Source organism: Ailuropoda melanoleuca, chromosome 10 (genome assembly GCF_002007445.2).
Source record: "Ailuropoda melanoleuca isolate Jingjing chromosome 10, ASM200744v2, whole genome shotgun sequence".
NCBI lineage: Eukaryota > Metazoa > Chordata > Mammalia > Carnivora > Ursidae > Ailuropoda > Ailuropoda melanoleuca.
Genome location: NC_048227.1, coordinates 57,908,697 through 57,980,714, shown reverse-complemented (window position 1 = coordinate 57,980,714; position 72,018 = coordinate 57,908,697). Strand labels below are relative to the sequence as shown.

At 39.4% G+C, this 72,018-nt stretch overlaps 1 protein-coding gene and 1 pseudogene across 1 annotated transcript; both read left to right on the top strand.

Moving 5' to 3' along the window:
* Window positions 1–14,168: 14,168 nt before the first annotated feature.
* Window positions 14,169–54,527, top strand: OSTM1 (osteoclastogenesis associated transmembrane protein 1). The gene is made up of 6 exons (XM_002917337.4): window positions 14,169–14,678; window positions 20,254–20,368; window positions 30,878–30,975; window positions 45,787–45,954; window positions 47,886–48,051; window positions 52,470–54,527. The coding sequence occupies exons 1-6, from the start codon at window positions 14,277–14,279 to the stop codon at window positions 52,523–52,525; spliced, it is 1,005 nt and encodes a 334-aa protein (XP_002917383.1). The 5' UTR covers window positions 14,169–14,276; the 3' UTR covers window positions 52,526–54,527.
* Window positions 54,528–58,045: 3,518 nt separating this feature from the next.
* LOC117804215 lies at window positions 58,046–67,141 on the top strand (annotated as a pseudogene).
* The last annotated feature ends 4,877 nt before the right edge of the window (window positions 67,142–72,018 follow it).

The following is a 72,018-nucleotide window of genomic DNA, read 5'->3' as shown; positions in this document are numbered from 1 at the left end:
TTTTTTTTTTTTTTTTAGTAATTTCTATACCCAACATGGGGCTCGAATTCACAACCCTAAGATTGAGAGTTGTATGCTCTACCAACTGAGCCAGCCAGGTACCCCTTAGGCAATAGTTTAAATAGCTGTCACCGTCTTTAAAATGTTGAGACTAATTAAAGGGAATGGATAGGCAACTATCTCCCCCATGGTACTCAGAGCAGCAGAATAGTCTCTTTTCATGGGTAATTTCTTTCTCTAATTTTGGGGGTAAAAATGACCCTCTCCATAGTTTCATTATTCAAATACAGAAAGCATAGCTCTCCATTCTTCATAAAAATGCTGGGGTGGACACAGCTGGTAAAAACTGGATCATTAAAATATCAATCAGAACAGGAGAGATAAAATGACTTTACTTGAATGGAACAGTTGAACTGAATTAAAATTGGAAGAAAAATAAAATACGTTACAAAAGAAACAAAGCAAACAATTTGACATTGCCCAGGTCTCCAAGAAGCATAGTAGAAGGATGATAATAGTAATTGCTCAAACATTGCCATAGGTGAACTGGAGAACATGCACTTGCCGAGACATGAACATTCATACACTTTACCTTATTTGTAACATTTTCTTCCTTCTGCTTCTGTTGTCATGTACACAGTAAATGTGACTTACTTACAAACAATACTTAAAATTTGATATTAAAAAAGACATACTATTTCTATAGCATCTTGTTTATTTCTTTAGCAACAAATATCCCAACAAATTAAATGAATAACAAGCAATAAATAACAAAACATATTTTGAAACTATCAAGAGATAATAAAATTAATATATGGCTATTAATAAGAACTGAACAATTAAGATTTTTTTATTTATTTTTATTTTTATTTATTTATTTATTTTTAAAAATTTTATTTATTTGACAGAGAGAGAGACAACCAGCGAGAGAGGGAACACAGGAAGGGGGAGTGGGAGAGGAAGAAGCAGGCTCCCAGCGGAGGAGCCTGACATGGGGCTCGATCCCAGAACGCCGGGATCATGCCCTGAGCCGAAGGCAGACGCTTAACGACTGAGCCACCCAGGCGCCCCAACAATTAAGATTTTTTAAATAGTACAATCACTTTTCTATTTATAATTAAGATATGTGTGTTGGTTGGGGTTCTCCAGAGAACAGAACCAATAGGATATATATATATATGGAATGAGAGTGAGAGAGAAAGAAAGAGGGAGAAAGAGGGAGAGAGAGAGAGAGGGAGCAGGAGATAGCTAGCTGGCTAGATAGAGAGAGGGAGAGATTGAATGATTATAAGGAATTGCCTAACATGATTATGGAGGCTGAAAAAACCCAAGATCTATAGTTAGCAAGCTGGAGACCTAGGAGAGCTGATGTGTAGTTATATTCTGAGTCTGAAGGCCTGAGAACCAGGAGAGCCAACAATTTAAGGTCTAGTCCAAAGCTGTCAGACTCAAGACCCAAGAAGAGCTGATATTTCAGTTCAAGTTTGAAGGCAGGGGAAAAAAAAATCAACGTCCCAGCTCAAAGCAGTCAGGGAGGAGTTTCCTCTTAGTCTTTTTGTTCCATTTAGGTCTTCAGCTGACTGAATGAAGCTTAGCCACATTAGGGAGGGCAACCTGCTTTATTCAGTGTACTCATACAAATGTTAGCTTATCCAGAAACACCCTTAGAGACAAACCCAGAATAATGTCTGACCAAATGTTGGGCACTCCATGGTCTAGTCAAGTTGATACATAAAATTAACCATCAGAAGTCCACCGCTTGTCAACTTGGAACCCATATATGTAACTCCTTAAACCAAATTTAATTTCTAAACAATAATAACAAGGTCATAATTCCACCTAACATGATACAACTACCTACATACAACCAGAAATATACTAATCCTTTCTCCTGAAGATGAGGTAGTATTGTTGAGTGATGTTCACTCTTCTTGATGTCCCATAATCCAAATTCTATGATGTAAAATTAACAATACTTAAATATTATGACATAAATTCAGTATATCTTACATTATATGATAAGGAAATAAGAGGGAAGAAAACAAAGATATTTGTGATACACACACATACATACATGCATAACAAAATGAGAAATACTCATGACAATTACAGCCTTCATTTCTATAATTAGTCACATGGTCATCGCTGGTATTTAAAACTACCTTCTTCCACTATCCATTCTGCATTCCCTTGTCTTCAGCAAGCACCTTAGCTGGCCATGATTCTTTGCCTGGTGGGGTGACCCAAATCTTCACTCTTTTTTTTTTTTTAAAGATTTTATTTATTTATTCCACAGAGATAGAGACAGCCAGCGAGAGAGGGAACACAAGCAGGGGGAGTGGGAGAGGAAGAAGCAGGCTCATAGCGGAGGAGCCTGATGTGGGGCTCGATCCCATAACGCCGGGATCACGCCCTGAGCCGAAGGCAGACGCTTAACCGCTGTGCCACCCAGGCGCCCCCAAATCTTCATTCTTGAGGAGTCTGAGCCATTAATAGTTCTGTCTGGACTGGGTTGTTGTAGTTTTCCATTGGCCTTAATCACAGGGCATGGTAATATTGAGGGATCCCCTGTATTTCAGACATACTCTTCTTTCTCTCTACAGTGGATGAGTAGTCCAATTTCCCTTTGGTAGTCAGGATCAATCACTGCAGCTAGCACAGTAACTCCTTTCTTTGCTGTTGATTCAGACACATGAGGAACCCACAGTGGCCAGGCAGCAGTCTGAACTTCCAGTTCAGTGGAATCATTGTCGTATGGTCTGGTAGAAGCATTCCTCCCTTTGGAGCAAAGATCTCTAGGCCAGCGGAACATAAGGCCATGGGAACAAGAAGCAAAAATTTTGCTAGTGGATTACTAGGGGTACTAGTGAGTACTACCACTCCCATTTCTACCCCTTGATTCCTGGACCAGTGAATTCTGGCTATGGGAGAAACAGTATCATGTATTAGGTATCTAATTAACCACCAGATTTTCCTGTTATATTAGGAAATGGGTTCAGTGATCAGAATTTGGTGACTGATAATATACAAATGCTGGAGCACACATATTCATATAAATTTCTATTCTTTATTGAGGAAATATTTATTTAAAAATATACTGATACAGGGGCGCCTGGGTGGCACAGCGGTTAAGCGTCTGCCTTCGGCTCAGGGCGTGATCCCGGCGTTACGGGATCGAGCCCCACATCAGGCTCCTCTGCTATGAGCCTGCTTCTTCCTCTCCCACTCCCCCTGCTTGTGTTCCCTCTCTCGCTGGCTGTCTCTATCTCTGTCGAATAAATAAATAATAAAAATCTTTAAAAAAAAAATATATACTGATACAAACTTGAAGTTCTAATAAAATTCATGTAAGTATACATTTATAACCAGATCATCTGTCAGGTAAATGTGATTAAACTTCATTGTTTTAAAAATATCCTCTAATGCAGATGCCATAAAATACTCTATTTTATAGTGGGAGATTTGGAAATGAGATTGGCCACCAGAGTGAATACATGAGACTGAATGAACAATATGATTTACATGTTCCATGTATTCAGGCCATTCTAGTCAGGCATGCAAAGTTTATGGGCATTAGGAGTTACCTTATTGTGTTTTTTTGCATATTAGAGAATTTGGAAAATAAAAAGTTTTACTGATCTATCAATGGAAAAAGCATTTAAAGTGGTGTACATTTGCATTACAAAAACTCAGTGTAACAAATGTATTAAGTACCTACTAAGGCCAGGTTCTTAAGTATTAAAAAAACAGGACACAGTTCACATTCTCCATGAGGTTATCACTTAATGGGTGGGGGTGGGGGGCATAAGAGACACATTCTAATTAATAAAGAGTAAAGTAAAACAGAGGAAACTGTTATTTAAGATTGCAAGTTGAATGCATGATTAGATCTGCTTCTTCCTGAAATTCCACCAAAATGACAATAAAAGGATTTTTTAGAAGACGCACAAAGACATAGACAACAGGAGGTGAGAAAACAAAATAAGAATATTGGGATCTCGAAAGCAAATGGGTTAGTGACAACTGAGTTAGTGAAACCAGAAAAGTTGAATCCTAAGCCTACAGTGGAAAAAAAGCAAGTGAATTACATTATAGAACTCTCGAGTAACCTGGGAAATACAGAACCTGAGGTACCTCTGAAAACGTAGGTAAGGAGGAGCTAAAAGTCTGAAAGTCTGTTTACAAAAGCTCCCTACAGCTCTGTCCCACCCAGCAGAATACTCCCAAAGTTTTCTAGTTTCTGGATAGTGAAGCAGAGGGAGTCTGGACCAAGAGGCATAAGGATGTTTGAGGGCAGGGGCCTTTTGTACTGAGAATACGGGGATTAAATCAATGTTTACTAACTGAATGCAGACACTGCCAGTCTTTTTCTACTTTCAATTCTTTGTTTTGGATGACCATTCTGTGCACTGTAAAATTTTAAGCAGCATTCCTGATCTCTATCCAGTAGATAACAGTAGCACCTATCCCCCAGCTGTGACAACAAAAAATGTCTCCAGACATTGTCAGTGTCCCTGGGGAAGGGGAGTAGATTGCTCTCAACTGAGAACCACTGGCCTACAGTAATGCCTATAGTCAAATACCTCTATCCATGAGCTTCCATTTAGCTTTGTAGTGCCTCTCTCTTAACTATGAGCAGAGAGCCAAAGTTCACCAGACATTCAAGGAAAAAATGAGAAAAAAACTTGGCAGAAATAGGCTATGAGAAAGAAGAAATCTTTTAAAAAAGATATAGCATCTATAAAACAAGAACTCTTAGAAATTAAGAATATGGTAGAAATGAAAAACTTAAAAGCAGCACTGGAGAACAAAGTTAGTGAAATCTCCAGAAGGTAAGGTAAAAAGACAAAGAGATGGAAAAATAGGAGAGGACACAGTGATAAGAAAATTGAAGTAACAGTCTAGGAGGACTGTATGAGGAAAAAGCTTAAGTTGCTATAACAAAGAGACTCCAAAATACAGTGGTTTAAATAGCATAGAAGTTTATTTCTTTATGACCTATGATAGATGGCTCTGCATTATGACCAGCTGGCTCTGTTGTGCTAAACATGTTGCATCCATATCCATCCCAGTATCCAGGGCTGCTGTTTTAGTTAACGTTTTCTAACTAGCAGGAGGGAGGTCAATAAGAACCACAAACATAAAGGTACAACTCATAAGGTATACGTAATACTTCAGCTCACATCTAGCTACAAGGAAGGCTGGGGAATGTAGTCTTGCATATGTGGTCATATGCTCTGCTAAAACTCAAGAGTTCTATTATTAAAAGGAAGGAGAGGATAAAAAAAAAGGAAGGAGAGAATGGATATTGGAGGAAGTTGAGCACTATCTTCACTATAAGGTCTAACACATAAAAGGAGATCCAAAGAAAGAACGAGAGAAAATAGTGGGGAGAGAATCAGCAAAGAAATATGTGACTAGGTTTTTTGCTGTGGTAACAAACAACTCCTAAATTGTAATAGCTTATAAAAACAAAGGTTTGGGGTGTCTGGGTGGCTCAGTCAGTTAAGGCCCCTTAACTGACTCTTGATTTCGGCTCAGTCATGATCTCAGGGTTGTGAGATCTCAGGGTGGGCTCTGTGCTCAGCGTGGAGTCTGCTTGAGATTCTCTCTCTCCCTCCTCCTCTGCCACTTCCCTGCTCATGCTTTCTCTCTCTCTAAAATAAATAAATCTTAAAAAACAAAAACAAAACAACAAAGGTTTATTTCTTTCTCAACTTGCATGTCCATTACAGGTCAGCTGGAGGTTCTCTTCCATGCTTTCTCACACAGGCTGACAGAACTTCTATCATCTAGAAAGGTGAGAGGAACTGGGGGAGGAGGGGAAACCTAGTGAATCATACACTGATTTCTAAAGCTTCAACCTGTCATTTTTGCTCATATTTTACTGGCCAAATTAAGTCAAATAGCAAACCTAAGGGTACGGCAAAGTGTAATCTTACTATGTGCCAGAAGGAGAAAAACTGGAAATGGTTAGTGAATGATTAATGACTACTACAGCTCACCCAAATATGTGATTGACACTCCTTCCTGTGGGCAAAATACACTCATCCCCCCACAACCTAAAAGTCCCATCTTGTCATAGCACAGAGCTCAGTGTCTAGAATCTTTGAATGCTATACTGTAGTCTCTACAACAGATTCAAATGTGGTTCATCTTGGTCCAGAGATCTAACTAAAAAGCCACATTACTTCTCCTCATAAACCAAAACATGATGATGGGACAGAATCAGGATAATTTCAGGAATGGGGTGATTGCAGGTACACAGCAAACAGTGGCCCACTGCAAAAATGTAATGAAACAGTGGTTTCCAAATTATTTTTCCCCTAGTGGAATTTAAAAAAATCTCACGTCAAATACCAATGTGTAAAACAGATCAAAGTACACCACTCTACTTGGGAATTGGAAAGCTGCCTGATCTCCACTTACCCTCAGCTTGGGGTTGCTTTTGAGGAAGTTCCATGAAATCTTTACAGGTCACAAAGCATAGAGGAAGTGAGGTCATCAAGGGATAGCCAGGTTTTGTTAGGGCAAAGAGGGCTAAGGGACTGTTTACAGAAGATGTTGAGGAAATGGGAGATTATAGATGATAGATGTGAGTTCCAAAGGATCCAATGGAATGATGTGAGAAGGTGGAAAGGCATGGGAAACTGGGTCAGGTGAGGAGACATACAAGTGGTATGGTGATCTCTCCTTTCATCACACTGGCCTAGGCAATGTCCCAACAATTTTAAGCTCAACTTTTTTTTTTTTTAAAGATTTATTTATTTATGTGACAGAGAGACAGCCAGCGAGAGAGGGAACACAGCAGGGGGAGTGGGAGAGGAAGAAGCAGGCTCCCAGCCGAGAAGCCCGATGTGGGACTCGATCCAGCAACGCCGGTATCACTCCCTGAGCTGAAGGCAGATGCTTAACGACTGCGCTACCCAGGCGCCCCTTAAGCTCAACTTCTATGTTGCTCTATGCTTTTACCTGAACAACTGATCATTGCTGAAGAGAACACATCATTAGGTTGACTGGTCAGAACTTAAAATTATGGCCACAAATCTCAAATCTCAATAATGCCAGGCAATCTTATTACACTTACATAATATGTACACTTTTTCACTATCCAAAACAAACCTTTTCAAGGTGAAATAATTGTTTTGGAGAAAAGGTGAAATAATTGTTTTGGATAGTGAAAAAGTATAAATATTTGATAAATATGGAGCATCTATTAAGTGCCAAGCATTGTTCTAAGCACTACAGATACAGCAGTGGACAAAACTGCTCTATCTCTAGTCAGTCTTTGCTCTCAAGGAGCTTAAATTTCAGTAGGAGGAGACAAAATAAACAACTATATAGGATTACATATGGTATTAAGTGCTAGGGAGAAAATTATAGCAGGTTAGGGGGAAAGGGCAGGCTGGTGGGAGTGGCAGACCATGTAGATCCTTCTAGGACACAGTAAAGCCTTTGCCTTTAACTTTGAGTGAGATGTGTAAGGCACTGGTAGAGTCAGAGCATAAAGAGTGGCATGATCCAACTTAGGTTGTGAAAGATCATTTTGCCTGTAATGGTGAGAATAGACCATAGGGGAGAAAAGGTGTTAGTAGGGAGACTGGTTATTGGCCTGGGTCTCTGATCATCTTTGATTATCTTCTTGGCTTACATCCTTACTTTCCCCCAATTCCACATGTTCTGAAGGAAATAACTATTAAAGTATAATTTTTCAAAAACCTAAAAACATGACTCTTATACAAATACAAAATAAAAATGTTTCAAATATTTATGAATTCATTAATGTCTCTCAAACTGGATATAGACATTGAAAAAAGGAAAGACTAGTAGGATCAAATTGCCAGGTTAGATACAAAGTTGTTAATGATCCTCAGAGTAATCAAAGCGTAACCTGCAGGGTTATCTTTTCTAGCAGAGAGAAATCTGCACATTAACATGTAACATCATAATGTTTGAGCTCTAACTAAATAGTAAAGAGCCAAACATAGGTTTATTCTCCTAGACTTGAAAATTAAATAATCCTTGCTTGAATCTGTTGAACAATGTTCTAGCATACTGACTCTCTTTTGCTTTACTTCAAAATTTTGGGTAATTAAAAAAATATTTTTAAATTGGCATATAATATTGCTTTTTCTTTTTTTATTGAAGTATAGTTGATGTGATTTTACATTAGTTTCAGGTGTACAGCACAGTGATTTGACATGGGTAAATTTTCTTTTCTTTTTTTAAAGTTGTTTTTTTTTTAAGATTTTATTTTATTTGACACAGAGAGAGAGAGACAGTGAGAGAGGGAACACAAGCAGGGAGAGTGGGAGAGGGAGAAGCGGGCTCCTGGCTAAGCAGGGAGCCCAATGCGGGGCTTGATCCCAGGACCCTGGGATCATGACCCAAGCCGAAGGCAGCTGCTTATCGACTGAGCCACCCAGGCGCCCTGACATGGGTAAATTTTCTTAATAGTTTTCCATGAAAATTGATTCATGTTTTTAGTTTACTGGAGGAATTTGGGATGGCACTACAGGTCAATTTCTCTTTCTCTTCTTTGGGTTTCTTACATTTTCCTTTGATCTCTGTCCTTTGCTATCGAAATAATGTAGGCAAAAGATGCAAAGGACCTGAATTTAGGCAGTGGCATTACTTTTGTTATTAGGTTTACACTCAAGATGAGACCTTTCCTTGATCTGATTCTTAAATTTTGGGGCTACTATGTATATCGTCCATGAATGTAATCTTTGACAAGCATTAATTAATCTTAGTGTCTCAGTCTCTGGGTGACTCCTTTACCTTCAAGCACTCAGCTTTCACATAAACATCAGTAACTCCCAACTCTTAGTCTCTAGCCTAGGCTACTCTCCCATATACCAGATGTGTAATTTAAAACGCTCCCTGGGTGTCTCTATCAAAAGCATCCTCAGCTAAAAATTCCAGTTGAATTCACTGTTTCTATCACAGTCCACATGTATCCCACTCTTCCTGTATTCTCTATTTCTGTCCATGGCACCACCATTCACCCAGTTGCCCAAATTTGTAACCTTGGATCCATCACTGGTTCACATTCCAGAACTACATAATCAATTCTAGTTCCTTCTGTATCATATCTCTTCAATCTAATCCCTCCTCTCCCACTCCCACCTCAGCCTCCTTTAGGCCTTTACTATCTTTTCCTTTAATTATGCATTAGTCTTAGTACTGCAAAAAAATTTTCCACACTGTTGTGAGACTTCCGTTCCTAAAATGCCCAAATGATTCTATTATCGTCCTGCTTAAATCTTCAAATGAATCCCCCTTTCCTAAAGGATAAAACTTAAGTTTTTTTTAGCACAGAATGTAAGTGGGCAGATTGGCTTCATCACCATCCCCATGATTTCCACCAGTAACCCTAAGAAACAAAATAGTGTGGGGCTCCTGGGTGGCTCAGTTGGTTGAGCATCTGACTCCAGGTTTCAGCTTGGGTCACGATCTCAGGGTCCTAAATTCCAGCTACCCGGCTCTGCGCTCAACCTCAGTGGGGAGTTGGCTTGAGATTCTCTCCCTCTCTTTCTGCCCTCCCCCCCAAAATATGTTTTAAAAACCCCACAAAACAGTGTTTGCCATACTGATGCAGCTTTAAGACAACTTCTCCAGTCCTTGTTTCTATCTAGACTTCTGCCACTTACTCCTTCCTAGGGAGACATTCTGAAGCTGCTACTAGGTGAATTCCTACTTTTCTATAAGATACCACTCAAAAATCGCTTCCTCTTTGGAGACATTTCTGACTCTTCTCCAAACTCCTAGATGTAATTAGTTCTATCTTTAATGTTTCTAAGACATTTATGTATTATCTCCTTTAATATTTAATTTTATTGTACACATTTGATTTTATATCTTATTCTTTGAGAGCACAATTGTGTTCTAGTCGTCTTTGTTTATTGTAGTACCTACCACAATGAATTATTGCTTTTTGTTTCGCTTTGTTGTTTGTGTCACATTTTCTAAGATAGGTGAGATAAAAAGCAAATTTAGTGTAACTCAAACTTGAAGGAAGAAAATTTATTGAGGTTTATTTTAAATCAATGGTTGTTAACCTTTTGGATTAGAGATCCCTATAAAAAAGTATGATGAAAGCTATAACTTTCTTCTCAGAAAAATATATATACATACAAAATTCTTCAAACAAGTTTTGTGGGATTCATAAATGTCCTGAGCCCACTGATGAATGACAAATTGAACTCTTTTAATTTTTATTATTTTATTTCATAAGAAGTATACACCTATGGAACAAAATTTTGTAAGTACTAAAGTTTATAATGAACGGTGTCCCTCCTAGCCCTGTTCCCACACTCCTCACCTCAATTCCTCTTTTACCAAAGTGACGAATTTTTGGGTAACCTTCTGGAGACCGTCTGTGCATATGCACGCATGAGCATTAAGAATTCTTTTTTTTTTTTTAAAGATTTTATTTATTTATGTGACAGAGAGACAGCCAGCGAGAGAGGGAACACAGCAGGGGAGAGGGAGAGGAAGAAGCAGGCTCCCACCGGAGGAGCCCGATGTAGGACTCGATCCCGGAATGCGGGGTCATGCCCTGAGCCGAAGGCAGACTTAACGACTGTGCTACCCAGGTGCCCCAAGCATTAAGAATTCTTTACCTCTGACACTTTTCTTCATTTATTTTGGCAATTGTTCCACATTAGCACATAAGATTTCAAATGCATAGAATTCTACTGCATTGCTGTACCCTAATTGCTTTTACAATATATATTTTTAGAGTTTGAAACAATTTCAAGTTTATAAAAAAGTTGTAAGCATAGTACAAATAATTTTTTTTCCAGAACCAGTAAGTTGCTAACTCGATATCCTATCACCCTTGAATGCTTTTCTATATATTTTCTACAAATAAAAATATTTGCTTACATTGACCACAATATAATTATCAAAATCAGGAAATTAACATTATACATTACTACCATCTAATACTCAGACCCTATTCAAATATCACTAGTTATCCCAATAATGTCCGTCATGTCAGATGCAGTTTCTCAATCTTTCCCTGACTCTTATACCTATAACACTTTTGAAGATTACAGGCTAGCTATTTTTTAAAGTTTTTAAAAATTTTTTATTTATTTATTTGATAGAGAGTACAAGCAGGGGGAGCGACAGGGAGAGGTAGAAGCAGGCTCCTGCTGAGCAGAGAGCCCAATGCAGGGTTTGATCCCAGGACCCTGGGACCATAACCAGAGTCGAAGGCAGACGATCAACTGACTGAGCCACCTAGGCACCCCAGGCTAGCTATTTTTTAGAATGAACCCTAATTTGCTTTGTCTGATGCTTTCTCATATTAGCATCATGTTATGTATCTTTGGCCAGGAATATAACAGAAGTGATGCTGTGATCTTCTAACTGTGTTTTATCAGGTGGCATATAATTTCTATTCATCCCATTGTGATGATATTCATATTGACCATTTGATTAACGTGGAGTCTGACAGACTTCTTTCCACTGTAAATTTACTCATTTTTTCCATTTGTAATTAGTAAGTATTTTGGGGGAGGTGACTTTGAAAATATGTAAATATCTTATTTCTCATGAAACATTCAATTTATTCATTTATTTAAATATATCAATATAGGCTCATGATTTCCTATTTTATTCAATGGATTGTGACATGTTAATCATCATTATTTTGATGCTCAAATTTTCCCAGATTTGGCCAGTGGTAGTCTATTCAAGCTGGTTTCTGTGTGTTGTTGAAATGTCCCCATTAATTCTTTGAGCACTTTTTTGCTTTCTGGCACAACAAGATGATCCAGGCTAAACTTGTGTTTTTCCTGCCCTAGTGGTGGAATCAGTTATTTCTCCAAGGATTCTTGGTTCCCTTTAGCGGAGAATAATATTTAGAAGACACTATCTGGGCCCTTTATATACTCATTATTATTAATGGGGTGCCCCTGCTACTAGGCCTTCTCAGTGGATAAAACCAGGGAAAACACATACACACACACAGAGTGCATGCATGCACACATATATAAATATACACACATATACATTTACATCTATATTTATTTCTGTATTTATATGTATTTCCAGTCACTGATATTGCTAATTCTAATCCAACATTACAGAGTTCATTCTACTTTTCTCTGTTTTTCTTTTTCTTTTTCTTTGGTGGGGGGGAAGGGCAGAGAAGGAGAGGGAAAGAGAGAGAGAGAGAGACAAAATCCGAAGTAGGCCCCATGCCCAGAGAGGAGCCCAAGGTGGGGCTCAATCTCATAACCCTGAGATCATGACCTGAGCTGAAATCAAGAGTCAGACGCTTAACTGAGCCACCCAGGTACCTGACTTTTCTGTTTTCATATTTGTAACTCCCTTTTCTGACAGTGAGAAACTGGACTCCCATTATCCTTAATATATTTTCTTACTTGATCAATTCTTCTGAATGTAAGCAAACTCCCACTCAGTGCTGCCCCCTCCCCTGCAGAGAAACTCTTCTTACCCTACCCATGATCCAATACTCTGCAACAGGCTGATGCTTTCCCCCAACCCTCCAATGTCCTCCTCTTCTTACCTGTGCTCTGACACCCTTTGTTCCAGGAAGGGAAGGGAGGGGGAAAAGGGCCCATGATTTCTTTAACATTCTCTTTTCACCCATTCTTTTACTCTTACAAACAATACTGCAATTAATAATCATGTCTATAAAAGGTTAATATATGTTTAAAGTAAATTCCTAGAAGTGGATTTGCTGGGTCAGAGTATGGGCATTTGTAATGTTGTTGACTGTGCCACATTACTTTTCACAGAGTTTGAACTCATGATGATGCCTGAAATAACTCTTAAGAATGGTAATGCATAGGAAGACCTAAAGTTACAGGATAACATTTGAGAAAAATTAAGACAACTTATTTGTCTCTTCTCTGAAAATAAATTTATTGTTATATAAATCAAGTTTCCTACTAGTTCAGTTTCTTGGTAAAGAAAATGAAACAAAATTTAGCCATCACAAGCAAATTTAGGAATACAAAACAATAACCAAACAGAATGGGTAAAAAGTAACTTTAAGAACCCTTGGAAACATGAATTAGCACCATAAGCTGAATGGGAGTTAGTACAGAAGCTCTGCAATTTACAAGGCAAAAATGAAAGCGGGAGCATACAAAACAGCCAGGAAATATTTTTTCTATCAAACTTGTTCGTCAGATACTTGTCAGAAAACCATTTTCCGGGTCATTAGCTTACATCGTACAGCCCAGCAATGGTATCTGGCACTTGTTAGAGAGTGTCCCCTGCCATTCCCTTGGGCATGTCAGAAATTGGGAGTTTGCAGCTATGAGGTCTGCCCAGGACTTTCCAGGGTTTTGCACTGGATGCACGTTTGTGCTGCACCCCAAGAACCCCTGCAGTCCCAAGCAAACCTGGACATTAGCCACCCTAGCACCAGGCTACACAGTGAGAGAACCTGCGCTGTCCAACACAGCACCACGAGCCAGACGGGGCTATTTACATTTAAGTACAATTAAAATTAAGTTCCAGTAGCAGTAGCTACGTTACAACCGCTCAACTGCCACAAGTGGCTAATGGCTACCGTATTAGAAAATGCAGATCTAGAATTCTTCCATTATCGCACAAGGACTATTGGAAAACGCCGACATTGACAGTTTCAAGTTAAAAGAAAAAAAGCTCGGAAGCCACTAGGCTCCACTACCCAAAAATAATCAACAGATGTTATTACTCTTTCCAAATAGGTTGAGGGGGTAAATTATGCTAAGAAACCACTAAGTAAAAAGCTGCAAAGGCACCTGCCAGCAGGCTTTCTCAAGGAACTCACTCGTAATTCCCACGGCGGAGGCCGTCCGGCTTTCTGCGGTGTGAAGTAACTCCTCAGACTTCTAGAACGCAGGGAACTCCCAAAGCAGTGGGCGACCGAGGGCCCAGATCCCCGAGATTCAATTGTTCGACGTGGTGGACGCCTGTAGTCGCAGGGTGGGCGAACCTCGGCTCGGTGGTCCACAGCCTGACGCAGCCCTCGCTCTCGCATCCCTTCAGTCAGGTGCTTGTCGCCGGCTGGGAGCGCGAACCCGTCTGTGTGTGCGCGCTTTCGCGCGCGCGCCGGCCGGAGGGCCGCGAGAGGCTCTCGGCAGCCAATGGGGCGGGGCGCCGCGCGCCAGGCGGGGCCATGACGCGCGCGCCTCGTGACCCTGCTCGCGGCCTGCGCCCGAGGAAGCCGGAAGCGGCGGCGGTCAGCATCACCGGCTGGGGTTGGAGAGGCGGCAGTGAGTGCCTTGGGGTTTCTGAACCCCGCAATGGGTCCGGACGCGACAGTCGCGTTGCGGAGGTCGTTGCTTCTGCCGCGGCTGCTACTGGTGCCGCTGCTATGGTCGTGGCTGGCTCTGGGCGCACTCGCCTCGGTCAGCAGCCCTCACAGAGTCCTCTACGACCTCCTGTCGGAGCAGCAGTTGCTGGAAGTGGAGGACTTGTCCCTGACCCTGCTGCGGGGCGGAAGGCTGGGGCCGCTGTCCCTACCCCCTGACCTGCCGGATCTGGATCCCGAGTGTCGGGAGCTGTTACTGGACTTCGCCAACAGCAGCGCAGAGCTGACCGGGTGTCTAGTGCGCAGCGCCCGGCCGGTGCGCCTCTGTCAGACCTGCTACCCCCTCTTCCAACAGGTCGCCAACAAGATGGACAACATCAGTCGAGCCGTGGGGGTGGGTAGAGGAGCAAACCCGGGTCCTCCGGCGTGGAGGGTTGGGAAAGGAGGATGTAATGATGGTGTACTCTAGGGGCCTCAGTTTCCCTGTTTTGTAAGAAAAGGGGGTTGGACTGGGACTGTGCAGTTTGGGGCATCAGAAGAGTGAGTAGCATTATAGGTCTTGGAGTTCGGAGTTTTGCCTCCATGGCTGCTGTTGGGCATCTTCTTGATACATGTTTGCAAATAGGTATGGCTGTTTTTCTTGGGGGTCCTGCGCCCTTAACCCTACTTTTCCTTTCCCTCCTTTATTCTCCTCACCCCACTGCGACAGCTTCTTCCCATCTCTACTTGGTGTTTCCAGGAAGGACCCTTTTCTGAAACTCCAAGGAGAGTGAGGAAACTATAATGTGGTAGTGATTAGGAGGCTTGAGCTTTGTAGCAGATAGTATCAGATCCACCACTTTATAGCAGCTCGGTCTTGGATTAATTATTTTATAGCCTTAGTTTACTCCTCTGCAAAATGGAGACAAACAGCTGCCTGATGTGACTGTTACAAAGATTAAAAGAGATAACATGTGAGAGTTTATCTTAGTGATTAAGAGAGTCTGCAGCCGGTCAGCCAGGTGTCCAGTTCCTATTAGCCGGCATATTCTGGGCAAGATACTTACATTCTCTATGCCTGTTTTCTTATCGATAAGATGAAAGGAGCTCTTCGAAAACTAGCACATAGTAGGAGTTCTCAGTAAATGGGAGCTAAAATTTTAGGAGGTAGTTTATCTGCTCTCCATTTTTGGTACTCTTAACACTTTTCTGGTCACGTGGTAGGTCCTGTGAGGGGTTTAATAAAAAGGAAAGGGAGGAAGGGAGGGAGGGAAAAAAGGTGAGAATACATATTCCTGCTAATAAGAAACTTACAGGCTCTAGAGTAGTAAGGGTAAGAGTGTTAGGGCTGGTAGGAGTCTTGAGGTGTGGGCTGGATATACCTTGTAAAGGAAAAACATGTTGGGATTGTGGTGAGTGAGGGTAAGTTCCTCTTGTATTGAGAGACAAGTAGTCTCACGAAAATGTGATTGAAATTATTTCATAAGTCATAGTTGATCTGACAAAATATGAACTATAGAGTTGCGTCCTGTTTTAAGTCAACCTGATATTAACAAATCTATTTTTTTACATAAATAGGTAATTTATTTGCATTAAATAAATAATGTGGTCAATCTTTCTGTAAAGAGCTCGTTTACAAGTTTGGAAAAAACAGTTAAAACCAATGAATCACTGAAGTAGCAATTAGTAAAAATTCATTGTGCACAAACCAAAAAAGACATTTTGCAAACTGGGAGCACTCAAACCAAAACATGGAATGAGGCTCAGAGATGCATTGTTATAAAGCAGTGTGCATGTATGCAAGAGTGACTGCATTAATTCTTCACAGAGTTGGTTACATATAGGAATTTTTTAAAATTTTTCATAGGAATTTTTGTAAAGAGAATTGGTTAGTAATTACCTCATATCAATTTTGGGTAACAAAAGTCTGGTTGATGATTTTCAAAGAGCTAAGAAGTGGCCCAGGTCAAGTTAGCCTCACTTGTCTTGCAAAATAAGCTAAATTAAGCTTTTGTTTGTATGACTAAACTGGTTTTGTCTGATCAGGGAATGTTCCAAGTCTGGTCTCCATTTGTATTTGATTTTAACATAGTTTAAATAAATTNAGACAGCCAGCGAGAGAGGAACACAAGCAGGGGGAGTGGGAGAGGAAGAAGCAGGCTCATAGCAGAGGAGCCTGATGTGGGGCTCGATCCCACAACGCCGGGATCACGCCCTGAGCTGAAGGCAGACGCTTAACCGCTGTGCCACCCAGGCGCCCCAATCTCAGGCATACTTCTATTAGTATAGCAAGGCAGATGTATATCCCTATCTATTTTCCTATGATTTAAAAATAAAGTACCCCAAGACTTGTCCCTGTCACTATAGCAAGGTATGATATGACATCATATTCTATTTTGAGCAATTAGGTGAGTTGTTTTGTGGTCAAGATGATTGAGTCATGATGCAAAGTTTGGATCTTTTGAGGGAGCAGATGCTTTCCTTATTTGTGTAGATACTGTGGAATTAAGAAGAGGCTAAAAAATTACCGCAAACTCTAGTGGTACAGTATTATGACCGTCACCCAATCTGTGTTTGAATTTCCACATAAATTCCTCATTGCCCAAGAGAGGCTTGGTGGGAGGTGGGGGGTGAGCAGAAACTTCCTTCCTCTCATTTGTGCCTGTCAGATTCTACCAGTGATCTGGGCACCAGGCTCACCTCACCCTTGTGAAAGGAAGAGAATAAAGAGTTTAAAAAAAAAAAAAGGCAGAAAAACCCTTTACTCAATCTGAATTTCCTTTCGAATTCATCCTAGACCTTGACCTCTTTGCCTGCCTTTCCTCAGTAGAGGTGGATGTGCTTTGCTAGCTCAAAAGCATGATTTCTACGGTTCTGAGGTACTTCATGGATTTAATAGGCTTTCTTGGATTGGTTTGGGAATTGAATCATCATGTGTCATAATGGACTTATGGAAAAAAAGTGTTCTGAGTTTCTTAGAAGTGAACTTGGAGGAATCAGTTGTTCTTTGTGTGTATGGGGGGGTGTTATTTCTAGGGAGTAATGTATTTGACTCACATAGACTCAATCTTTCCTTTAAATCAGTTTAATCAGCAAGCACATGTTATTCTTTTTTTTTTTTTAATGATTTTTTATTATATTATGTTAGTCACCATACAGTACATTCCCGGATTCCAATGTAAAGTTCGATGCTTCATTAGTTGCGTATAACACCCAGTGCACCATGCAATACGTGTCCTCCTTACTACCCATCACCGGTCTATCCCAATCCCCCACCCCCCTCCCCTCTGAGGCCCTCAGTTTGTTTCTCAGAGTCCATAGTCTCTCATGTTTCATTCCCCCTTCTGATTACCCCCCCCTTTCTTTATCCCTTTCTTCCCCTACCGATTATCCTAGTTCTTATGTTCCATAGATGAGAGAAATCATATGATAATTGTCTTTCTCTGCTTGACTTATTTCACTTAGCATTATCTCCTCCAGTGCCGTCCGTTTTGCAGCAAAGCACATGTTATTCTTAAACATTGGGCTGGTAAAACGATACAGAAGGAAAAGGAGGATAAGGCCCAAGCTTCAAACTATCAGCGTAGTTGAGGAAACAAACCTATTTTGAGAAAAAGAAAAAAGGAAAAAATCATCAATGTGAATGTTATATTTTGTACAGTGGCGACTTACAGCAAAAGGGTTAAGGGAGATGCGAGTTAAAGGAGGGAACAGAGCAAGGTGGGGTCAATCAGAGAAAACCTATAAGCTGAATTTTGAATAAGATATCCTTTGTCATCTCTTCAGGGTGAATCCATGTCCATGGATTGATTGAGAGAGGAGGGAAGTATAACAAGGAGAAAAACAATCAAAGGTAGAAATTTGCAAGTGATTTCTCTGGTACAGCAAGCTAATTCATTTAATCTAACAGAATTGTCTGATAAGAATTCTATTTTCTTGCCACTGAGATAAGGACCACATATAGTTTTATTAACTGAAGGTAAAGAATACAGTGATTTGTGAAACTTGAATGGTATAACTGATTGCCTCTTCCTTGGAGTCATACTTTATCCTTTTAGTATAAACCTATAGTGGTGTCATTGAGCTGTTCAGCATCCTCAGAGAAGTTGCTAGGGCCCCCAAAACTCTGAATTGCTTAGCTCTATTTCATTCTACTTGGTTTGTTTAAAATTTGTATAGATAGGTATAGATACACAAAGATGTATATATATGTTTATGAAGGTGCTCGTGATTAGGCGTATGTACCTGGAGCTGTTCAACATACTTTAAGTATAGACTGATAAATAAAGTCTTAGGGATATAGGGAGAAACTCCAAATATAGAATAACATTATAATCTGTCTTTTATTAGTGATCAGAAAATAATGCTTCTTATGCATTCATTCAAGAAAATTATTGAGTACGTAGTATGTACAGGCTAGTAGTAGTTATTAGGGATATAGCTGTGAATAAGCAGAGCTTTCTGTCTGGTAGGAAAAACAGATATTAAGCATATAATAATACAAGTATTATTTAATTCATGTGTGATAAGTGTTGCAAAGTAAAAAACCCCAGATGCTACCAAAGCATATAACAAGGGAGCTGATCTTGACTAGGGCTAGTGGTAGGTAGAGTAGTCAGTGGTTAAAGCTGATAATGTAAAATCTGAGAGGGTATGGGGCAGGGGTGAGAGGGTATACATGTAAAAAGTAGCAGGTGTGAAGACTCTGAGTCTGGTGTGTTTGAGCACTAGAAAGAACTCAAAGTACTATGATCCAGGAGGAGACTACCGATCTGAGCCTGAGGAAGTTGGCAGGTACCCGGTAGTGTGGGCCTTATTGGGTATGTTAACGGTGTTAGACTTTCATGTTGAAAAAGGGAGATGTTATTGAGAGGTTTAATTCTGTAGAATGACATGATCAGATTTGCACTTTCAACAACCATTCTGGTTACATGAGAGAAAGTGGAAGGAACAGGGGATGGGGAGGGTAGGGGAAGAGTAGGTGTGGGAGATGGATTAAGAGACTCTTGCAGTGATGGGAGAAATGGTGGCTAGGCTACATGGAGACCATTGTGATGGGGGGAAATGGATAGATTTCAGAGATATGTAGAAAGTAGAGTTGACAAGATTTGGTAGTTAACCTCTGGGGAGGTTCTTGAAGTCCCAGTGTTTATGGCATTCCCTTATACTTTCTGTACCCTCAAAATTTCAGGATTCTCAGAGTGCGTGGTAAGTAAGCAGTAAGAGTTAAATAACTGAGAGAATGAAGAGTCAGGATGACTTAATTCCTTGCTTGGGGCAAAAGGGAAAAGAAATCGATAAGGATCAAATAATTTAGGAACTTGGATTTACTTTTTTGCGACGTGTGAGTTTCATTATTAAAATGATCTGTGAAAAGCATATTCTCTGTGGGTATAAACTATTTGGGTACAAATTGGTGTGTCCCATTTTCTTGTGATTTATAGGATTTTGAACCAAAAATTTCCCAGAAGATGAAACTTAAACATTTTGTAATCATTTGCTCACCAGATTAAAGAAGTTATGTAAATAATATATGTTCGTTGTAGAAAAATTTAGACAGTATAAAAAAGGCAAAAAAGAAAAAGAAAATCACCATATTTCCATTATTCAGAGATAACTAGTGCTACATTTTGATGAAAGCTTTCCAGAATTTTTTCCTATGTATAAAAAATAAGAAATATGATGCATGCAACTTGGGCCTGAGTGGTTGAGATTGTTCAGTAGAAGCAAGTATTTATTTAAGAAGCAAAGATTTTCTTCTCTTGCCAATGAATCTGGTATCAGTAAATATTTAGCTGCTTTTGTTTTATTATGGTTGTTATTAATGACGTCATTATTTGATTATATCAAACAAAATGTTTAAAAATGCTTTCAATAAATATTTTAGTTATTTTTATAAGTTTTTTTTTCTTTTTGCCTAAAGCTGTTGTTTGGGAAGTCTAAAAATACTCAGATTGTATTTTTCTATCTTTTTGTTGCTGTTGTTACAGAATACGTCAGAGAGTCATAGTTGTGCCAGAAGTCTCTTAATGGCAGATAGAATGCAGATAGTTGTGATTCTGTCTGAGTTTTTTAATTCCACGTGGCAGAAGGCAAATTGTGCAAGTAAGTAATTCTTTCATTTTAATGTTGCAGTTATGGTTCAATAGTATAGATGTCAGATTTTATTTTAGTGAATTTTGAGATCTTTGAAGCCAGATAATACTTTTTATTACTAAGTTTAAATGAACTATGATTAGCATCATGGTTTATTAGTAGGAATTACTTGGGCAACTATTGAAAGGCAGAAAAGTGTAGCAGTTAACAGGATGAACTTTGGAGTCAGACAGATCTGGCCTTGATTCTAAGCTCTGTCACTTCCTAACCCTGACTCACTAGCAGTCAGACCTTGGGCTGGTATCTTCGCGTCTTGGACCTTCAGTTTCCTCATCTGATTTGGGGATGAATTGGGGATAATAATGGAACCTACCTTATAAGATTGCATTTAGGATCAAATGAAAAAAACTGTGTAAAGAACTTAGCTGAGTGGCTGGCACATAATGTTGAAGAAATGTTAATTGTTTGATATAATAATAATTATGATGTTTCTAATCTGTCAAATGATGGTGATGGGAGGTGGTAACATCTGTTCTACCAGTTTTGCAAGTTTATATGTATTTGTATAACACAATGAGGTCTGTTTTCAGGCACTCTTTGGAAAAATTAAAACCATTATTTCAATTTGTGTTTTGAATACCAACTGTATACTAGGCAGTTCTTATTTTCCATGCCTTGTAATTTAGTGAGGGAGAAAGTTATGTTTATAGGATAATCTTAAGGCCGACAAATAAATGCTTTAATAAAGTCATAGAATCCTTGGGGGAAGTAGAAAACTGGGGAGAATTTGAAATGACTTCCTGGAGGAGGTATCTTTTGATCCTATACCTTTATGGCTAAGCCTGATTTCCGTAAGTAGAGATGAGAGGAAGGACACTGCAAGAGCTAGGCATCATGGACAGAGGAACGGAGGTGTAAAAGGGTCTGGAAGCACAGTGGGAAGTAAAGTTGGAAAAGGAAAGTAGGATCTTGACTGATACAGTAGTTTATCATAAGCATTTTATTAAGAAATGGTTATAATGGTATTTTGGACATTTACAATACACATGGAATATTAAAGGCAGTAAGAAGTACTACAGGTTAAAAAAATATTTTTTGACATTTAACCTAGCACTTTCCAAGGTTTTTTTTTTATGTATTTCATTAAAAAATTATTGAAGTATAGTTGACCTACAATGTTATATTAGTTTCACGGGTGCAACTTAGTGATTAGACAATACTGTGCATTACTCATTGCTCACCACAGTAACTGTAGTCACCATCTGTAGCTTTTTTTTTTTTTTTTTAACTGCAAGGACCCTTTTTATTTTTTCTTTTTATGGAATCCCATTGGAAGAGGAAGAGAGAGACCAGTGAGGAAGTTATTACAAAATAATTTAGGCAAGAAGCAAAGAAAACATAAAGTAGGGCATGGGCAGAAGAAATCCACAGGATTAAAAAATCTGTGTACCTGTAAGTCATTAAGGACTTGTCTTTTTGTTTAGTTCATATGGGAAAAACGAAATGGCAAAAAGAGCCCTGCTAAGTTTCTTTTCTTTTTCTTATATCCTGGTGTATTGAATATTGACTTTTTAAATTTTGTCTCTATTAATTCAGATTTTCTGGTAATTTGAACAGAGGCTTGGCTGGCAGTTACTTTTTTTTTTTTTTTTTAAGAGCAAAAGCTTTACTTTTTTGGTGTAAAAGTTTCTAATATAAATATGATCGAACAGTTTGCTTAACCTATATAAGAGAGCTATTTTTAAGAGTTCTTAAACCCTTAAATCCATTGATAAAGAAAAAATATGTCAATTATAAATAATTTAAAATTAATCAGAATAAATGGGATATATATTGGGGTTCACTTCTTTTGACTGTTGTGACTAAATTTTTATACTTGAGCGGTAAAGCATCTTTTCTTTAAAAGATATTTTGTGACAAAGACTTCACTAATTCAAAGTAGCTTTCTTTTCCAGTTAAAGAAAGAAAGAAAGAAAACATTTTATTGCATATTTACTTACTATGGTTGTTATAAAACTCTTTAGAATAAATTCTTAGGATAACTTTGTTTTTCTGTGAGCCGACCTATCTTGAAAATATTCCTTGATTGAACTTTTTTTGAAGAACAAATGAAATGCTTACTTCCTGATTAAAATTAATTTGGTCAAGGGGCGCCTGGGTGGCACAGCGGTTAAGCATCTGCCTTCAGCTCAGGGCGTGATCCCAGCGTTATGGGATCGAGTCCCACATCAGGCTCCTCCGCTATGAGCCTGCTTCTTCCTCTCCCACTCCCCCTGCTTGTGTTCCCTCTCTCGCTGGCTGTCTCTATCTCTGTCAAATAAATAAATAAAATCTTTAAAAAAAAATTAATTTGGTCAAGACAAGTGGTCAGGTGAAAGGAGCAAGGTGCATTTATGCTATATACATGCTTGATATTATGGAAGGCCTAATCTTTTACTAAAAGTATGATGTAAACTACTCTTTTTCTAAATAGCAATTAATACTACATAAAATTAAAACTTGATAATGTGGAAAAATTTTTAATTGAGTTGCACATTTTCTAGGAAAATGTAAACGCTCAGCAGTGATCTGGCATCAGGTTCTCATGAAATTGCATCTCTAGCAACCAGATGTATTAAACACTAATTTCATGGGATTGTCACTCCTTTTTTTAAAGACTTATTTATTTATTTGAGGTGGGGAGGGGCAAAGGGAGAGGGAGAGAGAATCTTAATTCTCTCCATGCTGAGTACAGAGCTGGACGCGGGTCTTGATCTCAGGACCCTGAGATTACAACCTGAGCAGAAACCAAGAGTTGGATGCTTAATGGACTGAGCTACCCAGGCGCCCTCACTCTTTTATTTTCTTAATGAATGGTAATAAAGGTTTCCATTTACTTGTGGACTTAAAAGAAAATCTATTTCCTACCTATTCATTTCTTGTTTTTTAAATCATTGACCTTTAGAAATATGTAGAAGAATACAAGGGATGTTTACTCTTTTAATAAATGGAAGACAACAGTCATATGTTATAATTTTAAAGAAATTGTGCCTGGTCAGAAGTTTGCTTGGCTGTTGTAATTTTGTACTGTAGGAAACTAATAAATACTACTCCAAAATATGACTGTAGGAGACCAGACTATGCCACCCCAAACATTTGAGCTGATTATTTTGATAAACAGCAGACACAGGAGAAGCTCTGAAGATAGAGTAGAAGTAACCATTTTATAAGGGAAATTTGTATTTATAAAGGAAATCTCCGTTTGTAAGAGTATTTCCTTCTCTGTACCAAGAAACTAATGACTCTAAATCACAAATGAATCTTAAAAATGGAAAAGGCAGGGACATCTACATAACAAACCTTACATTTGTTTACCATGCTTCTCATGGTCACTTCATGGCCAGCCTCCCTCATACTCTTCTTTCTTTGTTTTTAGCTGAAGGTGGCATTTATTTTTAATTTTTATTTTTTTAATATTTTATTTATTTGACAGAGAGAGAGACAGCCAGTGAGAGAGGGAACACAAGCAGGGGGAGTGGGAGAGGAAGAAGCAGGCTCCCAGTGGAGGAGCCTGACGTGGGGCTCGATCCCAGAATGCCAGGATCACACCCTGAGCCCAGGGCAGACGCTTAATGACTGAGCCACCCAGGTGCCCCTGAAGGTGGCATTTAAGCCTGAATTCTAAGCCATCTCTTTGAGTTACTCATTTTTCCTGTGTGTCCCCCATGTATATATAAGAGATACAAGTTAACAAACTTCTGTTTCTTTCTCCTGTTACCTGTCTTTTGTTATAGGAGCCCCAGCTGAGAACTTAGAAAAACAGAGGGAAAATTATTTTTCCTCTACAGTATATGTATTGTGAAAATCACAATACAAATTTTCAAAAACATTTTCTGGGTTATTTGCCTTTTTATTTAAATACAGAGAAAAACAGTTCTCAGAATTTGTGTGAAATTATTAAACTCAAGCCACTAACCCGTTTGTCTCCATTACCTTTTTGTGATGATCTAGTTACTAAATTCGCAAATACACCTGATGGGTGAGGCCAGAAATAAGGATCTTTAATGGTGAATAATATGGAATCCATTTATTCTAGCACCTAAAAGGTAAAATGTGAAGGGAAAAAATGACTAAGTATGAAAAAAAAAACTGATACCTTTAAAAAATTGTTTTTAATGGTGAGTTAAACCAACATGTGATCCATTTTGTAAGAATGCATTTTTTGATATAAAATGACTATTTTTTCATCCTCTCTACTAGCAGATGCAGAACTCTAATTATATTGGTAAAAATCTTTTTAAGTGAATTTAAGAGGCCATTTTTTAAAAAGAATATTACTTAAAATATAAAAATACAAAAAAATTTTTAAAAGATTATTGTTCGTCTCCCCCTCTGATTTCCTCCCCTTAACTCTTCCCTTCCTTCTCCTAATGAGAGACTGTGGACTCCGGGAAGCAAACAGGATTTTAGAAGGGAGGGGGTGGGGAGATGGGTTAGTCCCGTGATGGATATTAAGGAGGGCATGTATCACATGGAGCACTGGGTGTTATACGCAAACAATGAATCATGGAACACTACATGAAAATCTAATGATGTTCTGTATGGTGACTAACATAACATAATAAAAAAATAAAATAAAAAGATTATTAAAGGGGCACCTGGGTGGTTTAGTTGGTTGAGTGCCTGACTCTTGGTTTGGCTCAGGTCATGATCTCAGGGTCGTAAGATTGAGACCAGTCAGTGTTGGTGTCCACACTCAGTGTGGAGTCTACTTGTCCCTCTCTGTTCCCCTCTGCCCCACCCCTTTCTCTCTCTTTCTCTAAAATAAATAAATAAAATCTTAAAAAAGATTATTAGAACTAAAAATATAAAAGCTGAAATATTGTTTAAAAGAATATTATTAAAATTAATGCACTGCCAAAAACCACCTTTCCTTTCTACTTGATCTACCTGTGGGGTTGACACCTTGTCTCTGCAGTTATTAGTTGACGAAAGGAGGGCTAGAAACCCAGTAAAAAAAGAGGGTCATCCATGTACCACTCCCATCTCTTTTATCTTTAGAATTCCTATGTCTTTGAATGATACTAGTCTTGGTAGGAAAGAAGGTTCTGGAAATTGATGGAGACTTAAATGTTAACAGCTTAGCTCTTCCAATTCACATTACAAATAACATGGAAACTAGTTCTTGTGGAGACTGCTAAGTAGTAAAGGAAATATATCAGTATTTCTCCTGTACAGAATTTTAAAGCTGTTTTCAAAAGTGTATTGTTGACATAGGGATAGCCTTATTATTGACATGCTTCTTAGTTATCCTGTGCATCTGACTGTTGAATAATTAGCAGGCTCACGAGCTTTGATGAGACCATGGATTGTTTATGGTAAAGTGTTTTGGTTCTCTTTTTTCTTTTTTGAACTTTATTGAAATATAATTGACATATAAGTTTAAGGTATACAGTATACGGATTTGATCTATATTGCAAAGTGATTACCACCATGGTGTGAGGTGTAATGTGTCACATAATTACCATTTCTTTTTTGTGGTGAGAATGTTCAAGATTTACTCACTTAGCAACTTTCAAATATATAAGTGTATAAGACAGTATTGCTAACTATTAATCACCATGCTGTACATCAGATTCCTAAAACTTACTCATCTTAAGACTGGAGGTTTGTAATCTTTGACCAACATCTCCCCATTTCCTCCAGCTCCTGGCAATCACCATTCTTCTCTTTGTACGAATTCAGCTCATAGTTGACTGTATAGGCTGGGTTTTATTCCTGGACTCTCGATTCTGTTCCATTGGTCTCCTTTCCTCTGATTAAGAGTCAATCTTACCTAGTTGATGAAACTCCCAGGGAAGGGATTTATGATAATTGAGTTTCTTTTGGAAGATCTGTCTTTAGGTAGATAAGGGCAATTCACAGAAAGCTCTGTGTTTGCTGTTCTTTAAGTGACTTTAGCTCAAAATAATCCTTAAGGCAAAGAGGCATATTTTAGAAAGGCATATTCTATCACCCTTCACTTACTGTGTCTTAGTTCTTTAAGAGTCAATATTAAGGGATGCCTGAGTGTCTCAGTCAGTTAAGCATCTGCCTTTAGCTCAGGTCATGATCCTGGCTTCCTGGGATCAGATCCAGCCCTGCATCAGACTCTCCCCCCTCCCCTTGGCAGGAAGTCTGCTTCTCCCTCTGCCCCACCCCCTGCTCATGATCTCTCTTTCCCTCTCTCACTTACTCTGTCTCTCAAATAAAATAATCTTTTTTTAAAAAAGTCAATACTAAAACTTCATGGTTAACCAAAAGTTCAGTTAAGCAGAACCCCTCTTTCTCATTTTATCTACGTGGTAATTTACCAAGCATTAGACACACTTTATTTGTATCTTATAATTTAAAAAGTCTTTGTTTTCATATTCATTAAACTTAATTATGTTCTTCAGGTACAAAGTTCTCACAGTTTATATTTTCTGAAGCTTGCCCTGTTTTTCAGAAATTGGTGATTGTCTCTGTTGTTTTCTATGAAGCTAGTTTTGTAAAACAGCAGAGATCTTTATACAAACTCCTAATAGGTACCAAATACTTTATCTAAAGATGCTAATAATTTCCGCCATGATAATTTAGGTCTATGTATCTTAACTTGAATCCTCCACACCTTTAAGAATGCCTCTTGAGCTGATGCTTGAGCCCTCATTGAGAAAGAACCTATGCTAATCTGTCCTTGATGAGGCTGCATTGATTATCTGAGATGTGGAAAATTCATAATAACCACTTCACTTAGTGCTTATAGGAAGCTTTATTATTAATATTCCTTAACTTACTAATTTCTAAAATATATAGCTCCTTACTGCTTATAACATTATACTCCCAATTCCTGCAAAACCATAAAAGAGGAATTTTACTGGAGTTCCTTTATTTTAAATCAGAAAGTTAGGACCCTTTAATAATGAAGACATTTTAAATCCTTTTGTATAAGTGAACTCCTTTGTGCTTTATAATACCACTGACTAATGCTCATTGAAAAAATTTTAATGGTAATGCATTAATGGGGTACTTAACAAGATGACCAGTCTATATTAGCTTTAAGTTTAATTTTTAAATTATTTTAAATGAAAAGGAATGTCATCAGTAAGATAGAAAAGATTAAGTTCTTTTGTTCAGTGGAAGCTTCCTTCATAAATTATTTTTTTGTTTATTTTTATTTTCCATAATTATCCTGTAAATTACTTTTTTATAAAGAAATTATTTCAATTACATACTGTGTAGAGAAGAAATTGCCACTGCTCTCTCACATTCATATGCTTTTTCCTGCTGTTGTAGGCAGTACAGGGGCACACACACACACACACACACACACATTTATCCCTAACTGTGTGTCAGTTGCCGTGACATGGCTCATTAACATAGAGGTGCAGTTGCTATGGATGAAATTGTATTCCCACTACTCCCTGCAAAGTGTCAACTGCAAAAATAGAAAACCTGTTTAATCTTTTAGGCCAATATACTAATATTCTGGATATTTGTAGTTGTGTTTGTTTTTATATATTATATACTGCCTCATGCGTTAAAGGATTCAAGGCTACTATGTGGTGACATTAAACCAGGATTAAGAGGGGTTTATGTTATCTTTTTTAAAAAAAAGAATTTAGTTTGTGAACTTTTTGAAAGCTGACAGATGGAGTAACATTTTCAAATAGTAAAGAAAAAGTGGTATAATGAAGAGACTACTTAATTAAAAGTCTGAAAGTATATTTTGTATTTCAGTGCCTTACTAACTTGATGTATTATCTTCAGTATATTACTTTATTTCTCTGAATGGGACTTACAGTCTTGAGAAGATAAAGATGTGGAGACTGCAGAGTATAGGAGTTCACAGAGGGGAAGATTCTAGGAATAGGTTCATCAGCAGGGCGCCATGCATACCAGGTACACATCAAGCCCTGCACTAGAGCATAAGGGGGAGGACAGGGCTGAATTCCAGCTTCTGGAGGCAGGAGTGCCTTTTTTTGATTAATGTACCCAGAGAGGATGTCTTTTTCTGATTTGCACCAAGGAGTTTTAATGCGTTAGTTGATGCCCTCATGCTCACCAGGTTTAAGGTTCATGTCAGTTGCCAATACTGATCAGTTGGTAATGACTGCCTGAATCCCTCCGTGGTGTAAAATATCTATAGGTAGTGGAAGGAGCAGCGGTGGCATGTATTTGTTGATTCCTAGGATTGAACTTGAGTGGTTTAGAATGTAGATGTGAGGGGCACCTGGCTGGCTCAGCCAGAAGAGCACGCAGCTCTTGATCTCTGGGTGGTGAGTTTGAGCCCCACATTGGATGTAGGGATTACTTAAAAATAAAATCTTAAAAAAAAAAAAGAATATAGATGTGAATATTTTATTTATTTCACAGTGTTTGAAAATGTAGGCTCAGGAATCAGACTGAATTTCCTGGTTTTCACTTACCAGTTTTGTGGCCATAGGCAACTTCCTTAATTGCTCTGAGCCTCTGTTCCTTATTTAGAGAATGGGGGTATTGATCGTGCCTGCCTCTTAATATTATGAGAGAGCATATGCATATCTCAGTGTGTCATAGCCTAGTGTCTCCTGTAGGGGAGGGGAAAAAACCTCTTTCCTCTACCCACTTTAGGTTCTCTGGCTGGAACTCTGTAAATTAGACTGGCCAAAAACAGATAAAGAGGAGAAAAACAGACAGAAGCTTATTAACATGTGCGATGTGCATGGATTCATTAGAGTACCCAGTGATGGGAGTGACATATGGGAATAATCCAGAGATGGTTAGAATTTGGACTTATACATCATCTTAGGCTAATCAAAAGAAAAGGGGTTTGGGACTTCTGGATGGAAGAGGTAAGTTATGGAAAGGTAACCAGGAAAAGTATGATAAACCAGAGTTGTTTAGTCAGGTTGGTTTTGTAGATTTAAGTTAGAGCCTTTCCATTGGTTAGAGTTGTTGGAGTCCTCCTCTTCCTTTCACCTGGAGGGGAGACATCTTTACAAATGGAAATTTCCTTTATAAATGTAAATTTTACTTACAAAACAAAATGCGTTCCCTGTTTTTAGAGCTTTTTTCCTGCTTCTGCTGGTTCGCAGTGGCTAATATACCAGGGGCACCTGGGTGGCTCAGTTGGTTAAGCAGCCAACTCTTGATTTTGGCTCAGGTCATGATCTCAGGGTTGTGAGATTGGCCCTGAGTCCAGCGTGGAGTCTACGTGAGACTCTCCCTCTCTCTCTGCCCCTCTCCCTCTCCCTCTGCCCACTCCCTGCCCCCATGCTCTCTCTCAAATAAATAAATAAATCTTTAAAAAAAATAATAGTCTATATGCCAAAGAGGCATATTTTGAGGGGGCTGTATTCTAGTACCTTTCACTACCTATTCGGTCTATCTCTAATCCATTCAGTTCTTTCTGTTTGCATTGCCACCTTTCTCCTGGATAATTGCAATAGCTTCTTATCCTGTCTTGCCACTCCCAGTTGAGAGAGATCATATTAGACTGCCCTGAGTGGGTATAATATACAGCCACCAGTTGAAATGAAGGACAAGAGTAGGGTGGAATAGGTACTAGAGAATAGAAAATACTTGGAATGTTCCTTGTGGAATAATTGGTAGGGTGTCTACAAGGATTGTTTTGTGGCCCTGAGATTAGCATTGGAATTGAGTCCCTTAATTATAACCCTAGAATTTTCTATAATAGTGTGTTACAAACAGAATTGGGAGTAGGGAAAGTAATCGGAGGTTGTCCAGGATTAGAGATGTTTGTGAAGAGTGAGATGGAAATGGCTGACCACAAGTTTCGGGATATGAAGCCAGGCACTTGTACCTACATCCTAGATACATAGAAAGCAAGAGGAATGAACTTGAGCTAATGTTAAGCAAGACTATCAAGCTGCAGAGGAATATAATTTATTTTAGATTTTAAAAAACATGTAAAATAATTCTTTTTATTTCTAGACATTATTTAAAGCCCCTTTATCAATATTTTAGGCAAAATTCTTACCAGCTTGTTTCTCTGGTCCCACAACTCAATGGATTTGAAAGAGCAAATTGAGAAATGTGACCCCATTAGATGCAGTAGAAGTGAAGATGGAAGAGACACAGAACTGCTTAATTTGACACAAAAGATCAAAAAGCATATGAATTTAGGTTAAATTAATGTAGGATAAACAGTTTGATGCCTAAACAACACCAAGAGTACCCTTATTAACTCAGCATTTGATAGCTGATGTTCATGATTAAGATGTTGTAGCATATCAAAAATCAATTTAAATTTTATTTGGTGTATTGTTTTCATAAAGAGAGGAGAGTACATGATTATTTTAAGGTTTTTGTGAAAATGGTTGTGTAAAAAAATATCTTTTAGAAACTAAAAGGGGTAAACTTCATGCATTTGGAAAATTCTCTTATGTGGAACACATAATGCTTGTTTGAATAAAGAATTACTATAGTTTGAAACAGAAGGTGATTGCTTGAGAGATAAATGACAGTTTATAATTGTTGCTGGAGATATATTAACATACGTTTCTGTTTTTTTGACAGATTGTTTAACGAACAAAAGTGAAGAATTATCAAATAGCACACAATACTTCCTCAGTCTATTTAATCAAACCTTGACCTGCTTTGAGCATAACCTCCAGGTATTTTTTATATGATACTTGAAATTAAAATGCTGCCTCAAGGACACCTGGGTGGCTCAGTCGGTTAAGCGCCTGCCTTCGCCTCAGGTCATGATCTCAGGGTCTCAGGTCATGATCTCAGGGTCGGATCGAGTCCCGCATCCAGCTCCGAGCTCAGCTGGGTGTCTGCTTCTCCCTCTGCCTCAGCCTCTCCCCCTGCTTGTGTTCTGTCTCTCTCTCTCTCAAATGAATAAATAAAATCTTTAAAAATAATAATAAATAAAATGCTGCCTTATACAAATGCATAATAGATAATTCAACAAATCTTTTTTAGCATTGTTGATATTTATCTATACACACAATGTAGAAGAGTAAGTGGACCTGGATTTCTGCTAAGTTCTTAATATTACTAGCCTTTAGGAAAATCATCAAAACTTTAGTTTTCTTATTTGTAAGGTAGGAACAGTAAAATCTATCCTACCTACCTTCAGGTATTTCGTAGTGAGGGTATGAAGAGATATTGAGTATGAACACAGTAACTTGGGCATATGATTGTTTAATTAAAACACAATGTTCTATCTGACAGTAATTTATCTTGACTTTGTTTATGCAATAAGGTATTAGGTAATGCAGTATATGTTTCTGTCTACAGGCAGCTTATTTTTGCCTCAAAATTTGCTTAACTATATTTTACCTACTTTAAAAGGCACTGTTTAGTAAGGTAACTGAATTATAATATAAAAGGTAGCCTTTAAGAAACCTACCCTTGGGGTGCCTGGCTGGGTTGGTACAGCATGTGACTCTTGATCTTGGGGATGTGAATTCAAGCCCCACATTGGGTGTAGAGATTACTTAAAAAATAAAATCTTAAAAAAGAAAAAAGAAACCTACTCTTTTCGTTTTTTGTTTTCTCCACCTCTGACCCTTGAATGTCGGTATTGGAACTTTCCTGGTGGTGGTGAGGGGTGACCTTGGAACTCTGATAAAATTCTAGATTTGAAACTTGCTCAACAAGTAAGTAATCCCCACAAATAGATGTAAACATGTTTAGTAAAGATGTATATGATTTCTTCTTTAATCAATGTGGTAACACAGAATTATGAATTTATCTGAGAGTAAGAACTATTAGATAAGCAGTTCCCAAGATATGTTCTGCAAGGTGTTAATACATGGCCCATAAGAAAAGGTTAAGGGTTCTAAAAAGGTTGGGAAATGCTTTACTACAGGACTTTAGAACTTTAGTGGACTAATGTATGTTGTAAAACTCCAAATGGTAATTTTTGTGTATCAGTCTATTTGACTGGTTACTCTTTGGTGTAAGTGCTCTGATGAATGTTTTAGGGAAATGAATATTTTTCCTGGGATGTTAGTTGCAAATATTTTTTTTTTGGTTTGCTGTTTATTTTTTTTATTGTGCTTTTCTTTTTGTTATGAGGAAAATTTTAATTTTTATATTACCAGATTTATCAAAAAAATTTTAATAGCTTGCAGACTTGGTGTCACATTAGAAGGTTTTTCCCCACTTCGCAATTATTTTTAAAATTTCTCCTGTGATTTTTTTTTTAAAGACTTTATTTATTTGAGAGAGAGATGGTGACACAGAGCATGAGCGGGGAGGAGAGGGAGAAGCAGGCTCCCCGCTGAGCAGGGAGCCCAATGTGGGACTCATCCCAGGACCCTGAGATCATGACCTGAGCTGAAGGCAGATGCTTAACCGACAGAGCCACTCAGGCGCCCTCTCCTGTGATTTCTTTTAGTAATTTTATGGTTTTATTTTCTGCATTTAAACATCTTTTCTCTATCTGAAATTTATTTTGGTGTAAGATGTGAGGCATAGCTCCAGCCCTTTCTTCCTGATGAAATGAATTGTAGTAGAACCAAGTAAAAAAAAAAATTCAATCATTTTAAGATTTTATTACAATTGCATTACATTTTAGATTTATCATTTGGAAATAATTGACATGTTTATGATACTGAGCTTTCCTATCTAGGAATATGGTATATTCTCTTTTTATTGCGGTTAAATAGAATGTAAAATTTACCATGTTAGCATTTTAAGTGTACTAATCAGTGGCCTTAAGTATATTCAAATTGTTATGCAACTACCACCACCATCCATCCCCGGGTTTTCAAACTCAAGCTCTGTATCCGTTAAGCAATGATTCCCCATGTTCTCCTCCTCTAGCCCCCAGCAACCACCATTATCCTCTATTTTTTAAATGTCCTCTAGCATAGTCTTATTGATTTATTTAAATTTTGTAGAGGTTTTATACATTTGCGACGTTTATTCCAAGGTATTGTATCACTTTTGGTGCCATTGTGAATGACATCTTTTCTCCCCCCACTACAGATTTTCACTGGTTACTTTCTTTTAAAAGATTTTATCTTGGAATAATTTTAGACTTACAGAAAAGTTGCGTAGGTAATGCAGAGAATTCCTGTATATTGCTGACCCAGTTTCCCCAGGTGTTAGCCTCTGTTACCATGGTATATTTGTCAAAACTAAGAAATCAACATTGGTACAGAGCTGTTAACTAAATGTCAGACTTATTCTGATTTTACCACTTTTTCCAGTAATGTCCTTTTTCTGTTTAAGGATCCATTCTAGGATAACAAGTAACTGGTCGCTCCTTAAAATTTCTATCATATATGTGGTTACATTCCCTTTCTTATTCCAAATGCTATTTTTTTGTGAGTTTTTTCTTCTCTTGAGTTTACTTTAGGCTTGTTAAAGGTACGTTCGTTTTTACTGAACTTTACAAAAACTTGTGTTTGGTTTTATTTATTAGTTCCTGGGTTTTTTTCTTAATGTGTTTGTTTATTCTTTTGCATTTATTAATTCCTCCTATAATCTTTCAGTTAATTTTGTCTTTTTTTCTAGTTCTTTGACTCGAATTTGAATTAATTTACTTCCAGCTTTTCTTGTTCAACAATAAAATAATTTTCAGATTGTGAAGTTTATAACTTTGGCCTTTCCAATAATAGATTCTGATATAAAGGGGTTATATTGTGTTTATTTCTAAATTTTAATTTTGTCCTTTGACTTAAGAGTTCTTTGGAAGATTATTTTTTAATAGGAGTGACATGATTTCTTTTGTTTATTTGCATTAGTACAGCACAAGTTTTATTGAAATTGTGACCAGTAAATGTAGCCTGTTTACATTTTGGAATTTATTGAGAAATCTTTGTGATGTAATAATTATTGAAAGTGTGTATTTTAATTTTTTTTAAAGATTTATTTATTTTAGAGACCACAAGCAGGAGGGGCAGAGAAAGAGGGGAGAATCTCAAGCCGACTCTGCACTGGGGGCGGAGCCTGACACGGGGCTTGATCCTAGTACCTTGAGATCATGACCTGAGCTGAGACCAAGAGTTGGACACTTAACCAACTGAGCTACCCAGGCACCCCTGAAGGTTTCATTATGAACACATGATTGGTTAACTGGTGATTAACTCAGTCTCCAGCTCCTCTTCCCTCCTTGGAGGTCAGAAGTGGGGCTGAAAGTTCCAACCCCCTAATCATGCTTTGGTCTTTCTGGTGACCAGCCTTCATCCTGAAGCTGTATACGGACCCCCAGCCACCAGCCATCTCATTAGCATGTAGAGGCATTCTTTTTACTCCGGATATTCCAAAGGTTTTAGGAGCTATGTGCCGGGAACCAGGGGCAAAGACCAAATATCTATTTCCCATTATACCGCACTTAGCCTCCTGCGGTCTGTGACAATTTTTGTCTTTCCCTGTTTTTCATGACTGATAATTTTGAAGAATACTAGTCAAATATTTTATAGAATGGTCCTTAGTTTGGGTTTGTCTAACGTTTCTCTCTCATGGTTACACTGGGACTGTGGGTTTTGGGGAAGAACACTAGAGAAGCGAAGTACCTTTCTCATCACATCCTGCGGGAGATACACGTTATCAGCATGGTTTATTCCTGATGGTGTTGTCAGGATCACCGGCACAGGGTAGTGCTTCCCAGGTCTCTTTAATGGAAAGTTACCATTTTCTTCCTCTTTCCAAATTCTATTCTTTGGAACCAAGTTACTAAGTAACAGGAATGGGGGTGGGAAAATTAAGCTTAAGTCCTGGAGGAGTGAGCATTTACTTAAATTATTTAGAAATCTTTCTGTAAGGAAGATTTGCCACTTCTTCCACATTTATTTATTTATATCAGTATGGGCTCATGGACATTTATTTCATACCTTGGGCTTAATTTTTATTTTTATTTTTTTTATTTTTTATTTTTTTTTAAATTTTATTTTATTATATTGTGTTAATCACCATACAGTACATCCCCAGATTCCGATGTAAAGTTTGATGCTTCATTAGTTGCGTATAACACCCAGTGCACCATGCAATACGTGCCCTCCTTACTACCCATCACCAGTCTATCCCGTTCCCCCTCACCCCTCCCCTCTGAAGTCCTCAGTTTGCCTCTCACAGTCCATAGTCTCTCATGTTTCATTCCCCCCTCTGATTACCCCCCTTTTCTTTATCCCTTTCTTCCCCTACCGATCATCCTAGTTCTTATGTTCCATAGATGAGAGAAATCATATGATAATTGTCTTTCTCTGCTTGACTTATTTCACTTAGCATTATCTCCTCCAGTGCCGTCCATGTTGCAGCAAATGTTGAGAATTCGTTCTTTCTGATAGCTGAGTAATATTCCATTGTATATATGGACCACAGCTTCTTAATCCAGTCATCTGTTGAAGGGCATCTCGGCTCCTTCCATGATTTGGCTATTGTGGACAATGCAGCTATGAACATTGGGGTGCATATGGCCCTTCTCTTTACTACGTCTGTATCTTTGGGGTAAACACCCAGTAGTGCAATGGCTGGGTCATAGGGTAGTTCAATTTTTAACTTTTTAAGGGACCTCCACACTGTTTTCCAGAGTGGCTGTACCAACTTGCATTCCCACCAACAATGTAGGAGGGATCCCCTTTCTCCACATCCTCTCCAACAATTGTTGTTTCTTGCCTTGTCTATCTTTGCCATTCTAACTGGCGTAAGGTGGTATCTCAGTGTGGTTTTGATTTGAATTTCCCTGATGGCTAATGATTTTGAACATTTTTTCATGTGTCTGTTAGCCATTTGTATGTCTTCATTGGAAAAGTGTCTGTTCATATCTTCTGCCCATTTTATGATTTGTTTATTTGTTTCTCGTGTATTGAGTTTGAGAAGTTCTTTGTAGATCTTGGATACCAGTCCTTTATCTGTGGTGTCCTTTGCAAATATATTCTCCCATTCCGTGGGCTGTCTCTTAGTTTTTTTGACTGTTTCCTTGGCTGTGCAGAAGCTCTTTATCCTGATAAAGTCCCATAAGTTCATTTTATCTTTTATTTCTCTTGCCTTTGGAGATGTGTCGTGAAAAAGGTTGCTCTGGCCGATGTCATAGAAGTTGTTGCCTATGTTCTCCTCTAGAATTTTGATGGATTCCTGTCTCACATTGAGGTCTTTCATCCATTTGGAGTTTATTTTTGTGTATGGTGTGAGAGAGTGGTCAAGTTTCATTCTTTTGCATGTAGCTGTCCAATTTTCCCAGCACCATTTATTGAAGAGACTGTCTTTTTTCCACCGGATGTTTTTTCCTGCTTTATCAAAGATTAGTTGCCCAAAGAGCCGAGGGTCCATTTCTGGGTTCTCTATTCTGTTCCATTGGTCGATGTGTCTGTTTTTGTGCCAGTACCATGCTGTCTTTGTGATCACAGCTTTGTAGTACAGCTCGAAATCCGGCATTGTGATGCCCCCAGCTTTGTTTTTCCTTTTCAACAGTTCCTTGGAGATTCGGGGCCTTTTCTGGTTCCATACAAATTTAAGGACTATTTGTTCCAGTTCTTTGAAAAATGTCCTCGGTATTTTGATCGGGATAGCATTGAAAGTGTAGATTGCTCTGGGTAGTATGGACATTTTAACTATGTTAATTCTTCCAATCCATGAGCATGGAATATTTTTCCATCTTTTTATGTCTTCCTCAATATCTTTCAAAAGTGATCTATAGTTTCTAGCATATAGGTCCTTTACGTCTCTGGTTAAGTTAATTCCAAGGTAACGCATGGTTTTTGGTGTTATTGTAAATGGGATGGATTCCCTAATTTCTCTTTCTTCAGTCTCGTTATTCGTGTATAGAAATGCAACTGATTTCTGGGCATTGATTTTGTATCCTGCCACCTTACTGAATTGTTCTATAACTTCTAATAGTTTGGGAGTGGATTCCTTTGGGTTTTCCATATAGAGTATCATGTCATCTGCAAAGAGAGACAGTTTGACTTCTTCTTTGCCGATTTGGATACCTTTGATCCCTTTTTGTCTTCTGATTGCTGTTGCAAGGACTTCTAGTACTATGTTGAATAATAGTGGCGAGAGTGGGCATCCTTGTCGTGTTCCTGATCTTAAGGGAAAGGCTTCCAGCTTTTCCCCATTGAGAATAATGCTTGCAGTAGGCTTTTCATAGATGGCTTTTATGAGATTGAGAAATGTACCCTCTATTCCTACACTCTGAAGGGTTTTAATCAGGAAAGGATGCTGTATTTTGTCAAATGCTTTTTCTGCATCAATTGAGAGGATCATATGGTTCTTGAGTCTTTTCTTGTTGATATGATGTATCACATTGATTGATTTGCGAGTGTTGAACCATGCTTGCATCCCAGGTATGAATCCCACTTGGTCATGATGGATAATCCTTTTAATGTACTGTTGGATTCTATTAGCAAGGATCTTGTTGAGGATTTTGGCATCCATATTCATTAGAGAAATCGGTCTGTAATTCTCCTTTTTGAGGGGGTCTTTGCCTGGTTTGGGGATCAAGGTAATATTAGCCTCATAGAATGAGTTTGGTAGCTTTCCTTCTGTTTCTATTTTTTGAAATAGCTTTAGGAGAATAGGTATTATTTCTTCTTTGAATGTTTGGTAGAATTCCCCAGGAAAACCGTCTGGGCCTGGAGTTTTATTATTTGGAAGGTTGTTTATCACTGACTCAATTTCTTCATAGTTAATTGGCCTATTTAAGAAATCTATTTCTTCCTGTTTCAGTCTTGGTAGTTTATAGGTTTCCAGGAAGGCCTCCATCTCTTCCAGATTGTTTAGTTTTTTGGCATATAGCTGTTGATAAAAGTTTCTAATAATCCTTGCAATTTCAATGGTGCTGGTCGTGACCTCTCCCTTTTCAGTCATAATTTTAATAATCTCAGTCCTTTCTCTTTGTTTTTGGACAAGTTTTGCCAGTGGTCTATCAATTTTATGGATTCTCTCAAAGAACCAGCTTCTAGTCCTGTTGATCTGCTCTACTGTGGTTCTGGTCTCTAATTCATTGATTTCTGCTCTAATCTTGGTCAACTCCTTCCTTGTCAGTGGGTTAGGCCTGTCCCTCTGTTGCTGTTCCAGTTTCTTGAGGTGAGAATATAGAAACTGCATTTTAGATTTTTCTATTCTTTTGAGTGAGGCTTGGATGGCTATGTATTTCCCCCTTAGGACTGCCTTTGCAGTATCCCATAGGTTTTGGACCGTTGTGTATTCATTCTCGTTGGTCTCCATAAATTGTTTAATTTGTTTTTTGATTTCCTGGTTTATCGAGTCATTCTTGAGCAGGATGGTTCTTAGCCTCCAAGTGTTTGAGTTTCTTCCAGGTTTTTCCTTGTGGTTGAGTTCCAATTTCAGAGCGTTGTGGTCTGAGAATATGCAGGGGATAATTTCAATCTTTTGGTATTGGCTGAGACCTGTTTTGTGTCCCAGAGCATGATCTATTCTTGAGAATGTTCCATGGGCATTTGAATAGAATGAGTATTCTTTGGTTCTGGGGTGTAGTGTTCTATATATATCTATGAGGTCCAACTCGTCGAGTATGGCATTCAAAGCCTTTGATTCTTTGCTTAGTTTTTGCCAGGGTGTTCTGTCTATTTCTGATAGTGGGGTGTTGAGGTCCCCTACTATTACTGTGTTCTTATCTATATGTCTCTTTATTTTGGTTAAGAGTTGGCTTGTGTATCTTGCTGCTCCCCTGTTGGGGGCATATATATTAATAATTGTCATATCCACTTGTTGAATACTTCCTTTAAGAATAATATAGTGCCCTTCTGTATCTCTCTCTATGGCCTCTAGTTTAAAATCCAGTCTATCTGATATGAGAATTGCTACTCCAGCTTTCTTTTGAGGTCCATTTGCGTGGAAGATGGTACTCCATCCCCTTACTCTAAGTCTGAATGCATCTTTGGGTTCAAAATGAGTCTCTTGTAGACAGCAAATGGATGGGTCATGTCTTTTTATCCAATCTGCAACCCTGTGGCGTTTTATGGGAGAGTTTAAGCCATTTAGATTGATAGAGATTATTGACAGATATGATTTTAATGATGCCATTTCTCTTTAAAGTCTTTGTATCGGTTGTGACTTGCTGCTCTGTATCACTCTTGGGGCCTTTTTACCTTTATAGAGCCCCCCTTAATATCTCCTGTAGGGCTGGTTTCGTGGTTACGAAATTGGTTAATGATTGGCGATTTTGGAACGTCTTTATTTCTCCATCAATTCTGAATGACAGCTTTGCTGGATAAAGGATCCTTGGCTGCATGTTTTTCTCTGAAAGAGCTTTAAAAATGCCCCCCCAAGCCTTTCTCTCATTCCAGGTCTCTGTAGACAGGTCTGACGTAATCCTGATACCTTTGCCTTGGTACGTGAGAAATTTCTTTGCCCTGGCCGCTTTCAATACTGTATCCTTGGATCTAATATTTGCGAATTGCACTATGACATGCCGTGGCGTAGGTTTGTCCTGGTTGAGCTTGGATGGGGTCCTCTCTGCCTCTTGGACACGAATGCTTGTTTCCCTTGCTAGATTAGGGAAGTTTTCAGCTACAATTTGTTCAAATATCTCTTCTAGACCTCTGTTTTTCTCCACCCCTTCAGGGATGCCGATGATTCTGACATTGGATCGTTTCATAGAGTCAGTAATCTCCCGTAATCTACATTCGTGGGCGTGGATTTTTTTAAGACCAGCTTCTATTTTCGTTTTTTCTTCTACTAACCCATCCTCCAATTCGCTAACGCGTTCCTCTGCCTCGGTGACCCTGGCCGTCAGAGCCTCTAGTTTTGACTGTATTTGGCCCATAGAATTTTTAATTTCTGTCAGATTCGCTCTCATTTCTGCCCTTAGGGATTCTATATTCTCAGCAACGCTTTCTCTGATGCTTTTTTCAAGTTTACTCATCATCTTGACCATTGTTGCTCTGAATTCCATTTCTGATAATTGGGATACATCCATATGTATTAATTCTGTGGCCGAGGCCAATTCTGTGGCAGAGGCCACAGACTCATTATCTTTTCTTTGCTGGGGGGGACTTCTCCTTCTCGTCATTCTGATGAAGAGAGATTGCAGGGTTGTCCAGAGCCCAAGTGTTGACTGGGACCCAGGCCGTGCGCCCTTGTTTTATAGAGATCTTAGGGATGTGGGCTTCTTCCTTAAAGAGTTTATTTATTTATTTGAGAGAGAGAGAGACAGTCAGCAAGAAAGGGAACCCAAGCAGAGGAGTGGGAGAGGAAGAAGCAGGTTCCCGGTGGAGAAGCCCGATGAGGGACTCCTTACGGAGCGTTGTGATCACACCCTAATCCGAAGACAGGTGCTTGGTGACTGCGCCACTCAGGCGCTCCGGGTTGTGGGCTTCTTGATTTTTCAGCCTGCCTTCTGGGGGAGGGGCCTGCCTGCCGGTACTCAGAAAACCCTGTTTGGGTAGAGTCTCTGTGTCCCTTGCGAGGGGGGATGGGGATGGGCACCCTGTGAGCCGGTATTTCCGGGCTTTTGTTCTCTGGCGGCTTTCCCTGGCGGTTTGCTATGCCTCTTCTGAGAGAGCAGCAGCGGCTGAAATTCAGCCTCTGTCTCAGAACAGAGGGATCGCGGATCGTTCTCCACTGATGTTCTGGCCACTTTAACTCTGTTTCTGTTGGTGCTGCTCAACCCTGCAGCATCCCGGGCTGTGCGCCCCACACCCGGCGTCCCAGCCCTCACTTCCAGGGCCGGCACGTCTCTGTCCTTTGTGTTTCCAACCCCGCCCGCCGCCAGCCGCCCCGCGCGGGCTCCCGGAGCTCCCCGTCTCAGTCTGGTGTCTCACGGGTGCTGACCGCGAGTCCGCCTGCTCCCCCGTGCAGGTGGCCCTCCAGCCGCCAGCCGCCCCGCGGACGCTCCCGGAGCTCCCGGTCTCAGCCTCGATCCAGTGAGCACACCGGAGCTCCGGAGCTCCGTGAGATGCTTGGTGGTGCACGCTCCCGGCTCACGGACTCAGTCTGCCGTTTCCAGAGTGCGGGTCCGCGGTCCGCCCGCTCCCCGGTGCAGGTGGCCCGCCAGCCGCCCTGCGCGCGCGCTCCTGGAGCTCGCGTTCTAAGTCTGTTGTCTCGCGGGTGCCGTCCGCGAGTCCGCCTGCTCCCCCGTGCAGGTGGCCCGCCAACCGCCAGCCGTCCCGCGTGCGCTCCCGGAGCTCCCTTCTCAGCCTGCTGTCTCAAGCGTGCGGGTCCGCGGTCTGTCCGCTCCCCCTTGCAGGTGGCTACCGCTTCCCGGCGCCCTGACACGGCGGCTCCCTCCCCCTTCTGTTTAGCTTCCGATATCTGTGCGCGGTTTCACGGCTCCCCGCTTCGTACCTCGATACTCAGCGCTGGAGATGTTCATTTGTAGAGATCCAGATGTATCTTCCTGCGTCTCAGGCTGATTCCGTGGATATTCCTGCTGGTGGTACCTATCCAGCTCAACTCAGGGGACCGGCTGAAAAAGGTGTCCCCTACTCCTCCGCCATCTTAACCTCCCCCTGGGCTTAATTTTTAAAAGTTCTCTCCTGGGGCTCCTGGGTGGTTCTGTCGGTTAAGCGTCTGCCTTCGTCTGCCTTCGGCTCAGGTCATGATCCCAGGGTCCTGGGATCAAGTCCCGCATCGGGCTCCATGCTCAGCAGGGAGCCTGCCTCTCCCTCTCTCTCTGCCTGCTGCTCCCCCTGCTTGTGCTCTTTCTCTCTGTGTCAACTAAATAAAACCTTTAAAAAAATAAATAGAAGTTCCCTTCTATTTGCTGAATGAATGCTTTTTTATTAGGGCATTTACTCTGCTGTTAATCTGTTTTCCCTTTGAATCATTTTATTTGCTTGTTTTTTAAAATTTTTTTATTTTGTTTTGTTTTCTTTTTATGTCCATTGTTAAGCTCATCTTACTTTCTCATATGCTTTTGTGGTCAATGTAATAGGATGGTTGTACCAGGTTGGGAGGGCTGGAAGCAATCTCTCTCTCTCTCTCCATATAGAGTTTGGTTTCTATAGCTTGGCTTTAAAAAGTTCCCTCGAGCAGGCGCTATGCATTCAGTTCAACAAATATTTATTGGGCACTGATTATGTGCAAGGAGGCAGTGTTCTGGGCACTGAGGATAGAGGAGTAAACGAGACAGGTAAGATGTCTGTTCTTATGAACTATGTCCTAGTAGAGGTAAGATTAATAACACAGAAATGAGGTAATTAAGAGTAATGAGTCCTGGAAAAGGAGTGTAGTGTTACTACTTTAGATAGGGTGGGCAGGGAGTACCTCTCTGAGCAGGTGAATTTTGAGATGATCTAAAGTTTGAGACAGAGTCAGCCACGGGAAGAATGTTTTCCTTAGAAGCAAGGATAAAGGCCTTGGGGAAGAGAATAAGCTTGCTATGTGCAGGGAATAGGAAAAAGGCCTGTTTGGCTGGAGCACAGTGAGCATATGTGGATGAGATATGGGGAGATAGGCAGAGGCCAAATCGTGTAGAGCTGTGCAGAACAAAGGAAGAAATATGGATTGAATTTTAAGCACAATGGGAAGCCATTTAAATCAGTAATGTGACATGATATGAGTTGCATGTTAAAATAGCATTCTGGCTGCCCTGTGGAGAAACTCAGTTGAACGTAGGCAAGAATGGAAAGAAGGAACTTGATTAAGAGGCTGTCACAGGAAAGAGATGGTGTGGACTGGGGTACTGGCTGCAGTGTTGGAGAAACATAGATCAGTTCAGGATATATTTTGGAAGTGTATCTAAGAGGACTTGCTGATAGATTGGGTAATTCCTGAGAGTGGTGGAGGCTGATCAGAAAAGGAAGAAGAACCAGGGTTATCCTAGGCTTTTGGCTCTGAGTAGCTGAGAGGATGATGGGATCACAGGAAGGACTGGTTGTAAGGGATTGGGGATTAAGAATTCTGTTTTGAACAAGTTAATATGAATTAGCTGTTAAGTATCTAAGCTGAAATGTCAGATAGTGTTATAAATGAAATTGGAGCTCAGGGGAGAAGTGTGAGCTGGAGATAGAGATTTGAGAATCACCAGATCAGGTACAGATGATATTTAAAGCATGAGACCAGATGTGAGTGAGTGAAGCTATAATGATAATAAAGAAGCCCAAAGACTGAGTCCTGGGGATATCCAGTGTTTTATAGGTAGGGTGTGTGTGTGTGTGTGTGTGTGTGTGTGTGTTTGAGAGGGGAAGGGAGCCAGCTAAAGAGATAGTGGTGTACCTGGGACGCAGGGATGCAAGAGCACCTGGCTCCAGGGGTCCCAAATAAACCAGGTTTGGCCACTCACTGCTGACGAAATCCAAAGGCAGAGAAATGAATGGTAGTAAAACAAGAAAGGAATTTCCGTGAGGCCAACCCTGGGAAGAAGGGGGGCAGGGGTTGCCTAGCCTCTCAAACACTGTCTCCAAAGTGCCAAAATTACTTCCAGGTTTATGAGGAAAATGTGGGGCAAAGGTGGGTGGATACCTGCAGGTAGTCTTTGAAGGTCAAATGGATCATTGTCATGGAATCAATCCGGGTGGGGTCTTATAGGCTCAGAGCAGTCCTTATTACTTCAGGGGGTAGTTTTGGTTCCCATTAGGGGGTGCTCTGCCCTCAGGGTCTTCCACTTGAGCCAAGAGACAGGTGGGAAAGAAAAACCCAACTAAAAAGTTTGAGTCAAAAAGGAGGCGGCTGAAGTCCTCTTTCAATGGTAGCAGTGAAGTTAGTGACATGGGCTGTAGCAAGTGGCTCCAAGCTCAGTGACTGGGCTGAGATGTGGGTTTAAATTCCACACCAGATCCATTTGGGGTAGTAAGTGTTTGCAGATGACTTCTCTGGAAACCTGTACTGTCTTGGTGGCTGTGGAAAGACTGTTTTTTGTGGATGGATCTGCTGGCAAGGTAGGGCTATTCTAGCCTGTTGCATCTCTAGAGGACAGTGGGTGGGTGCAGAGGATAGAGGTTCACAAGAGGCGGGGGTTCTGGTTGGTTTCTCTGGGACTGGTATGGTAGCTTGTATTATAATACCACCTTCCTGTGACGAGACTGGCATGTCACACCTTTACATTTTAGGTGCTATTCAAGTGCCTGGATTTACCTTTCTTTTCTTGAGTCTCTTCAGGAAGGAAGTCAGAACCCAAGGCACGTGCTGTGTCATCCTCTTCCCAGAATCCTACTTCCTCATTCCTTTTAAACACTGCAAAGCTTTTTATTATTTGGCTAGGCCACCGTTTATTCAGTCAGTCCCTATGTTGATGGAGATTTTTGTTTGGTTCAGTATTTTACTATTACAAGCATGTCTTTTTTCGTTTAACTTGGAGTCTTTGTATGACTTTACCTGTCTGGTAGATTCCTAGAAGTGAAATTACTCTGTCAAAAGATATGTGCATTTTAAATTTTCCATATCAATGGCTAAATTACATTCCCCCATCAAGGTTCTGTGCTCAATGTTTGATTGAGCACATTTAGCTAAATGCACCATTGTTCTGTGAAAAACAGGCCATGTGCTATTTCTTGTGGCAGAACTAAGGGGACTTAGTTTCTCTGTCAAAATAAATGGTGACGCTAACACTGTGGGAGCTACATCAGTTTAATTCCTTTAATTTTTCCTTTTCTCTTTCATTCCAATATTCAGTTAATACCGTTTCTTTAGGCTATAAGGTAAAGAATAAGGGGAATAGAAAGCAAGAATGCGAACTGACTGGTTAGCAAACTTGTTTTTGAAAAGACAAATGTCAGTCCGGGAAGTAGAAAAGGTTGAGATTCAGTAATACAATATCTTATATGTTATATCCACTACCTTCATGTTAGGTTATATAATTCTTTGGCATGAGTCCCTTTTTGTTGACTTGAGAGGCCTAGATTACAAGCCTTGGGTTAAGAGGGTGGAGTGTAGATGTAGTTTTGGTGCCTCTTTCTTCCCCATTAGTAAAGTCCTTTCAGTCTCAATAAGGCAGACTTTAGCGTTGAAGTCAGCCCAGGCAAGGGCATATTTTATTTATTCTGTGAGAGTAGGTTAGATAAGAGCAGACATGTAAATGACCAGATGATTTAGGAAATTTTTGGTATGTAGGCATTAGTAATTTGGCATCTGAGCTCTTGTTCTCCGTTACCAGTGGCTAGTACCGTGGTTTTCTTTCTTTTTTCTTTTTTCTTTTTTTAAGATTTTAATTTACTTTATAGAGAAAGAGAGAGCACAAGTGGGAGGGCGAGAGGGAGAGAGAGAATCTCAAGCAGACTCCACACTGAGTGTGGAGCCCACCGCAGGGCTTGATCCCAGGACCCTGGATCTTGACCTGAGCCAAAACCAAGAGTCAGACGCTTAACTCCCTGCCACCCAGGCACCCTAGTTTTTGCTATATGCTTGCTTTTCATACCAGGTCTCTAGTCCTTGAGACCTATAATATAGGTAGTGGTAGCAATATATTATAGATGATAAAACTGAAGCTCAGAGTGATTTACTAACCTAACATCACAGCTTCGCACTTTAACGCGCTATATTGCTTCCTGTCCTCTAGGAGGGCAAATAGCTTATGTTAAAGCGATGTAATGTTTATTGTATCACATGTGCCTTTGACATTTTAGGGGAACATTCACAGTCTTCTGCAGTTAAGGAATTATTCAGAAGTTTGCAAAAACTGTCGTGAAGCATACAAAACTCTGAGTAGTTTGTACAATGAAATGCAAAAAATGAATGAACTTGAGAATAAGGCTGAATCTGGAACACATTTATGCATTGATGTGGAAGATGCAGTAAGTAATTTACTCCTGATATGATACGTATTTTGCAGTGTTGTTGATTGTGCCTTTAGTATCATTATCCCCTTTAGAGGTATATTGGAATCTGCATATGGTGTCTTCAACTAGAAGTAACTGGTTATAAGTAGTAAAGTTTTAGAATGGCCTGGTTTGTCAAACTAAAATGGACACTGATCAAATAATAAATAAGTTAATAACTTGGTACATTCGGTCTTTTAAGTTTGATGATATGTGTCATTTTCAGAGGCATTGGTGTTATATGTTTACATTTCAGTTTCTTGTTCACTTGTTGCTGATTAAAGAAGTCTCTGGTTTGCTATCATGTGTTTATGAAACCATTTCTTAATTACTTCCTATCCCATTGCTTTTATTCTTTATTATCACCTGAAAATTTTAATTTGTTTACTTATTTATAGTCTGTCACCCCTCACTAAAATATAAGCCACATGAAGACAAGGACCTCATGTCCTTTTTTGTTTACTGTTTAGTATTTAGTAAAGTGCCTAGCATATAGTGGGCCTGTTAGTAATGTGTATTGGTCAACAAAAAAGCCTTTTCCTCCATTGTATAGGCTGCCTTTACGCGAGGCACCACTAGATGGCGATCATGTCTTTTTATGGGACTATGGTGCCTGAGTTTTGAGGCATCAAAGGAAATAGGAATTATTGGTTCAAAGAGAGTTTAAGGTCCAAATTGATAAACCTAATGTTTGACAATGATGAATGTGAATAACAGCTCAGAGAACTATAGTGCATCACTAATATCCAAGATGTAAAAAGCACTTATTGTCAAACTTAAAATGGGTGTGCCATGGGGATTTTGATATAGATTATTGTCTGGATTATTGTCTGGATTAGTACCTGGCTTCTAGTAGGCTCTCAATAAATACTAAATATATATTTTAAGAATAATGGTCTATTTCATGATTTTTAAAATAAACAAAGATGAATACTGATTCTCTGACATAAATTGGATTACACAGGAAATCAACATGACCACCTGTTTTAGAACATCCTTCTTAAAATAAGCAAAACTTAACAGTAAATATTCAAAGCACCACTTGCAAACCGAATCTCGAACAAAATTCAGGCAAGAACATTTTTCTATATTAAATTTGATAGTTTTCCTTATGTCACTTAGCATGTTTGACAGAAACCATGAGCTCAATGAAAATGAGGTATTACTGCCCCTAAATGTCTGTTTTTAGTGTATGGTGCTAAATAAGATATTATCTAATAAAGTTTCCATGACTCATTAGATATTATGTACTTAAAAAATTGTTTGTCGTATGAATCTTTCATAATATCTTAGGTAATGTACTAAACATTTCATAGATATCATCTCTTGAAGAGAAGCTGTATTTAGTTGATATTTTTATTTCCATTCTAAAAATATTACAACAAGCTCAGTGAGATTATATATGTAACAAAAAAAAATTTTGTTTGTTTTTGTGAGCCTTCCCCCCGCAGTTTTTTAGGTATAATTGACAAAATTGTAATATATTTAAAGTATACAATGTGATAACTTGATATATACACACATTGTAAAAGGGCTCCCACAGTTGAGTTAATTAACACCCCCATCACCTCACATGATTACCCTTTTCAATCTTTTTTTGTGAATGATGCATGGTCTAACCATATTCATATTGATACAGGTTCCCTGTTTGAGATCTATGAAAGGTGGCATTCTTTGGATGGTGTTTGAATTTAGAATATGAAATTTCTGTGTGGATATAAACTTATATAATGACTGTGAACCAGCTAATTTCCCTGGCAGAAGGAATTGTCTTCAACTATCAATAGATTTTTTAGGGATGTATATTTAGTCTAAATTCTGGGTGCCGGTTATGTTATTAATAAAACAATCATATGAATTGAAGACAAATTAAATGTAAAATAAAGTAATTTTATTTGTTGTTCCAGATGAATATTACTCGAAAACTTTGGAGTCGAACTTTCAATTGTTCGGTCCCTTGCAGTGACACAGTGCCTGTCATCGCTGTTTCTGTGTTCATTCTCTTTCTACCTGTTGTCTTTTACCTTAGTAGCTTTCTTCATTCAGAGCAAAAGAAACGCAAACTCATTCTACGTAAGTTCCATTTTTACAACTGTTTATTTGTTTAGCTAACACCTGTATTTTAAACACTTAGGCCTATTTTAGAAATGACGTATACTCCGAAAACTCTTAAGCTAAAACAGCTCTTTGCTTCAAACTTTGCTTACTAACGGAAGAGATATAATTATAGGTAATCGAATGTCAACTCACGGTATCTTTGGGAAGTTTTAATTGAGAAAGCTTGGAATAAGGCTGGCAGCAACAGAATAGTAACAAAGTTTTGCAGACTTGAAATGGCCATAGTAGGGAGAGGTAGACAGCTCTTAGGCCCTTTGAAGCCATGACAGAGCCACCTAGAAAGCCATCTAAAAAGGCAGGGAGAAACTGTGGTGAACACACAGACGAGTTCTGAACAAATTGGAATCATAGTTGCAAGATCATTACTTGACATACAGCATGTGCTCAACACGTATTCCCCATCAAATAGGGCAGAGCAGAAAAAGCACTAACTAGAAAATCCCATCTAGCTGAAGAAGAGTGGCTTCCAGGTGTCATGGTTTCTTATTTATTATCAGAATGAAGATATGGGCTTATCCCTGAGTAATTTTAGTTTTTAAAATAGAGGGGCGCCTGGGTGGCACAGCGGTTAAGCGTCTGCCTTCGGCTCAGGGCGTGATCCCGGCGTTGTGGGATCGAGCCCCACATCGGGCTCCTCCGCTATGAGCCTGCTTCTTCCTCTCCCACTCTCCTTGCTTGTGTTCCCTCTCTCGCTGGCTGTCTCTGTCTCTGTCAAATAAATAAATAAAATCTTTAAAAAAAAAATTAAAAAAAAATAAAATAAAATAGAGAATGTCTTTTGTAGAAAAATGGTAGGCTTTTTTTCTCTTAAATATTATTCCTGGTCTAGGAACCTATGAAATAAAAATTCTTTCCCTTATAAATTAATTTTTCTTTCTTTCTTTCTTCCTTTCTTTCTTTCTTTCTTTCTTTCTTTCTTTCTTTCTTTCTTTCTTTTTTTTTTTAAGATTTTACCTATTTGAGAGACAGAGAGAGAGCACAAGCAGGGGGAGGAAGAGGGGGAGGGGCAGAGGGAGAGGGAGAGAGAATCTCAAGGAGACTCTGCACTGAGCATGGAGTCTGACGTGGGGCTCGATCCCACAACCCTGAGATCATGACCTGAGCCAAAATCAAGAGTTGGACGCTTAACTGACTGAGCCACCCAGGCGCCCCCCCCCCTTAAAAATTTGTTTCTAGCCTGTCTTCTTGATAGTTTATTTAACTTCACTTCTAATATATCTAACTAAAAAAAAGGTTACTTGCAGATCAGTTTTAACTGAATTTATAATGTTTTGTCACCTTGAAAAGCTAGCTAATAGAGGGGAGAGTCTTTATTATGAGGGTATTTAGTAAAGCTTTCCAAAGATTGCTAGCATTCTGTAAAATAGGTAATAGCTCAGTCCTAAAAGCACTTATTTAAAATAATAACAAAGTATTGCAGGGACCTCACTATTGAGAAACTTTATTTTTCAGGACTTGGTGTACTTTTAAAGTTTAGCATCTTATTTATCTTGTAAATTTAACTCTGTGGAAGATATTTACTGCTTCTGATCAGGGTTTTTGTATGTTTGTTTTCTAAAACACTACCATTCATCTGTTTGTACAAGCCACAAACCTTGTTATCTTTAATTTCTTAATTCTTTTCTTTTTTATTTCCCCATTCCCATATTCTCTTCCCCACCCCTTTTCACTCCATCAGCAAGTACTGACAGCCCTACTTCCAAAAGTGTATCTTAAATTATCTTTTCTCTACCTCCACTGATAATACCGTGCCCCAAGTCATCCCATCTCTTATCTGCCCATGCAGGAGTCCCTTAACTGATATCCCTGCTTCCATTTTTTTGACCCACTATAATACATTCTCTATATAGTGTCTAGAGTAATTTTTTAAACACAAATCTTTCTGTGCTTTTCTCCCACTTAAAACCCTTCATGTGTTCCTATTGCATCTAGAATAAAATTGAAACTTTTTTCTAAGTTATGTGTGACCTGGCCCCCCATCTACCTTTCTACTCTGTACCCACTCCTTTCTTTGCTCATGATGCTGTATGTAGGCAGCCTGGCCTTCTTTCTGCTCCTTTCAAACACCAGACTCATACTGCCCCCTTCCCAAAGCTCTTGTAGTGGCTCTCCCTACTTTCCTTGACTGGATCCCTGACATCCAGGTCTTAGGTCAAAGATTACTTACTCGAAGTTACCTTGTATGACCCCCATCCTAAGAATACATCCTTCTTTTAATTCTCCTATATCTGTCATCTTTCTTTAGTGCCACTTAATCACTTTTTAAGTTAACTTTTTCATTATTTTCTACCTTATTTGTTTGTCCTTATTTGTTTGTTCATTTATTTTCTACCTTATTTGGTTATCTCTTATAGTTGACATAACTGTAAGCTCCATCAGAATAAGGATTTTGTTTGTTTTGTTTGTCACTGTATCACCAGCATCTAGAAAGTACCAGGCCTATAGTAGGTGCTCAAACTCATTGAATAAAAGAACAGTATATTTAATGGTAGCATTTCCTAGAGTGTGTTCCTTAAAATACTAGTCCTGTGAAATTCCTTTTTATGATCTTTATAATGTACCTGAATATAAATTAAAAACTCTAAGATTACATTCCCAAACTTGACAACAGAATTTTTTTTTAAAAGATTTGCTTTATTTATTTGACAAAGAGAGAGACAGCGAGAGAGGGAACACAAGTGGGGGAGTGGGAGAGGGAGAAGCAGGTTCCCCGCTGAGCAAGAAGGCCTATGTGGGGCTCCACCTCAGGACCCTGGGATCATGACCTGAGCCGAAGGCAGATGTTTAATGACTGAGCCACCCAGGCGCCCCAACAATAGCACTTTTGCATAATATCTATTAATGTTTCCTGGAAGCATTGTTTATGAATTGATTTATGAATTTAAGAAAATGCTAGTGTAAGCAAACAGTTCTTGTGCTGTTATGTCATGGATATTGTTATTTACAATTTTATATGTCCCCATTTGCTAAGTCCTGTGATAGGAATTAGGGATTAAAAAAAGGAGCAAGGCACAATATATGCCCTCAAAGAACACACTGACAATAATCCAGTTATTACAACAAATGTAGAGGCATACAGTGTGGTTGGACCACAGAGAATAAGACTAACTGTGCATTAGGGATTTTGGAATTCATCATTAGGTGATGATCTCTTGGGTAGAATTGTATTTTTTTTTTTTTTTATTTTTTTAGTGTCCTCTGGGGTAGAATTTTGAAAGATGTAGGGATTTATCAGAGAATAAGGAAACAAGGAAGTTGTAGGTATATGTACCTGTTGGTATTGCCACCTGGTTAGTTTAATAAATTTGGTAATTAGTAAGAAACTAGATTGTGTAGTTTTAAACAGCATAATAATAATAAAAAACCCCTCTTGATTTAGTTTGCCTTCCAAATCCACAGAAGGCTTAAGAGTAGACTTCTAGCTTAGGCTGTTTTTTAGGTTAAGTTGCCCTTTAGTTTAGCCTGAAGCAATACACTGGTCCGGAAAGTCATGTTGTCATCTTGCACTTAGAGTGAAAACCAGCAGAGACTCTGATAGAAACTAGAACACTGGTTTTCATCTTTGAGCACATATCAGAATTATCTGCAGAGCTTTAAAGCAAAACAAAAAAGCAGATGCCTGGGACCCACTGCAGACCTTCTAAATCACAACCTCTACTGTCATGTTGAAAACCTCTGAAGTAGAGAGATTTCTAGTATCCAGTGTAAGATACTTTTACTATGGCACAGTTTTTCAACTCTGGAACATGAGAAATATTCATGTTTAACTATAAGCACAAACATTACCAAGTGAAATAGCATGATTTTCTTTATTAACCCTGATGATTCAGTGCCATTAGCATCATAATCAAAATTGATTGTACATATTTTATTAACAGCCATATGTATTTGTGTTTGTGTCTGTGCATGTGTGTGTAATACAACTCACTTTTCTTTGTAAGCCATTTAAATTTTTTTCAACTTTTTTTGGACAGTTTTTTGACTTTACAGAATTATTTTAAGAGAAATCTAGATTTGGATTTCTAACTTAGACTTTTAAATATATCATTTTATTATTGTACCTTATAGCACTTCCATTTTTTAAGTAGAGTATTCTTACCTACATTACATATTTGAGATTATGATGTTCAAGATGATATAAATTATGTCTGTTTTATTTGGTACTGCTTCTAACAAAGTCATGTGTGGCTTCAAGCAAAGTTGTTTTTTGAGATTGGTAGAAGAAAATAGGCTTAGGTTTTAATTCTTAGAAGATTGAATCTGTTCTGATTCAAACATAGAGTTAATAGATGAATACTATAATTTATATAAAAATAATGAATAGTTATGTTTAGAGAATTTAAGTTAAAATATAATACTTTTGATTTATCTAGCCAAACGTCTCAAGTCCAGTACCAGCTTTGCAAACATTCAAGAAAATTCAAACTGAAATCTACAAAACAGATAATTAACATCATATTCCATGTGAATGGAATGAATGGCGGAAGATACAGCTTGGTCCAAAAGAAGATAAACTGATTTGACAAGTCAAGTCCCTAAGAAATGCAAAGACTTCAGATTTATTTTTAAATAAGAATTTTCCATTTTTCCTTCCTCTTCCATCCCTTTTTTTAAAGGTTTGGGTATTTTCAATTTCTAGGCCTACTAATGTCATCTATTTTAAAGTGTATTTGTTATAATAACAAAAGATGCAAGAACAATCTTCGTTTTATTTTGTAGGCATGTTATTACTATTTGAGACTTCTGGTATCTACTTATTAATGTAGTACTTAAGTAGCAAATTTTTTGAAAACTAACATTTAAAAATTAATCAGTTATAGCAAAGACTTTGGAAAAAGAAATATACTTGCCAAAAGTAACAGGTCCAAAGATTAATTTAAATTCACCATTGCAGTATTATTGTTAGCATATATATTTAATATCATATATTACAAATAATATGTAATTCAATCTCTAGTTTCCTTCAAGTCATTTTTGAAACCACTAAGTGTAAACCTCCCTAACAGTTTTTAGAAGCAGGAAGGCACATTACATTTATCTTTGTAAAAAGATTTATGGTAACTGGTTTCTTACTTAACTTTTATAAATAGTATTTTGCACCTTTTTTTTGCCTTTATTTCATAAGTAATTTGAAATCACTGGACTGCTGTATTATATTCAGGGCAAGATGGATTCTTTTTCTACTAGGGATTTGCATTGTGAATTACATTAAGTTATTTGGCAATTTATAATTTATTACTACTTTAAAACAAACATAGCATTATCACAATATATTTAAGCTGTGATTTTTTTAAAATGAAGATTCTTTTGGGTTATATGGAGATATTTGGAGGGGAGAGAAAGGAAGGATAAAAAAAAGTTAAGGCTCAGAAAATAGATAGGGAAGGACCTGAGGGATGCACACTATAAGACTGTTGGATGGTTCATGTTGAGGGCGTGAGTTAAGATTAGAGTCTGATAACAGAAAGCAGTTAGGTTAAGATGCTTATTTTTTTCTAAATTATTTAAACAGATAAACATGATATGATGGAAATGAAGCCTGATATTTCAGTATCAGAAAGCAAATTCTATTTTGGAATGTTTATATCAACTTTTTTTTTTTAAAGCTTCATTTCATAATTGGGCATAGCTTTTTTCCTCAGGTTTTTAGTGCTAGATATTTCATTTGTTAATTCCTTCTTGCTTTCTGGGTGAAAATAGACTTTGTTTTGTATGTTGAGAGTATGAAGTCTGCTCTATATAGAAGTAAGAGTTAGGTTAAATAGTACAAGAATTTTAATCCCTTTGTATACTATAAAATGCTCTGTAATGAGACAAGAAAGTGTTTTTAATTTTTTTTTAATGTTTACTGTATATGCAGAGTGAACAAGAAGGCTATGGATATGGATATGTAACATATCCAAAAGCTGTTACAGTTTTTCTAGTCTACTGTGACCCATTTAAAATGTGCTGGGGTTTATTCTGCTGTCACTGTTCACGCTGCTGATACTAATAGCACTGTCTTGATTTGAAGCATATAGTTGAGAGCCATTGAAAGCAATCTTTCATTAATGCAGATAAAACCAGTTTACATATGCAGAGTTACAAAATGGCATATTTGAATCTGTAAGTAGTGACTCTTTGATCACCTTTCAATGTTATGTATTTCTAAAAACCATTGCTTTTGGATATGGTTGCTAATAAGCACTTTAGAAAAGAAAAAACCTTTACTATTTTTCTGGTTGAGTCATTGCTCTTTAGAAGTAGCATCAGCAATAGATTTAAAAAATAAGTATTAAGTGTTACACTAAAGTGTGTAAATACTTTATTTTTTAGTTATATTGAAAACTCCTTTGCATAGTTGTAAATTCTGAGACACATAGCAAATGTGTGTGCATAAGATCATCTTTAGCTTTTTGACGCTTTGAAATAAAGGAAGTAACTTAAGGAAATTGCAGTACCATATTTGTTTTTTATTTTGTTTTGTTTTTTTGAGAGAGAGCGGTGGGAGGAGGGGCAGAGAAGGAAGGAGAGAATCCTAAGCAGGCTCCACACTCATCAAGGAGTCCAATGCAAGGCACGATCTCACAACCCTGAGATCATGACCTGAGCCAAAAATCGAGAGTTGGACACTTAACTGACTGAGCCACCCAGGTGTCCCAAGCCATATTTGATTTTTTAAATGCATTCTTAAAACTTCAGATATAATTGAACATTACGTTTCAGTTTTTCAGGCATTGATTTTAAGTTCCTACTTTAAAAAGCACCATCTAATAATTTTGTTGTAAGTAAAAATGTACTTTTGGTATATTTTTTTGTTGGATTTGAGAGGTAGAACTAGCATCAGCTATCTTAAAGTGGAACTCTAAATCAATAACACCAGAGTTCAGATGATAAATGTTACTTCTAATTGGACAGCATTTTCTAATGTTTCACAGATGGACTGTACTTTTACTGCAGTGTACTCCTTATAAAGCGAAATGTTTTCCCAGAACGTTATATATAGTGGGGGTTGCTTTCCTCACCACAGAGTTGGCATCACATAAATAATAGACATCAGCAGCAATGAATTAAGAAAGCAAAATTACACTAGCAACCTATTTAACAGTTGCAGATAGAAAAGAATTATGTTCCAAGTATATTGTTTTCTGAGCTAGAAGAAACCTTAGCTGTCATCTGGTCATAGAATCCTAGAGCCAAATGGATCCCTAAAGATCACTTGATCTAATCTATCCACTGCATGGATTCCCTCTAAAAAGTGTATCATTTATTTCCTGTCTTCTTAACTAAGGAAGCAGAACATTATAGAGCTCCTTACTTATGACTGAGCCGTTGTTTGATAGTTCCAAAATTGAGACTTGAAATACCTAATCAGATGTTTTTCTACTCTGCTTATCTTGTAAAAATTCCCAAAAATGATCATATTGATTATAAAAAGGGCTTTGGCCTGTGCTGAATTATACATGTAGCACATAAAAGTTAAAACGCCACCAAGTTTGATTGTTTTAAACTATTACATTGGGTATAATAAATATTAGTCATATATGTAACATACTTAATGACCAGAAATTTTCTTTGTCTCCCTTGAAACTGAAGAGAGCTTTTAAAAGATAATATACTGGGGCGCCTGGGTGGCACAGCGGTTAAGCGTCTGCCTTCGGCTCAGGGCGTGGTCCCGTTGTTATGGGATCGAGCCCCACATCAGGCTCTTCCGCTATGAGCCTGCTTCTTCCTCTCCCACTCCCCCTGCTTGTGTTCCCTCTCTCACTGGCTGTCTCTATCTCTGTCAAATAAATAAATAAAATCTTTAAAAAAAAAAAATAAATAAAAGATAATATACTGATTCATGCTTCTTAAAGTAGGGAGGTTTTCAATAATAATTTTTAAAATCTCTTTTTCCTGTGATAAACAGACACATTAAAAAAAAATCTATCCCAGTACCCAAATGCAATCAAAATATTTCAAACCTTAAAAGGAATGATAGGGCCATTTTAGCCAGATATTGTTGTAAATCCTCCAGTGTCTTACCAAAGTGGCAGAATTGTATTCAAAAGATTTGCCCAATAGCATTGGAAGTGAAAAACAATTCAACAACTGTAATTTCTGGAATAATTGTAGACAACTAGAATGTAGATAGCAGGATTGAAAATTATTAGCTTACCCTGTTTTGACTTCAGCAGAAGAGTAATCAGAAGAAGTTAGGAGGCCTCTGGTCGCTGGAATGTGTATCTTCAGAGGCAGGCGCCCACAACAGAAAGCCTGGCAGTTATCCCTGTTTCCAGAGGGGAAGTTACGTCTTCCCTTTTCTCTCTTCTATTAGTACCTCATTTTCTACATTCATTTGAAGTGCTATTGCCAGTAATGTAATAGGAGCTGACATATGAAGGGCTTGACCTTGACTTTTTAAAATCCAAATCCTCTTTATATCTTGGCTGTTCTTCACCAGGTAAGGCAATGTTTTTTTGTACAACCCAGGAACTCTTAACAGTCAAAATCCAACATTTCCCACCCCACCCCCCACACTTGTACATATACTCTCCCTCATTGCTTTTCTCCTATGGGTTTGGAGAATTAATTACTGTGGTGTGGGCAAACAGCTAGCACAGGATGAAAAGAGGGTGAGTGAGCAAGTAGAATCTCCAGATTTAATCTCTCCCCTTACACCTTCACCCTGTGACTCTTGAATGTTTATATAGGAGGGACCTAGGGATGGAAATCTTTATGGGAAAGGATAACTGGGGGTCCCTTGTCTTGAAGCTGTATGTGCATGGCAAATTCAGTGGGTAGTATTAGATTGTATATTTATTGGGTGGGGGGGGGCTTTTGGAAAATGATGGACATTATGAAAGGGCTAAAACCGCTTGAAATTGATTGGCCCACTTTGTTCACCATCCTCGCAGGACTTCTTGCTCCAACCCAACATCTCAGGAGCAGCATAAAATGGTTGTTTAGCTGCTTTGGTGGTTCTTCCTAGGTTTATGTCCTCTGAATCTGGAGATCCTTTGTTCACTTTTTTCCCTGTCTCCTAATACCACGATAGATGGACTCGTAGGAACTATCCATTGTAGTTTGGCTATTGTCACCAAATCTGCACCACTCATTCTGTATCTTTGAAACACCAGGGATAGGTGCTTGGATGGGTACAGAAATTTTGCTTGTAACCAAACCCGCTGGAAGTGATTTAGAGAATGTAATCTCTGACCTGGCCAGCCTCTGGAAAACTGTTTTTGGGGGTGGGATCCTTGCTTATTGATGGTCTGATTTCATGAGGCATATCCATATCACTTCTGGCTCTCAAGGCCACCCAGCTCCTTGGATCTAAGCCCTATCATTTACTCTCGTTCCCATAGTGCCACCAGTTTTCTTTGCCCCGATTAGCCTCACCAACACCAAAAATTCAAGTGACCTGATAGTATTGTGGTGAAATCTAAGTTCTCTAATACTTTAAAGAAATCACTCCTTTGTCTTCAGGACTTCAGAGTTTCTGATGAGAGTTCTGTTATAATTCTTATATTTGTTCTTCTACATGTAATGTTTTTGTTGTTCTGTGGCTACCTTCAAGATTTCCTCTTAATTTTTGATTTTCTACAGTTTTATTATGATGTGTCTAGGTGTATTTTTCTTTGTATTCTCCTTGGGATTATCTGAGCCTCTTGGATCTTTTTGTTGTTTTTCATTAACTTTGGAAAATTCTCAGCCATTCTACTATCAAATATACTTCTGCCCTCTTCTCTCTCTCATCTCCTTCTGGGATTCCAATTCGATTTGTTAGGTGATATGATATTGTCCCACAGCTCTATTGGATGCACTCTTGTTATATTCACTCTGACTTTCTCTTTGTGTTTCACTTTAGATCATTACTTTTTTTTTTTAAAGATTTTATTTATTTATTTGAGAGAGAAAGCGAGCGTGAACAGGGGGGAGGGGCAGAGGGAGAGGGAAAGAATCTCAAGCAGACTCCCTGCTAAGCATGAAGCCCAGTATGGGGCTCATTTTCAAAACTCGGAGATCATGACCTAAGCTGAAGTTAACAGGCAGTTGCTCAACTGACTGAACCATCCAGCGCCCCAGTATTTTATTTTTTTTAAAGATTTATTTATTTGAGAGCAAGAGCGTAAGCACAAGTTGAGGGGAGGGGCAGAGGGAGGGAGCAAATCCTCAAGCAGTCTCCCCACTGAGTATGGAGCCTGACGTAGGGCTCGATCCCAGGACCCTGAGATCATGACCTGAGCTTGAAACCAAGAGCTGGCTGCTTAACTGACTGAGCCACCCATGTGCCCATATCCTTTAATATTTTAATCAGAGTTATTTTGAAGTTCCTACTGGAGAGTATCAATATCTGGGCCATCTCTCGATCTAGTTCTGTTGACTAATTTATCTCTTGACAATATTATTGTCATTTTCTTCTTGATTTTTAATTTGTCTTATAATTTTTGGTTAAATGCTGTACATTGCATGGAAAAGAACAGTAGAAACTGAGATAAAGGGATGCCTGGGTGGCTCAGTCAGTTAAGCATCTGCCTTTGGCTCAGGTCATGATCCCAGGGTCTTGGGATCGAGTCCCACATTGGGCTCCTTGCCCCTGTTTGTGTCCTCTCTCTCTCTTTGACAAATAAATAAAATCTTAAAAATTAAAAAAAAGAAACTGAGATAAGTAATATTCATACCTGCAAATGGACAAACCTTTCTATCAGATTGTTAGTAGGGAGTGAACTGAATATCTCCTACCAGTAGTTGTTGATCCGTGTTTGGGTTTTATTGTTAATGTCATTACCTTCAGTATATCATAGGTTTCACATTCCTGCAGTGGTGGACTGCTCCTAATCTGTGTTTGGTGAGTCGCCTGGAATGCCAGAGAGTTTTTCTCAGTGTTCCTGCTTCACCTTCAGCTTTCAGCAGACTGTGCATACCTGTGCAACAAATGGGATCTCTTTCCATGGTCCTATTCCTCCCTCAGCTATAGAGTTCTGTGGCTGGTTTCTTTGTGCAAGGCTTATGGTTGGGGCAGGCAGTCTCATGCAGGTCCTGGGCTCTTGAGTTTTAGGGCGGGCCTCCCTCTCCCCATGGCAGTTAGACTCTGCATTGTAATGGAGTGAGGTCTTAAATGGGAGTGAGTTTTCTGTCCCTCTCTCACTGGCAGCAGACCTCTGCTTTTAAGGATTCTGGGGACAGTTGGGTTTCCTGCCTTCCTGCAGCATCTGATGGCTTTTGCTTCAACTCCTCCTCCACCACACTAACCTTTTCTTGGGACCAGGGGACAGGAAGGGTTTGTACCGCTCTTCTATGGCAGATGGATTTTCCTTTGTATGGAAAATGGACATGGGTTTCATGCCTCTCTCCCAGTGGTAGCTGGTTGTCATCTGCTCATCTCACCAGAGGGAGGCTCTTTCAGTTCTTCTGATCTGCCCCCAGTCTTTCTTACAAACACCCAGGGAGGCCTATGGAAAAGTGCTGGCAAATGGGGCAGAGTCCTTGTATCCATGGCCCGCAGAGATTCTAAGTAGTCATACTAGCCCACACTTGGTCTTTAAGCTTTTGTTAACATTTCAATTTTTTCCCTCTTACTTTTTTGACTGCTACTCTTCCTCCTGTACTCTGCCCAAAGCAAAACAGTTTGTAGGAGCAGTGCTTAAGGCTTTCTATATCCTAAGTGGGACTAGAACTCATTGATTGCTTCTTTGTTGTCAACTCTAAGTTTTTACGGGACAGCAAATTGCTCAGCAGTTTGTTTAATACTTCAAAGAAGGAAAACAGGCAGTGAGGGCCTTAGCCAGTTGACTGGAATTGTGGCAAATGGAGGTCCCAGTACACTGCAATCAGGTCTATTATGTCCTCTAATGGAGGGGCCATCATGGCCATGAATGGGAAGAACTGTGTGGCCATTGCTGCCAAAAGGTGCTTTGGCATCCAATCTCAGATGGTGACCATGGACTTCCAGAAGATCTTTCCTGTGGGCAATTGGCTGTACATAGGCCTGGCTGGGCTCACCACTGATTTCCAGACTGTTGCTCAGCACCTCAAGTTCTAGCTGAACCTCTATGAGCTGAAGGAAGGTTGGCAGGTCAAGCCTCATACCCTCATGAGCATGGTGGCCAACGTCTTGTATGAAAAATGGTTTGGCCCCTACTACACAGAGCCAGTCATCACTGGGTTGGACCTGAAGACCCTTAAGTCCCTCATTTGCTCTCTAGACCTTATCTGCTGCCCCATGGTGACGGACAACTTTGTGGTCAGTAGCACCTGCTCCAAACAATATATGGGGTGTGTGAGTCCCTCTGGGGGCCTGACGTAGATCCAGAACAGAAGTTTGAAACCATCTCGCAAACCATGCTGAATGCTGTGGATCAGGATGTACCGTTCAGGCATGGGAGTCATTGTCCACATCACTGAGAAGAACAAAATTACCACCGGGACACTGAGGGCCTGAATGGACTAACCTGTTCTCAGAGCCTACTTTTTTTTTTTTTTTAATAAAATAGTTTTGTTTTCAAAAACAAAACAAAAGGTAAAAAGGTAAAACAAAAAACAAGATTGACAAGATTTTATGAAAACCATAAAAAGGAACTAAATCCCAAATAAAAAAAATACGGTAGCTGAAATTAACTTAGTGGAAGGGTTTTATGGCAAATAAGACATAATTAAAGAGTTAATTCAAAATATGTTAGAAGAATAGCTCCAGAAGGAAACATGGAAAGAAAAAAGTTTGGAAATACAGATTGGGTAGGGAGTGGATAAGAGGTACAGAGGATGCATTAAGAAGATTTAATATACATGTAGTTAGAGTCCCTGAAGCAAAGGAGAAAGAAAATGAGATGGAGGCAATTTTTGAAAATATAATAGCTGAGAATTTTCAAAACTGGTGAAAAATGTCACAAATTAAGAAGCCTAAGCAGAATTTAAAACAAGCCAGAAAACCTAGTCACATTCATAGCAGATGAAAACCAAGGAGAAAATCTTATAAAACAGCTGGAGAAAATAAATGTTACCTTTAAAAGAGCAACAATTAAACTTATTGCTTGTTTCTCAAGAAAAATAATGAAAGCCAGAAAGACAAATAGAATATTTTCAAAGTGCTAAAAGAAAGTAACTGACAATTTAGAGTTACATGCCCAGCCAAAAATGTTCTTCAAAACTAGAAGGGGAAATAATGGCATCTCTGGACATAAAGACAAAGTTCTCACAAGCAGACCTACATATTAAAGGAAATACTAAAAACTGTTCTTCGGGCAGAAGTAAAGTGAACCTAGATAAAAACTCAGAGGCATTGGGAGAAAAGATTGGTGTAAACGGTAAAATATATGGATAAATTTAAGTAATAATGACTGTATACAACAATAATATTCTGCGGGATGTCTCTATATTCTCTCTCTATATTCATTTGTATGTATGAAAGAATGAGTAGAATGAAAAGAGAACAATGGCATAAAAGTCAAGAGGGGATTATTTTTGGAGTCAAAATGTTTTAAGGTCATTGCATTAGCTGAAAAGGTTATTTCTTTAGGCTGTTCTGGAAGTAGAATGGATTGTCTTTGTTGTTTTTAAGTTGGACTGAAGATACATTCTGACTCTGATCCAATTCCATTCCTTTCATTACATCGTGTAGGATTTTCTTCTGCTCTTGACTCTTCGTATTTCTTAAGGAAGTAGCTTGCCCTAAAAGAGAAAGCAAGGGCTTTAGAATCAATCAGACCTGGGCTTAAACTCCTGCTTTTCCCCTTAGTTGGGCAAGCAGTTTATTTCTCTGAGGCTTCACTTTGGGAGGGCTGTGAAAATGGGAGGTGGTAATACTGGCCTCACAAGGTTATTGTGCAAATGAAGTGAGAATAAGTACGCGAAGAGCCTGCACCAATCTCCAGGACTTCGTATTGCTCAGTAGGTTCTCGTGTTTTCCCTCATGGACTGCAATGTGCAACTGGCGCTTGATTATACACCCTCTCACGTTGTTTCCTAGGTTCCTTATGTTTGCAATTATTATCCCTCCTCTCCTGACTCGATTGTAATCTCCAGTTCCGGGGCTATATATCTCCCTTCCCTCTCGTACCCCTAGTTCAATGAATGGTGTTTGGAGGAGGAGTAATATTGCTTGAGGAAAGCCCATGTAAATGAGCTGAAATACATCCTGCACTACACATTATGTTGGAAGGTGTCTGGAGCAGTTCTACCCAGAAGGATATTTGAGACCTTGAAGAAAAGTCCTTCAGCTGCCCATGAGAAGCATAAATGGTAAAAACATAGTTAATGGAAAGAGAGAAGTGCCATTTTACCATTCAGGAACCCTCCAGTTTAAGCCCTGAAGATTCCAGGCTGGAGGCAGTGCTGAGTATCATGGATTGCTGCCCTTAAAACTAGCATCTTAAGTTGTATATAATACCTTTTCTGGGCATGAGTCCCATCTACTTAATCTCTGCTGGATGAGTATATATTAGATCTGACTGTTGAAAAATACCAAGTTAAACCAGACAGTTAAAAAAAAAAATCAACATGATGCCCATAACTGGCTTAATTTATCTTTCCTTTCAGTAATCCCACATATTACCTACTTATTTGCTGTAATGAACATGCCATTCAGCTAAAATAAGATTAACTGCTTAAACCATGGCATTACAGGCAGAGAACTTTAATGCCGCTTTGTGTTTCATTGTAAAGTTCAGCAGTTAAACGATACGGTGTTGTCGTTTCTTCCTTTGTAATCAAGATGGTTTCACTTAGGATTAGTGCTCCCCAGCCGATTCTCCTGATGGAGCATTTGAAGCAGCACATTTATATGTCTAGGTTACAGCCTGGCAGCAATAATAACCTTCAGAATCAAACCTGTTGGCCTCATCAGCACTCAAATTGCGCTGCTCTTTGTGAGGCCCCCCTCTGCTCTAATGGTGATGGAAATCTCGCCTGCCATGCAGACTGTGGAAGGCAAATTGGAAGGGGGCTTGGCCATGCATCTGGAAAATAGCACTGTGATGACTCAGGTGGGATCAGAGTTCAGAATGTTAACCCAAGTTCCTCCCAAGTGAATGAGCATTCGCCTGTTCTCTGCACCAAGGTCAAATCCCACTTCAATGGAGCTTTTCTGGACTGTTTAGCCCCATTCATCTCTCTTTTCTTTGAAGTGTAATTGCAATTATATAGTTTTCCCTACGTAAGATTTATATAGTTCATATCATTGTTCTATATGGGCTAACACTGTCCCTTCAGTTGGGAGAAGTCCAGGACTAGCATCTACATGGTCCTGGGCCCAAAGGGGCATGCTATTTAACAATTGCTCGTTGACTGAAGGAAACGCCCTCTGTGTGATGTGACCCATTATGACTCTGCCTGGATGTCCGCAGTGAGGACTATCAGCCTCAGCTGAGCCTGCAAGGGTCCCTTATCTTATCACGTCTTCTGTTCCATGGAGCATATTCCAGAGAGTAAACATGGTGACCAACAGATTTGTCCAACCATTCATTGATTTTTTTTTACTCAGCAAATATTTATTAAGTGCCTACTACGTACCAAGTCGTTTCAGAACTCTAAGAACTGAGAAACTTCTTGCTGACCATTTTGGTGGAGATGGGGAAAACAGTTTAAAAGAACTAGAAGAAAACTCCTTTGTACTCACAGAGCACCCTTCAGCCCCCATTTTTGGGCAGGAGCACCTTTTATAATGCTTCCTTTCCCTGCTTGTTTATTTACCTCTTCTTCCCAGTCTCACTTCTCCTCCTCCCTCAAACCACCGTGATCGAAGGGACTGCTCCCCCGCTGCCTCCCTGGCTGTGATAATAGCAGGCTATTGAATTTTCCTGTGTGAAACTGGTTTGCTCAGGTCTCCGCCAAGCAGGCTGCACTTGCTAGCTTGGATGGATTCCAGGTATGCTCATCTGGATAGGATCGAGTGTGGGGCAGGATTCCTCAGTGGGTAGGAAGAGCGTGGGGAGAAAGAGGGAGATTAGGTTGGTTCTGCCCTCCCTGCCTAAGGATCTACTTCCATCCCGAGCTCAATAATTGTTGACCATGTTTTGACCCCTCCAGGGACAAGCCAGAGCCTCAATGGCCCATGGGATGATCTGAGGCTGTTGTAGGTCGGTTAGAGCAGCTGACACCCAAGCTGGACCTCTTGGGAAACCTGAGGTCACTCCCTTGACAGCTGTGAATTCAATAGTGAAGCACCCTATTCCCCTGCTTCCTTCATTTTTCTGGCAGAAATAGGGGCTTGGTTAACCTTGGTTAAAACCAAGGGGGCCCTCATCACCCTTTATTCCAAGCTTCTTTATTTCTCAGGTGTAGAAATTGCAACTAGTCAAGTGGTTTACCCAAGTAGATGGAGCCGTAGTGGCAAAGCCAGAACTGTGACCCGTGCCCCCTCACTCCCAGACTACGACCGGAACTACACTGTGCCATCTCTCCACGTTCCCTTTTCCATCACTGTGTTCCCATACCTCCTTTTACTGCCTCTCAGTCAATTCCTTCTCTCTTGACCGATGCATCTGTTTTTCTTCCTCTTACAATTTCAAAAGCAAAAACTACCAGTGTCAAAACAACAAACGTGACCAAAACTGGTTCCTTGGACATTCTCCTAACACCTTTGATTTGTCCATAGTTTGCTAATAAATATGTCTTAGATGCCAATGTGCTTAAGCATTCATTTCATTGAATTTGCTGTGGACTCATAAGTGTTTATTAAGTCTATTTCTAACAGGAAAAACATATATTTTTCTTTTTTTTTCTTTTTTAGTTAAGACTTGTTTTGATTACAAGTGGCAGAAACCCAACTCAAACTAGCTTATGCATAAGAGGAGATTTATTGGATTCCGTAGCTGGAAAGTCCGGAAAGTGATCTCACTTCTGGTTTGACTGGACTCAGGAAATCAACTGGCTGCCCTATGCACCCTTCGTCCACTTATCTATGTTGTCTTCATTCTTTCCCACTGCAGATAGGTGCTCCCCATGTAGTAAAAAGAAAAAGAAAAAGAAAAGAAAAAAGACTTCTGGCAGTCCTCATTTTCATACTTCCAAAAAGTAACACCCCTTCTCCAACTCCAAATTGAAAAGCCTCGGACAAGGGCTCTAGTTGGCCCAGACTGGGGCAGAGGTTGCCCATCCCCAAACCGATCACTGTGCCTAAGAGAATGAAGTACTATGATTGTCTGGGCCTAAGGCTCTATGCTTGGCTGCTTCTACCACTAACACACACTCATGTCTCTGTTCATCTGTTCAGAAGGCAGAGTCCTGCAACTTGGCAGCATTGCCAGAATCCTATGGAGTGGCAGAGGAACAAGTATGTACAAAGACAAAATGGAAAGATAATTATCTGAAAAGACGAATTGGTAGATTCCTACTTTAAACCCCTTCCCACTGTGTCCCCTGAAAACAATCTACTTCTCAGCCCTTTGGAGTAGATCTCTGCCTGTCACCGGCTTCCCTTCCCGTTGTATTTGTCATTAGCACTGTGGTATCTGCTCACTGGTGTCAACGCCCTTCTCTCTCTTTCCTGACCACTTAACACATTACCAGATTAATACTCTTGTACTGCAATTCTGATCTTATTTGCACATTTACTAAAAAATTTTCCTGATGGGAAATCTCAACAGTCAAAGTCTGCTGATTGCTCAGGTTTGGAAATTGTGATCTGAGTAGAGTTTGAGATGGGGCAAAAAGATACAGTACAGCTTTCTGGTTTCCTTTTGATTTCACACCACCTGGAGTGAGTGTCAGATTCCACAGGTTAAGGGCTAAGTTCCACAAAATTGCCCCCAGCCTCTCACTTCAGAAGCCAATCACAAGTCCTATGTTGTTCCCTGTATTTCGGACTGACTGACTATACTGGGGTTCTCACAACCCTCTTTATGGGTTTGATAATTTACTAGAATGGCTTACAGAACTCAGGGAAACACATATTCATCAGTTTATTATGTAATTAAGAATATGATAAAGAATACAGAAGAACAGTCAGATAAGGCGATACATGGGAGAGGTCCGGAAGGCTCCTGAGTGCGGTCCCTTGTAGTTGGAGTGCATCACCCTCCTCACGTGGATGTGTTTACCAACCCAGAAACTCTCTGGATCCCCTCTACTCTGGGGATTTTTATGAAGGCTTCATCATGCAGATATGATCAATTAGTAACTCAATCTCTATCCCCTTTCCGAAACTTCCCAGGGAATAGGGGGTAGGATTAAAAATTCCAAGCTTCTAATTATGGCTTGATCTTTCTGGTGACCAGCTCCCATCCCGAAAGCTATTCAGGAGACCACCAAGAGTTGCTTCATTAGAACAAAAGACACACCCAGGAAATTTCAAGCAATTGAGGAGCTGTGTGTCCAGAACCAGCGTCAAAGACCAAATATTAGAACAAAAGATGCTCCTAGGGCTCTTTTCATTTAGGAAATTAGAAGAGTTCTAGGAGCTCCATCTTAGGAACTGGGAAGCAGAGACCAATATATATATTTTCTATTATTTCACAAAGTCCTTTATCTTTCCCCTTTCCCTCCATCCTGCTGCTTGGAATATGGTTGTAATGGCTGGAGCTCCATCTTGAAAGAAGGGACAAGGGCCCGTGCGCAGCAGAGCAAGAAGCCCGAGTCCTTAACACCATGGAGTCCCCTACCAACTCAGGACTGCCCACTCAGATTTTATGTGAAAGAAGAATAAACGTTCATCTTGCTTAGACTACTATTATTTTGAGTTTGGGGTCATTCCCAGTTAAACCAACACCAGAGGAATTCTGTTTTGCACTAAGGGACAAGATAATGTGTTATATTGCTCACCCAGGATCGGGGGAATGCGTGGTAGCCTGGTATGAAAAGAGTGAAAAGCTAGGTATCTGTTTTGGGGGACTTGGTAGGAGCAATGCTACTTCCTATAAGTAACCAAGGGCTAGGCTTCGAACTCCATTCTTTCTCTGCTGTTGGTCCTTAATCTACCGGTTCAAATCCCTCGAGCATCCAATGTCCGAATTGGTAAAATAATAATAATAATGTTCTGTAATGTGTTTGGCTTTTCATTTCATAAATAAGAAACACAATTAATAGAGAGATAAAGAAGCATTCTTAGTTTGAAAATGGAAATAAAGATAAATAATAACAATAAAAAGAAGAGCTCCAACTTATTGACAGTCTTTGATGTTTTAAGCACTGTGCTAAGCGTTTTGCAAACATTATGTCATTTAATCCTAACGACAACCTGATGTGTTAAATACTGTTTTTAGCTCCATTATCTGGATAAGAAAACTGGTATTTAGAAAGGTGACGCATACACAGAATCACACAATTAATAAGAACGGATCCGCATGACTTCGAAACCCATATTCCTAAGCAATACTCTGAAGTGGTGAAGAAAATATGTTTTATTAACTCAAGATCTCTTTTAACAGCTTCATTTTGCAAATGAGTGGCCGTCGGTTTATCAGTCAGTCTTCCCACAGGAAACAGAATTCATCCCAGACAGTTCGATGAAGAGACTGGAACCCAGCGGCTATCTCGAGAGTTGCGGGCAGGGTGACGAAATAAACAAGGGATTTTGAGTCCGACACCAGCAGGAAGCCATTATGTCCCCTAGGGCTAAAGGGGCCAAGGGGAGGAAGGTTGGTATTGGAGCCTGGTGAGAGCTAGAACAAGAAAGATGGGCCACCTGAGCGGAGCCAGAGGTGTGGAATTCACAGCTCCCAACAGAGACACAGCTCCTAAGCAGGGAGGGCAAGCATAAGTCCTCATCGCTCTCTCCTCCCACCCTCTCATTTGAGGGGGTCAGTCTCCTTGGGCACGGAGCAGGGCAGGGAAGGATGGAGAATGAATCTTGAAGGCAAGCACAGGAGTTATAACCAGCACACTCCATCTCTGAGCTACAACAGCTCTGTAATCCAGCCACCATTCAGACTTATAAAAAATGGTCTCTTTGGGCAGTTCTTCTAGGGTCGAGTCCCTCAAGATCAAGGGCAGCTCTCAGAGCTCAGTACTCCTCACTTTCTTGAGCCACTTTGCAAGGATAGCCCTGCAGAAAGCAATCTGCTGGACAGTGTGGGCATTTTCATCTTGTAGGCCCATGTCTTTTCTTCCTCAATGTGGCCTCCAGCTAGGCTTTAGGACCGTCTCAGCCCTCGTTGCTGAACTCCTTCCTGCCACAGAGAGGAGAAGCACCTGTCAGAGTACAGAAGTAGATGATGGTCAGGAAGAAGCTGTTTCAATGATTAACTTGTATTTCCAATTTGGGCCTAGTGTAGTCATTTATTTTTTGAAAATCCGTGAATATTTTATCAATAAGAACCAAAAGTTTGTTTCAAAGTGTGGTAGCAGACACTTCTTTTTTTTNCCTTTTTTTTTTTTTTTTTTTTTTTTAAGATTTATTTATTTATTTGAGAGAGAGAGCGAGCAAGTGAGCTCATGCTAACGAGGGTGGGGGGCAGGAAGGGGCAGAGGGAGAAGGAGAGAGACTCTTAAGCAGACATGGTGTGAAGCATAGAACCGGATGCAGGGTTCGATCTCACGACCCTGAGATCAGGGCCCTGAGCCGAAAAGAAGAGTCGGACACTTAATCCACTGTGCTACCCGGACACCCTGTGCTACCCGGACACACTGTGCTACCCGGACACCCCGGACACTTAATCCACTGTGCTACCCGGACACTTCTTAAAAGACACGTGACAAGGCCCGTTCCACTATTAGTGTTTATCTCATATTATTCACAAATTTTCTGTTAAAAGGAAGTTAAAGAGAGGTGCAGGAAACTTGTGAGAAAATATTTGGGGTGAAATGAAGTATAAATACATTGATAATCTACCGTCTTGACTTTTTAAGAAGGAAAAATTCTAAAAATTTTTAGTTTTCTTTCAGAGCATGTTTTATAGTCGTTGGCTAAGAAAAAAATTGGTATTGCGAAGAGAAGGAAAAGGTAAGTTCTGGTCCTTAAAGCCTCTGGGAAGCACAAGAGATTAAGTGACACTGCCAACGTGGGGTGCAATCTTGTTTTCATGAGAAAGTGTCTGGAAAGAAGTCAGCAGCCGGCACATTCCAGGAAAGGCTTTTATAAGCAGATATTGCCACCTTTGGGGCCACTAGAACATAAAATCAAATCCTCAGGCAAATTATAAAATGGTACTCTTAGGAATTATGAAAATGAGTTAGTCTACTTTTCAGATATATGATGAAACCACATTATATCTCAGTTTTTGTGGTTAAATTTTATTTTTAAAGTATTTTTTAAAGTTACATTTTTGTAAATTGTGTTTCTAACTTTGTGTTCTTTCCCAAAGCAGTTTTGTCACATTTTTCTGTTTGCAATGGTCACTAAAGGGCTAGTTTATATATAGAAAAGGAATAATACCAGTTCTGGCTGCAATAGACAGAACAGCAAAATTTAGGAGAAGCACCTATTTCTTTCTTACTGAACAATATATATTTCAGGTATTTAAGCTTTCATTTGGGCTTTTGCCACACCACACAAAAAGTAAACGAAGATCTCTGAAGAGTGTTGACATTCATGGGGAATTTCTTCTAGCACAAGTGTGCTCACGAGGAAGGTGGGGTTGCTGACTAAGTCAGTTTTTTCCAAAAAGCACTCTGCAGAATTCCTGTCTTACGAAATGCTACACACACGGACACACACACACATGCACACACACACACGGACACAGGGACACACACACACATACACACACACACACACGGACACAGGGACACACACATATACACACACACACGGACACAGGGACACACACACATACACACACACGGACACAGGGACACACACACATACACACACACACACGGACACAGGGACACACACACACATTCTTTTGGAGACTCATAATGTCCATTAATATATTAAAGGCTCTGAGAATTGCTACAAGAAAGAAATCTGCTTAACATTTGTTTTACTCACCCTTTTTTCCCCTTCCACAAAACCTTACTAATCCCCCATGTAAGTTACTAGGAAAAATTTAAAACTATGTTTTGGGGAATGAGGCCCTGAGCTAAGGTTCCTCTAACCACAGTATAATTCCCTATAAAGATTTTTGTTATCAAATTATTTTGAAATTTTTAAGCTCATCCCACAAAGAGTCTGGTTTCAAGAAAGTTTCATTGGGGACCAAGTCTAATCTTTAAGCTGGGGGACGTGCCCGTATGTCACATGACCGACAGCAGCAGCACAAAGGATATCTGGGACCCTTGCTTTGTTCTTGACCCTGTTCACAACCTGAATTTCGGAGAAATTCCTGATCCCCCGGCCCGAACTTTCCTTTTATCTCTTATTTTTCGCCTCATAAAAATCCCTCGGGGGAAAACCAAAACAAAGTACATTTGATACTCCTCTGGTGTTGGCTCCCTTCCCCTGCTTTGATCCACATTTACTGCTTAAATTCTGTCTCCTTCCAGCACTTCAGAAATAATCCAACCAGATTCAGTTTGTCCTAAGGGGCTGGTGCTGGATTGTGTCCACTCATTCATTCACTGAAGAGTGTTTCTGGTTCCCTAAGAGAGGCAGGCCGTGCGCCAGGCACCGGGGTTCCAGCAGTGACCCAAGGGAAATGGGCCTGACCTCACAGAGTTTCTGATCTAATGACAGTGCCAGGGAGGTGGTCTAGCGCCCAGGCCAGGAACTAGGCAGGTCCCAAGTGAGAAGACCAGGAATTACTAACTTAGAGATAATGGAGACTGGAACTTAATTGAAAATAGGCAATTGCATTTTATTCAAAATTTTAAATTGTATAACCTTTTTAATAGGGTGGTTATTGTTTCTTTGGCTGTTTTAATTTTATATGAAGAGTGAAGTTGGCTATAAAAGCATGATGATTTCCCTCTAGATTAACTGGTCTTATAGGTAATACAACAATAACCAAGTTTACTTGGTGGCTGCATATTCTAACTTCAGTAAAATAAGTGGAGACCAATAAAAAGCTTCTTCAGAGAGCTGGTGGTGTAACTCAAAACATTCATTTTTCAACAATGTTTTGAGTCATTTTATTTGTTTGTTTAAGTAATCTCTTTGCCCAACGTGGGGCTCAAACTCATGACCCCAAGATCAAGAGTCTCGTGGTCCACCAACTGAAACAGCCAGGGGCCCTGCTCAAAAAAAACCTTTTTTTTAAGATTTATTTATTTGTGAGAGCGAGAGAGAGCACAAGAGCAGGGGAGAGAGAAGCAAACTCCCCGCAGAGCAGAGAGCCAGACTTGGGGCTCGATCCTAGCACGCTGGGATCATGACCCAAGCCGAAGGCAGCTGCCTAACTGACTGAGCCACCAAGGTGCCTCCCTGCACTCAAAATTTTTAAATGCTAAGTGAATGGTAGGTATTCACATGTGCGAAAAAAAAAAAATCATGAAGAACTTTTTTATGTCCAAATTCTTTTGAAGTGAGGCTTGGGATTTTTTGCAAGGTGCTCCGCGGGATGGGTTTGGAACCACTGGGCTTGGATAACTTTGGTGGAGAGCGAGATTCGGATCAGAAAACCTGGCTTCAGACAGATCGTATCGTCTGTTTCTCTTCCTTGCTCTCCTTTGTGAATAGGAAATTCTACCAATCCCAGCTTCTCTTTCTTCTCCGTGGTTTCGAGATGAATTGAACTCCTTTTCCAGAGGCAAAGCCTGGCAGCTGTGTGGAAGCTTGAGCTGTTCCCTGCCTCAAGGTGCTTGGGTTTGGGGCAGGAGGTGAGGTGGTGCTTCGGGAAGGGAATGGCGGTCACTTTCTCACAAGCCATTGTGGGTGACACAGCCTTTTGGGTCAAGATGTACTCAGGAGCAACTCAGGGGAAATTCTCTACCAAATTTCATGTTCCCGGCACCAGGGCCGAAAGAAAAAAAATTTTTAAGAACACTTTGTCCTAGATCCTGTGCTCATCTCCATAAAATGTGGTCATTATGCCCCAACTGGCCTTATCCATAGGCAGAGTAGGTAATTCTTGCTTCAAAAATGACAATCTGTAAATAAGTCCTGGGGATGTAATGTACAGCGTGGTGACTATAGTTAATAATGTG

What these genes read in the sequence shown, in the direction of transcription:
- OSTM1 (XM_002917337.4), top strand. Translation starts at nt 14,277, where the DNA reads ATGGGTCCGGACGCGACAGTCGCGTTGCGGAGGTCGTTGCTTCTGCCG. An exon ending in ACATCAGTCGAGCCGTGGGG is followed by an intron (nt 14,679 to 20,253) that starts GTGGGTAGAGGA and finishes CTGTTGTTACAG; the next exon opens with AATACGTCAGAGAGTCATAG. An exon ending in GCATTGATGTGGAAGATGCA is followed by an intron (nt 45,955 to 47,885) that starts GTAAGTAATTTA and finishes TTGTTGTTCCAG; the next exon opens with ATGAATATTACTCGAAAACT.